Source organism: Nicotiana sylvestris, chromosome 8 (assembly GCF_000393655.2).
Source record: "Nicotiana sylvestris chromosome 8, ASM39365v2, whole genome shotgun sequence".
NCBI classification, from domain to species: Eukaryota; Viridiplantae; Streptophyta; class Magnoliopsida; order Solanales; family Solanaceae; genus Nicotiana; species Nicotiana sylvestris.
In genome coordinates this window covers 150,239,335-150,311,423 of record NC_091064.1, presented here as the reverse complement: position 1 = coordinate 150,311,423, position 72,089 = coordinate 150,239,335, and the positions used below count along the sequence as shown (strand labels likewise).

At 37.1% G+C, this 72,089-nt stretch overlaps 3 protein-coding genes across 4 annotated transcripts; 2 read left to right on the top strand and 1 right to left on the bottom strand.

The window, feature by feature from the left end:
• Positions 1-17,553: 17,553 nt before the first annotated feature.
• Positions 17,554-17,886, top strand: LOC138875839 (uncharacterized mitochondrial protein AtMg00860-like). Its single transcript, XM_070154712.1, has one exon. It carries the CDS (start codon positions 17,554-17,556, stop codon positions 17,884-17,886), a length of 333 nt encoding a protein of 110 aa, XP_070010813.1.
• Positions 17,887-34,683: 16,797 nt separating this feature from the next.
• LOC104245244 (group 2 truncated hemoglobin 3-2) lies at positions 34,684-40,199 on the top strand. 2 transcript variants are annotated; one of them, XM_070152956.1, is made up of 5 exons: positions 34,702-34,909; positions 36,143-36,273; positions 39,085-39,229; positions 39,319-39,451; positions 39,558-40,199. In XM_070152956.1, exons 1-4 carry the CDS (start codon positions 34,773-34,775, stop codon positions 39,413-39,415), a joined length of 510 nt encoding a protein of 169 aa, XP_070009057.1. In that variant the 5' UTR covers positions 34,702-34,772; the 3' UTR covers positions 39,416-39,451; positions 39,558-40,199. The 2 variants fall into 2 exon arrangements, with proteins under 2 accessions (XP_009799128.1, XP_070009057.1); XM_009800826.2 differs by lacking the exon at positions 39,558-40,199 and having other exon boundaries at positions 34,684-34,909; positions 39,319-39,525.
• Positions 40,200-46,653: 6,454 nt separating this feature from the next.
• LOC104245243 (protein ALTERED PHOSPHATE STARVATION RESPONSE 1) lies at positions 46,654-53,135 on the bottom strand. The gene is made up of 4 exons (XM_009800825.2): positions 51,978-53,135; positions 51,114-51,289; positions 50,138-50,361; positions 46,654-47,601 (listed from the first exon to the last, which is right to left on the bottom strand). The coding sequence occupies exons 1-4, from the start codon at positions 52,954-52,956 to the stop codon at positions 46,800-46,802; spliced, it is 2,181 nt and encodes a 726-aa protein (XP_009799127.1). The 5' UTR covers positions 52,957-53,135; the 3' UTR covers positions 46,654-46,799.
• Between the last annotated feature and the right edge of the window lie 18,954 nt (positions 53,136-72,089).

The window sequence follows — 72,089 nt, the reverse complement described above, 5'->3', positions numbered from 1 at the left end:
GAAATCCGTATGGGGAGGTTGACATGGCAGAGGCAATGCGTATGAGCCCGCCTAGGATGAAGACGGTGCCTTATAATGAGTTGCCTGAATATTCTGATCCATTTCCAAAGAGTTCATAAAAATACCAAGACCCCAAGTTTTCCAATGCTCATCATACGATTTAAAAGCTTGTTGTTGTCGCGCCCCCTTTTTTTCCCTCCGCATAGAGAGGTCCGGGTTTCGACATTCCATGGGGTGTGATAACTAATTTCCATTTGGGAATTGGGTATTCGAAGAGTCACCACCTAACGGATTAAGGTGCATTAGGGCACCTAGAGTAATTAACTCTTGGATTGGTTTGTATTAACAAATATTAGGGTAAGGGCTCGAAATAACCTCGAGGGGAAAGTGTTAGGCAACCCCCTGGTCCACAACTGTGGGTCCCGACCGAATTTATATTCACAAATTAGTCCATTATAAATAAACAGTTGAATCAAATAGGTTGCAAGTAAAGCACGTTGGATAAGATAAAGATTTTGAACAAGTTGCATAAAACCAAGATTTAGACAGATAAGGAATCTTGGAATAGGAGGAGTCCTAGGTTGATTAGCCTATAGGATAACCCCACACAATGTCCGGTAAATACTCCTCAATGAGGGGTTACACGTGACATTAGTACGTAGTCACCATATCCCATATCTACCCTTCCCGTCCCCTTAGTGGTCATTCAAAGCGAGTGTTGGTCAGCGATCTCTATTGTGTGCTGTTACCCGTCCCTTCTTAAAGGTCCTGAAGGGATTTAGGACCTCTAACTATAGGTGGTTCTAGACAGACCCCTAAGGTTTTAAAGATGAAAATACTAAGGCGACAGGCAAGAACAGTTAGGACTTTTAGCAAATAAGAACAAAAGGGAGCAATTAGAGGCTCAAAGTTTCCTCCTCAAACAAAGCACATAAATAGCACGACTCAAATACAGGAAATAAGCAGTTTGTTTTATAAACCCATAAGTGATGATCCTATCAGTGGCCTACTGATTTTAATGCTTGCTTAAACCGGAACAACATTAAGTCACAGAAATAGTTCTAGAATTGCAAGTTTTGAAAACGCCTTACAGATTTGCCTATACACGGAATACTAATGACTGCATTTTATATAGTGAAACAAGACAGGTTTTGAAAACGGATTTTTAATCCCTATAGGCATGCTATCTAATAACAGATTAAGGCAGTTTTAAAAGAACTCATTTCAGGAAATATAAACCACTAATTAAACCAATTCAGAAGTGAACTAAACGTTAACCTGATTAATTTATTTAAACCAAACCAGTTTAGATCTATAGGCAGAATTTGATGTTGTTCCCTACAGGCATGATTTCTAGTTATTTAATACTGATTTCAGAAACTTTGCAGGCATGATAGCAAATGAAACAACATGTAAACAGAAGTTATAATAGAAGCTGAATTTGAATTATATCCTATAGGCATGGTATCTGCTTGTGAAACTGATTTTAATACTTGTAAGCATGGTTGCTATTATGGAATCGATTGAGACCTATAGGCATGATTTATAACAAGATACAAAAAGTCATATAGGCATGGTTTCTATTATAAAGCAAACACAGCAAATTGTAAAGTCCTATAGGCATGGGTTCTACCCTTATTACCCCACAAACATGTAGCTACTCACCCTTTTCACTAATTACCCCAACATTTGTTTACAAATTATTACAGACCGTATGAATGAATTACATAAGTAAATAAGAAAATAAGAAGTTATTCTATAGGGATCCTACAAATAGACCCAGGTTTCCAAAGCCTACAACAACCTCAAATGCCTCAAATCCATAGACAATGTCATAGTTTAGGTGCATCAAAGTTCCGTAAGGATCTCATGGATTTCGAGCAGTGCTTACACCTAGACTTAGTAACAAAATTGAATAAGTGCAGTGTGGAAGGGCCAGCCTCAGTATGCCAGAGTTCAGAGGGTTCTCAAGAGGATCCCAAGGCAGTACACATACTGGAGGGGGCAGAACTTATTAACTTAGGAGTAGAGTGAAAGTGCTTGACACAATTTGGAAAATTTTATTGGGAAAACTGTATTAAAAGGAATTTTTGTTTGAAATAATTTAGTAAAACAACAGAGACAGTTTAAAAAGAGAGTGAAGTAGCAAACAACAGTCCAAACTCAACACTCTTAAGACAGGTTCATACACACCCAGGGGTCACAGAACCAAAGCAAGTTCAGTAGTCAGGTGTCAAGGGATTTGGGGATACATAGAACACTTGATTGTAAACACATGACAAGCAAAGGTCTTGGGAATTGGTACAGACATGCTCAGAAACAACTGACCAGCTATAGTCACAGAACCAGACATAAAGAACAAACTTACATACAAGGGTGATACGGATTTGGGGATACATGGAGCATATGATGGTAAGCACATAACAGGTAGAGGTAATAGGTGCAGACATGCTCAGAAACAATTGTTCAGACATAGAGGGGGTAACATGTCTATACTGATTCTAAGGAAGGGGAGTTCATAACATGCTAATCATGTAAGCATATTAACTGCAAGTTTCACAGCAAAATCATAGATAAAAGCAAACTAGAAACAAGATGAATTGAAGCAATAAAAAAACCATATTGTTGTTGGGAACTTGAATTGAAACTAGAATATACCAGTAGAGAAGACAGTAAACAAAAGTGTCACGACCCCGAATACCGGTCTTGATGGCGCCTATCACATTACTAGGCAAACCAACCCAAACATTAATCACAACCCCTTTTCTTTTATAAAAACCATTATTCTAGCACGAGTTTAAATACCAATTTTTATAAAAAGTGTTTAAAACAACTAAAATATGCGGAAGTCAATAAAACATAAGACAACACAACCCAAACATCTGGTATCACAAGTCTAGAGCCTCTAAATACACAACCGACTATCTAATACATCAATAGTCTGAAAATACAGAAAAAGAACAAGATAGAAAGGAGGAAAGCAGGGCTGCGGATGCCATGCAGCTACCTTGCAATCTCCGGCAAACTCTGGATACGTTGTGGACCCTCACTTTGCCGCTCGAGCACCTGGATATGCACACAAGGTGCAGGAAGTAACGTGAGTACGCCAACTCAGTAAGTAACTAAAGTAAATAAGGTCTGAAAGCAGTGACGAGCAGTTAAAATCATATAAAGGAATAAACAACAGTATAACAGATCAAACTCCACAGTTTAGAACCAGTTTCATCATAAAATCTTCAGTTTCAGTTTAAATACTTGAAATTATATACTTAGCAATTTTTAATAGAGGCTTATTTTAAAAGAAGAGTTAAATCAGTAAAAATATCATAACTGGACCCCTGGGGCAAGGTATCACCCAGAATATGGCCTCTCGGGCAGCCTCTCAGTCACTCGTGACTCAACTCTCGTCACTTAGTACTCACTCTCAGTAATCAGGCTCATTAATATCTCATAATAATAATAATCATAGTAACCGCTGTAGCGTGGAGCCTGATTCGTAATTTATAGTCGACTACGCTCACTGGGGGTGTACAGACTCCGAAGGGGCTCCAACAACCCAAGCGTCATATCACTACGCGCAGCCCGATCCAATATATATATATCGATGCGGCGTGCATCTCGCTCCATATAAGTATCATTGCGGTGTGCAACCCGATCCATAATTCATACATATATAAATATCCTCACCATTAGGTTCTCAACCTCTCTTAGTCATTAACCTCATAGCCTCTTGGCCACAACAGTAGAAATTAGGGAACTCAGTCCAAACAGTCCTCACATTTAAGAATTAGAGTGATAAAACTAGTTTTAAACAATAAACAGGTAAAACATGACTGAGGATATGCTTTCAAACAAGTAGAGTGAGGAAAAATAGTAAAAATGCCCCTAAGGATCTCAACAGGTCGGCACAAAGCCCCAAACATGGCATACAACCCATAATACAGTGTAATGACTAAAATACAGAATATCATAAGGTTTCAAATCAAATAAGTGGCATAATAGTCGCTACGGGATGGACCAAGTCATAATCCCTACCGGTGCACGCCCACACGCTCGTCACCTAGCATGTGCGTCACTGCATTTATAAAAACAATTCAAATACCGGGGTTTTGTACCCTCAGTTCCAGATTTACAATGGTTACTTACCTCAAACCGGTGGAAATACTAATCTGCGATGCCTTTTCCCCTCGAATTGGCCTCCACTCGCGTCGAATCTATCCAAAATCAGAATCACGACGTCAAAATATGCTAAGGGAACAAAGCCCAAGCGAAAATAATCAAATTATACCGAAAATCTCGAAATTGGCCAAACCCGACCCCCGGGCCCACGTCTCGAAACTCGATAAAAATCACATCAACAAAATCCTTATCCTTCCACGCGTTTATTCATACCAAAAGCATAAAAATCCAACCACAAACGACCCCTCAAATCCCAATTTCTAGGTCTCTAATTTCAAGCCCTAGTTCTTCAATTTTAGGCTTAATTTCCATGACTAATTAGGTAGATTTCACACTAGAATTGAGTTTTAAGTCTATGAATCTTACCTCCAAGTGATTCCCCTTGAATCTCTCTTCAAATCTCTTCAAAAAGCTTCAAAATCGTCCAACACTGGAGGAACTTAGCCTAAAATTCGCGGAAATGAGCTTTTAAAACATTCTGCCCAGCTATTAAATTTCCTTCACTGCGATTGCGGATAAAGCCACGCGATCGCAAAGCACAAAAATGCTGACTCCCCCATTTAACCTTACGCGATCGCACAAAATAACACGCGATCGCGAAGCCTTAGCACTCAGACCTATGCAATCGCAACTGGGCTCATGCGAACGCGAAGATACACCACACAGACCTACGCGATCGCAACCAACTCCACGCGATCGCGTAGGGAAACTCTACCTTAGCCCCCAAATAAACCTATGCGATCGCAACCCCTTATACGTGATCGCATAGAACAAAAGTTCTGCAATAGACTTGAAGCAAAATCTGCAGCTCCTCAATATGCAATTTCATCCGTTTAACCACCCGAAACTCACCCAAGACCTCCAGGACCTCAACCAAACATGCCAACATATCCCATAACATTATTCAAACTTGTTCCAACCTTCGGAACACTCCAAAAAACATCAAAACACCAAATTCGCATCGGATTCAAGCCTAAGAATTCCAAAATCTTCTAAATTATGCTTTTGATCAAAACCCCAACCAAACCACGTCCGAATGACCTGAAATTTTACACACACATCCCAAATGACACAGCGGAACTACTACAACTCTCGAAATTTAATTCCGATCACTATATCAAAATCTCACCTGCCAACTGGAAATCACCAAAAATCTAATTTCGCCAATTCAAGCCTAAATCTACTCCAGACCTCCAAAACTCATTTCGATCATGCCCCTAAGTCCCAAATTACCTCCCGAAGCTATCCAAACCATCAAAACTCACATCCGAACCCTCTAACTCATAAGTCAACATCCGATTGACTTTTCCAACTTAAACTTCCTCAAAAGAGACTAAGTGTCTCAAACCTTACCAAATCCTTTCTGAACCCAAACCAATCAACCCGATCACATATAGAACCATTAGAAAAAGCAATAAGAAGCAGAAATGGGGGAAACAGAGCGGTAACTCATGAGACGACTGGCCGGATCATCACAAAAAGTAAAGGAGCAGGAGACCATAATAGTTATCCTTGGCTTGCAGCCGGCTAACTTAGAATAGTAGCAAGTAGCACAAAAGAGAGCAGAAAGTTTAAGTGAGAGAGAGAGAGAGAGAGCTTTTGAACCAAGAGTGTTCGTGTCTTTGTGCTAATAAGAGAGTGTGTGTGTGTGTATAATTTGAAAGAAGGCAGCAAATAAGGTAAAAAACAAAGTTCATTAGTAATTATGGGGACTCAGAATCAATCAGTCATGAAATCAAGGTAAGTACTCCCTTTAATTGAGGAGTTAACTTCAAACGGTAATAAACATGTGTCAAATAAGGAAGGAAATCGTATAAGGCTGAGCATAACAAATAAGGAAATATTTTCTGCATAGTACAAGTATACAACATGTAATAGATGCTAGGTTCAGCATATTTCGATCAAGGAAAATACTTAGAAAATCAATTAATAGCATAATTGACCATAGAATAAGGTCAAAAAATATTTTACAAGGTTAAAAGTCAGTAGAGATATCATGCGATATCAGTGAAATATCAATCACAAACACTCAAGGATTCAAAAGTAGAAAATAGCACTAATTTAGCACCACTTTATAAGAATGAGCACATAGTAAGCAAAAACCAGAACTCTAAGAGGTCGAGTAGGACAAAAGTCATATATAAATTAGGGATTCATGTAGAGCAAAGTCTAAATTAGTAGAATAAGCATGATACGGGTAGGAGAAGTGAAGAATCAGAAACATTGGTGAACGAAATAGGGTAAAATCACAAAATAGGCAGGGATAACCATAATTAAGAACCTTAACAAGCAATCATAGGACAAAATCACAGAATCACAGAAACATATAGATTAACTGAACACGTTATCAAAACAAAACTCAGAAACACCAAGATTAGAACTAAGAAATTAGGGTTTTCAACATAGGCGAGTTGAAAAGGGAGTAAAATCATAGAATTAGTCAAAATATGCAAGAGATGGAAGTTTAAACATAAAAATCGGTTTAAACAAAGTTTTAGAAGAAGTTTTGAAAACCCTAATTTGAGAAGAAGGTGAAAACACTTTGAAATCGATGTCTCTTGTAGAGAGTTACAAGGATAGTGTAAAACATCAAAGAAACATACTCAAATCGTTTAAAAATTGTACAGATCTAGGAGATGTAAGCAAAAATTAGGGTTTCACAAGAAACCCAAGTAGAGATGAAAGAACCTGTAGAAAATCTCAAGGATCATAACAAGTACAACATGATTTCGCTTGAAATCATACTGAAGTATCCAAGAACATACCAAATGGCAAACCCTAGATGCAAGTCAGCGTGACTCAGGGCCCTTGAAGGCCTCAGAGAAGGCGAGCATGGCAATAGAGGAGCCATTAGAGGCTTAGAAGCTGAAGGGAGATCACCAGAGAAAATCGGAGAAGAGAGTCGGTGGTTGAGGGAGCTCGGGTTAGGTTGAGGGGTTGAGAGAGGAGAGGAGACGAGAGAATACAAAGACGGCGGATTTGAGAAATGAGATAGGGTTAGGCGGTCGTTTGGGATAAAAAAGGTAAGAACTCATGAGGGCCGTTGATCTTTTAGATCAACGACCAGGATTTGACGGGTCTTGGTTCGGGTAGGTGGGTTTAGGGTTTGGGTTGGGGTTGGGTTTAAATTAGAATACAATTGAAATGTAAATCTGGCTATATTTTAAATAGCTAATTTTCCCCTATATAATTTATAATAAACGATAAATAATTTCAGGTACTAAAATGGTTTAAAATATATATTTAATATTTTAAAAATATAGGAGATCAATTTCACGCATATAAATGTAATTATACATTAATGGGGCTAATATTGAAATTATATGCAATTTAGCTTTTAAAAATACAAAAATGCAATTATAAAAATGCATAAAAATATTTTAACCATATTTTGGCATAAATATAGAAATTAAATGACTAAATCAGCACAAAAATAATTTGGGGAATAATTATTGGGGATTTTATGAATAAAAGAGAAGGAAAATCAATTTAAATCCTTAAAATTACGGAAAGAATTATAAAAACTTTATGCATGCTTATATATATATATATATATATATGCTATTTTGAAGGTATTTATGCATATGAAAAATATAAGGAAAAATTGGGTATTAACAGTTGCATCAAATCAAGATATATACCATCAATGGGTTTACAAGTACTGAAAATATTTAGGCCACTATAATTAACTGCGCAACTTATTTGTTTCTCCACGTGTTTCACCATTAATGGTGGTGGTGAATCTGATCCAGATTCCATGGATGCAAGTTCTTGCAATATTTTTGCAACATCAGTTGGCGGCGTGACGGGATCAGTATTTAGTTTTGCTTCCAAGATTCTAGAACATACGTCCGGAGCAGAAACATCATGAAAAAAGTATATTTCGGTATTTGGTATGGCAATAACATCTTGAACTACCCAAGACATAAGAATGTCATAAATGACAACAACTCTCTTGACTTTATCTGTTGCACACAAATTCTTAAAAGAAATTTTACTTTGAGTGGGACTCAACCAACAAAACTTGTATGAGGCACCTCTAATTATTGGACATGTGGAAAATTGGGTCCCACATTGATGGTTCCCTCTTTTATATCTCGGGTAGTTACGTGTTTCCCATTTCACCGTCACTTTCTCAACTTTTTACCCATTTTTACTGAATGCATAATAAAAAACTAGTCATTTTCAGTTCTCTCTTCCTTTTTTTTCCAGAGTTCTCTCTCTTCCTCACTTCTTAATTATCTTCTCCTCAATTTGTGAAAAAAATATTCAAAAAGGGGATCGAGTAAAGGATTCAAGAATTCAAAAAGAAGACTAACTGAATTTTTTTCCCTGAATTTTGGGAGAGAAAAAATAATGTGTTCAATACTTTTGTGAAAGAATCACTTATTTTTTAAATTTTTATGCTTTCTGGTTCCTATGTAATACGATTATATGATGAATAGTTTGGTTGAAGTTGATTAATTTGGGCATCTCACTAGTGTGCAGTACAAACTCAACTTCACAGTTATCTTTTTATTTTGATATTACTGCTTGGGTACATCTTTGAATTTCTTTGGGTTTGAAGACCTTTTCTTTTGTGGTGATCTAATATTCTGTTTTGGATTCTTATGTGTACTTTATTTTTTGCTATAATGTAAAATTGTAGAGTGTTTTCTTAGTGATGCAAGGCTAAGTTTGTAGCGTAGTATTTTGTTGTTTGAGTTGAATGTGTTAATCAAAATATTTGATACTCGATTCTTTGAGACTGCTTTGGAAAAAAGAGGAGGAACGAAAGAGAGATGATACATTGAAGAAATTGAAGATGATGTAGTTTAGTAAGAGGAGAAAGAAGATAAAGGAAATTCGCGGGGAGAAAAGAGTGGCATAAGTACTATGGGACCCACTTTTTTACATGTCTAATAATTAGAGGTATTTTATACAAGTTTTGTTGGTTGAGTCTCACTCAAGATAAAATTTCTCGAAGGAATGATGTCGAGAATAGTGTGACCACTAAAATTATATAGGTGTGTTGGGTCATAGACTCAAATTGTAGGTGAGACCAGAACTTGTCTCACTCATATTTTCTTGTATTCCTAATATAATTCGGATGCTAGCAGTGATTATCGTTTCATTTTCACGTTGCCCTATTCAATTCAAATGAGGCCTAGTCGTGAATCAAGTTCGAGCTAGGTCGAATAAGAGTTAAATTCGAGTGAAGTCGAATTATTGTTGATGGCCTTTGGTTGTAGGGGTGTTATTTCGGGCAAAGGCCAAAATGTTAACCCGTTGTAATTCGAGTGAGGTCGAATTCTTCTTTGTTGGCGATGGCCCTTGGCCGTAGGGGTGTTATTTCGAGCTAAGGCCGAAATATTAACCCGTTGTAGTTCGAGCGAGGTCGAACTCTTCGTTTTTGGCAATGGCCCTTGGCCATAGGGGTGTTATTTCGAGCTAAGTCCGAAATTTTAACCCGTTGTAGTTCGAGCGAGGTCGAATTCTTCTTTTTTGGCGATGGCCTTTGGCCGTAGGGTGTTATTTCAAGCTAAGGCCGAAATGTTAACCCATTGTAGTTCGAGTGAGGTCGAACTTTTCTTTTTTGGTGATGGCCCTTGGCCATAAGGGTGTTATTTCGAGCTAAGGCCGAAATGTTAACCCGTTGTAGTTCGAGTGAGGTCGAATTCTTCTTTTTCTGCGATGACCCTTGGCCGTAGGGGTGTTATTTCGAGCTAAGGCCGAAATGTTAACCCGTTGCAGTTCAAGCGAGGCCGAACTCTTCTTTTTTGGCGATGGCCCTTGGCTGTAGGGGTGTTATTTCGAGGTAAGTCCTAAATGTTAACCCGTTGTAGTTCGAGCAAGATCGAATTCTTCTTTTTTGGCAATGGCCCTTGGCCGTATGGGTGTTATTTCGAGCTAAGGCCGAAATGTTAACCCGTTGTAGTTCGAGCTAGGATGAACTCTTCTTTTTTGGCGATGGCCCTTGGCCATAGGGGTGTTATTTCGAGCTAAGGCCGAAATGTTAACCCGTTGTGATTCGAGCGAGGTCGAACTCTTCTTTTCTGGCGATGGCCTTTGGACGTAGGGGTGTTATTTCGAGCTAAGGCCGAAATGTTAACCCGTTGTAGTTCGAGCAAGGTCGAATTCTTCTTTTTTGGCGATGGCCCTTGGCCGTAGGGGATATGTAACGAAGGATAAGCCAAGCAATAGAAACATTGGTAAAACACGAAATGCCCTCACTTTCCTGCTTAGCTCAAGTGATCTTGTCGCCATGATAGCATAAGCCACTGCAATAACCTGAGTTGAAATAACCTCAACACAACACACATAAGTAAATATGTAATATAACAAATGGTGAAGGGATAATAAACTCGAGCAGGCTGTTAACATCAACACGTTGACCACAACATGTAAAAATATGTGTCTTTATATGTGATATGTGGAATTTCAATATACTTTTCATACTCAAGTGTTGCTATAGACTCAAGTACAGTTAACGGCACAGGCTGGGTTCTTCACCTCACTTAGGTGTTGCTTAAATGTGTGCACTGAAGCCGTGCAACAAGGCACTACAATCTGCACCTTGTAGCTAATAACCACTGTTTTGAAGAGGGCATCACCAAATGTACAAAATAATATTAATTGTTAAACTAATAGTTAGTTACTGGAGAATATTGGGTGTTTCCTAGGGGAGTCCCAGTTTTGCTTAGCTTCTGCGTTTCTTGGGTGAGTCCCAGTTTGCTTAATTTTGCTTGCGCTGGGGAATACGATGCATTTCCTAGGTGAGTCCCAGTTTGCTTAATTTTGCTTTCATTGGAGAATACGACGCGTTTCCCGGGTGATTGCCCCTACTTTTATTTCACTTGGAGAAATAGTCAGTTAAAACAAAATAAAAGCATTCTTTACCTCAGTTTGATCACGTTCCCTTCTCCGGTTACGCTTTCAGTGGCCGCTTCCAATTTGGCATGGTTGTCCGCTTTAGTAAAGTTTTATGTCTACAATTGGTTTGTTGTTGTAGAGGCCATGAAGATATATTGATAGTTCCGGAAATTATTGTTCCTAAAAACCAAACCAAGAACATTGATCGAGGTGGGATCTTCATGTAGTGGCCGAGTTTGAAGTCGCTGAGGAAAGAGACAGTCTGTGACATACTCATGTACCCATAGACTTTGAAGCACATATTTTGTAACGACCCGACTGGTCGTTTTGATTTTTAGAGCCTTGTCCCCTTAAATAAAACATTTTGCGCTTGCTTTAACTAATTGACGACCTGTGGGGATGGTTGGTTCGGGATTTAGAAGAGTTTGGGTTGAAATATACTCATTTGATTCCTTAAGATTTTCTTAAAAGGCTAAGTTTGACTTTGGTCAACATTTTTAGCAAACGGACCCGGATTTGTGCTTTGATGGTCCTGGAGGGTCCGTGGGAAAATATGGGACCTAGGTATATGCCCGGAATTGAATTCCAAGGTCCCTAACCTGAGTAATGAAGTTTTATTAGAAATTGTTAAACTGAAATTCTAAAGATTTAAAGAAACTAATTAATGATTGATCACATTGGTATCGGGATCGTATGTTGGTTCCGGAGCCCAGTACATGTCCCAAATAACATTTAAGACTTGCCCGCAAAATTTGGTGTCAATCCGAGTAGTTTAAGGGCGTTTTGGCTCGTTAGAGGAAAATTAAGAACTTGAAGTTCATAAGTTTGATTCAATTGGTTTAGGGGGTGATTCTTAGATTTAGCGTTATTTCGGGCGTTTCGAAGGTTGAGTAGGTCTGTTTCATGATTTCAGACTTGTCGGTATGTTCGGGCGGGGTTCGGGAGCCCCGAGCATCAATCGGACGAGGCTCGAGTGAAGTTGGAAATGTTGAGAAGGGCTGAAGCATCTGCTTCTGTCATGACTGCACCTGTGGTTGGTCGACCGCAGGTGCGAGATCACAGAAGCGGTTCGCCTATCGCAGATGCGGCCAAGGTAGGCCAGGCCCAAAACCGCAGAAGCGGCTCCTAAGCCACAGAAGCGGTCACAGCCCGCTTGGCCGGTTCCGCAGATGCGTCCAATTTCTCGCAGAAGCGGGACCGCATATGCGGAAATCGCTGAAGCAGTGATCTTCATTTAATACGGGCTCTAAGTCATTTTTGCCACTTTTCACTCCTCCATTGGCAATTTTGGGAGCTTTTGAGAGAAGACTTCCACCTAGCATCTTGAAGTAAGTTTATCCCACCTACTCTTAGTTTAATACTTGTGTCTTAGGTAGATTAAACACTAGGATTAAGGTAAAATTAAGGGGTTAGAGCAAAACCTAGGGTTTTGACAAAAGTTAGATTTAACCACGAAATTTATTATGAAATGAATTCGAAATCATATATTATTGATCCTTAGGTTATAGAGAACAAATTCCTTCGAAAAATTTCGGAATCCGAGCACGTGGGCCCGGGGTCATATTTTAGGAAACTTGTGTTAAGGGTTGGAAAATTGCTTAAATCGCTAGAATACGATCTTGTGAGCTTGTATTGACTAGTTCCTACCTCATTTAACTAGTTTTGGATCGTTCGGCTGCAAATTGAGAGTTTGAGCTCGTTCTTGGTATTTGGAAGTATACTTTGGAGCAAGGTAAGTCTCCTTTCTAACATTGTAAGAGAGAATTGTCCCCATAGGTGTAATAATTGAATAAATTGCTACTATGTGCGGGGGCTACGTATGCACTAGGTGATGAGAGTCCGTGCGTAGCTACTATTATGCTAAGTCCGGGTAGTCTAGGACCCCAAAAGCAAGGTCTATGTGATATTCTTGTAACTTTATGTTTAATTCGGATTCGTATAAATCATGTTGATTAAGGTAAATGAGCCTAGTAAGAGGAACATTATCTTTCTTGGCCCTTTAAAGAGAAATTGATTATTTCTGTGAGTAACTACTTCCCAGATATACACTATTGTCTGCCTGTTGTTGTGTTTATTTATATTTGACCACGTCGCATGTTTGATTCATGAGCAGAGTAATAGATGCATATATGGTTCGTGCCGTTCGACCCTCGGCAGTGCACAATTTACTTTTATGTTGGATCGGGCCGTACAACCCTCGACAGTACTTGCACATGCTTTATTTAGTATTTTTCTGTGGACTGAACTTCGTATCTGCCTTGAAATGTAAATGATTAACAATGATATTATCTGGAAAAAGGAGCTGTTATCCCTTGTCATGAAATGCTAATTAATTGTACTATCCATGCTTAGTATAAATTCTTTCTCATATTATTTGACCCTAGTAAGTATCAAGTCGACCTCTCGTCTCTACTTCTTCGAGATTAGATGGGATACTTACTGGGTACATATTGTTTATGTACTCTTACTACACTTCTGTACTTAATTGTACAGGATCTGAGGCAGGTATCTCTGGATTTCAGTCTGATGCGCATCCCTGAGCAGATTTTGAGACTTCTACTGTGAGCTGCTTCCCTTCCCATGCTGCTCAGTAGTTTGATGGAGTCTCTCTTATTTATTTTTGTTGTCTATTCTATTTCGGACAGTAGGATAGATTGATTTTTTTGCATATTCTACAAGTTGCCCACAACTTGTGACACTAGGTCTTGGCACACACATTAGTAGACTATTATTTTGGGGTTGTATAATTATTTTTGAACATTGTTGATCATTTTTGGTTTTTACTTTAACTTAAGGAATTGCGACACTTATTTTTGGTGAAAGTAAAATGAGAACTTAATTATATTTCTGCGTTGGCTTGCATGACAATGGTGTTGGGCGCCATCACGATCTATTATGGAAATGGGTCATGACAACATGGTATCAGAGCACTAGGTTTATGTAGGTCTCACAAGTCATGGGCAAAGCTAATAGAGTCTTGCGGATCGGTACGGAGACGTCTCTATTTATCTTCGAGAGGCTATAGGGTGTTAGGAAAACTACTCTTTATTCATTTCCTATCGTGCAGTAGTTGGTATACTAAATTTCCCTCTTCTATTCTCTTACAGATGATGAGGACATGCACGACTAAGGTTCCAAACCCGGGAAGAGCTGCTCCCCCCATTGCTAGAGGCCGAGGCAGGGGCCGGAGGAGGGCACCGGCCCGAGGTAGGGGACGAGGGCATCCTAGGGCTGTTCTAATAGCACCACCAGCAGATCCTGCGAGAGATCCTATCATCGAGGAGCAGGGCGAGGTGCTCGCAGCTGAGCCTACCCTGGCGGACTTTATGACGGCATCAGGTTTCCAGGAGATCATGGGTCGTATGCTACGGTTCATGGATTCCATGACTCAGGCTAGTTTATTTCCAGCGGATCCAGCTATATCACAGGTGGGATGGGGAGCACAGACCCCTACTTCTCAGGCTCCTGGACATGCAGCTGCAGTGTATCAGACTCCGGGTGCACTACCCGCAGATGGGGCCCAGCCAGTGGTTGTAGTGGTGCCCCAGCCTAGACCAGCTATGGATGGCGGCCCGCAGAAGTTGTTGGATAGATGACCAGAAGTTGTCGGGTTCCGAGACGTGGGCCCCACGGGCAAATATTTAGTACAATTTCAGATTTTAATGGAAAATATAGAATTTCATATGGAATTAATTCCTATAATTTTTATTGACTGAATCGAATTGTTTATGACTAGATTTGTGAATTTCGGGCACGAATTCGCGAGGCAAAAACTAGTTGGAATTTTGAATTGGTTGCAAAGCGAGGTAAGTGTTTGGTCAAACCTTAGCTTGAGGGATTAGGAATTGTGTCTTATTTGTTACATGTTGATTGTGGAGTACGACGTATAGGCATGGTGACGAGTATCTATACGTTGGTGTCAAGCATGCCCGTGAGTCTTATACTTTGATTAACCTGACTCCGTTTCATAGTGTATATGCTCTATATGATAGTTTCTATTGAGGAATATGACTTGTGGAAGTATTATTGTTTTGATGTTGTTTCCCTTGCCAGGATATTATTGTTTTGATGTTGTTCCCTTGCCGGGATGTTATTATTTTGATGTTGTTTCCCTTGACGGGATATTATTATTTTGATGTTATTTCCCTTGCCGGGATGTTATTGTTTTGATGTTGTTTCCCTTGCCGGTCTTCGGGGATGAGCATCATAAGGATGCCTAGGACTTCACAGATATGTGCAGGGACAGACTGCACAACATGAGGATATTGGAGTTGCATGGGGTTGACTTCACTACTTTTCAGCTCGAGTGCAGGGCCCGTAGATGGTGGAAGTCCTATGTTCTTGGCAGGCCAGCAGGTTTCCCTCCCCTCACTTGGAGTCGGTTCACACAGTTATTCTTGGATAGATATATTTCACCCTCTGAGAGGGAAGAGCTGCGGCATCAGTTTCAGCATCTTGAGCAGGGTCAGATGTCCGTGACCGATTATGAGGCGAGGTTTTCTGAGTTGTCTCGCCATGCACTCATGATACTTCCCACAGATGTAGAGAGAGTGCGAAGATTTGTTGCTGGGTTACACCCCCAGTATTCGAGCTAGCATGGCTCGAGAGGTAGAGATGGGTACTGAGTATCAGCTAGTGGTGGAGATTGCTCGCAGGATTGAGGGATATCGCTAGAGGGGTAGAGAGCAGATTCAGCAGGATAGGAGGGCTCGGTTTTCGGGAGAGTTCAGAGGTGCCCCAACTCGGGGTAGAGGTCACTTCGAGAGGGGTCAGCCCAGCAGACCCCCGTATTCAGCACCACCACCACCTCCCCTAGGTGCTCCAGCGAGACTTTATTTCAGTGCGATGCCGGAGAGTTTTTACCGCCCACCAGCTATTCAGGGTTCCTCCGACGGGTATTCTGGTTATTAGGGTTCTTCTAGTGCTCACTTCAGTGCCATGTCAGAGAGTTCATATCGCCCACCAGCCATCCAGGGCTCTTCTAGTGGGTATTCGGGTCAGCATGCTCATACTTCGGGGAAACAGGCTATGGTTCCGAAAACGTGCTACGAGTGTGGAGATCTGGGTCATATGAAGAGGACCTACCTCAGATTTCGGGGCAAGGCAGTACAGCAGAGTCAGCAGCCCATGTTTCCAGCACTAGTTGCCTAGCCTCCCAGAGGTGGGGGACAGATGGGTAGAGGTCGTCCTAGAGGTGGAGGTCAGGCAGGGAGAGGTCAGTCAGCTACTGCTCAGTCAGGTGGAGGCCAGCCAGCCGACGCTCCAGCCAAATTCTACACCCTTCCGGCCAGGCCAAATGCATCGGCCTCAGATGCCGTCATCACAAGTATTATTTCTATCGGCAGTAGAGATGCTTCGGTATTATTTGATCCAGGGTCTACTTATTCATATGTATCATCTCTGTTTGCTTGTTTGCTAGTTACTTCTCTTGAGCCTTTGGGCACTCCTGTTCATGTGTCCACTCCTGTGGGCGATTCCGTGGTTGTGGATCGGATCTACCAGCCCTGTATGGTCACCTTCTATGGTTTCGAGACTAGAGAGGATCTCATGTTGCTTGATATGATCGACTTTGAGGTCATCCTGGGGATGGATTGGTTATCTCTATATCACGCTGTCCTAGATTGCCATGCCAAGACTATTTCATTAACGATGCCAGGGTTACCGAGGTTGGAGTGGAAGGGTTCCACAGTTGATGCATCTAGTTGGGTTATCTCTTTCCTGAAGGCTCGGCATATGGTCGAGAAGGGGTATTTCTCTTATCTAGCTTATGTTCGGGACACCACTGCAGAGTCTCCGACAATTGATTAAGTTCCAGTAGTTCGGGAGTTTGCCAATGTGTTTCCTTCTGATCTTCCCAGCATGCCACCGGATCGCGATATTGATTTTTGTATTGATTTGGCTCCAGGCATCCAGCCTATATCCATTCCACCGTACCATATGGCTCCTAAAGAGTTGAAGGAGTTGAAGTAGCAGCTTGAGGAGTTGTTAGCAAAGGGGTTTGTTATACCTAGTGTATCACCTTAAGGTGCACCAGTATTATTTGTGAAGAAGAAGGATGGGACTATGCGGATGTGCATTGATTACCGCCAGTTGAACAAAGTCACCATCAAGAACAAGTATCTGTTGCCTCGTATCGATGATTTGTTCGACCATTTGCAGGGTGCTAGGGTGTTCTCTAAGATCGACTTGAGGTTAGGGTATCATCATCTGAAGATTTAGGACTCGGATATTCCGAACACTGCATTTCGGACTAGATATGGCCATTATGAGTTTTTGGTAATGTCCTTTGGCTTGATTAATGCCCCAGCAGCATTTATGGACTTGATGAACAGGGTATTCAGGCCTTATATTGATTCATTTGTCATCATCTTCATTGACGACATCTTGATATACTCACGTAGCCTGGGGGAGCACGAGCAACATTTGAGAGTAGTGCTTCAGACCTTGCGAGAGTAGAAGCTATATGCTAAGTTCTCCAAGTGTGAGTTTTGGCTAGAGTCAGTGGCATTCTTGGGGCATATTATGTCAGGAGAGGGTATTAAGGTGGATCCTAAGAAGATTGAAGCAGTTCAGTATTGGCCACGTCCTACCTCAGTGACCGAGATCAGGAGTTTACTGGGGTTAGCAGGTTATTGCAGGCGATTCGTGCAGGGCGTTTTATCTATTGCATCACCTCTGATTAGATTGACCCAGAAGGGTGCTCCTTTCCGTTGGTTCGATGATTGTGAGGAGAGCTTTCAGAAGCTCAAGACAGCTTTGACCACGACACCGGTTCTTGTATTGCTTTCCGGCTCAGGGATGTATACGGTATATTACGACGCTTCACGCGTTGGCTTGGGAAGTGTATTGATGTAGGAGGGGCGAGTTATTGCTTATGCTTCGCGTCAACTGAAGGTTCATAAGAAAAATTATATGCTCTTAAGATATGGAGGAATTATACGTATGGGGTGTCATATGAGGCTTATACTGATCATCGCAGCCTACAACTGTGATGACCCAAAATGTCATCTTTAAATTAAATAACCGTCTCGGTATTTTTAAGACCTTGAAAGCGGTATCAATAATTTCTCGACTTGTGTGCGCAGTCCGTATAATTTTCTGGAAGGTTTTTATGTGAAAAATGGACTAAATTGGGAACTAGAGCTTTAAAACTCAACTGAGTTGACTTCGGTCAACATTTTGAGCAAACGAATCCGGATAAAAGTTTTGACCATTCCGGTAGTTCCGTATCGTGACTTGGGACTTTGTCATATGCCCGAAAGCGAATCTGGAGGTCCCTAGATCAAATTATCGCCATTTAACGTAATCTAGAAATCTAAAGCTAAAGATTTCTTAAGTTTGACCGGAGAGTTGACTTTTTGATATAGGGATCGGAATCCAGTTCTGAAATTTTTTATAGCTTCGTTATGTCATTTATGACTTGTGTGCAAAATTTGAAGTCAATCGGACTTGATTTGATAGGTTTTTTGCATCGAATATAGAAGTTGGACGTTCTTAGTTTCATTAGGCTTGAATTGGGATGTGATTCACGGTTTTAGCATTATTTGATGTGATTTGAGGTTTCGATTAAGTCCGCATCATGTTTTAGGACTTGTTGGTGTATTTTGTTGAAGTCCCGAGGGCCTCGGGTGGATTTCGGAAGGTCAACGGGTAGAAAACGCTGCTGAAATTCTCTTTGGGAACAATACCTCGAAACCAGAACGCGTGAACAGTGCCCCCGACATTTTCTGGGCAGATTCTTAATTTCTGAACATTGTCCCATTTTCCATTTTTGTCAAATTGGAGCTCGGGAAGAGGCGATTTTCGGGAGATTTTCAGAGAAAACAACGGGGTAAGTGTTCTTAACTTAATTTTGGTTAGATTACCCGAATCTATTACTAGTTTTGATACTAAATCTGTGAATTTAGTTGGAAGAGTTTGAAAACTCTCTCTGATAGATTTGAGGATTTGAGGGTCAAAATGTTATCGAAATTTAGTAATTTTGGTATGGTTAGACTCGTGGTTGGATGAGGTTTCATATTCCGTAATTTTTGTCAGGTTCCGAGACGTGGGTCCCACGGGCATATTTTTAGTGCAATTTCGGATTTTAATGGAAAATGTAGTATTTCATATGGAATTAATTCCTATAATTTTTATTGACTGAATCAAATTGTTTATGACTAGATTTGAGAATTTCGGGCACGAATTCGCGAGGCAAAGACTTGTTGGAATTTTGAATTGGTTGCAAAGCGAGGTAAGTATTTGGTCTAACCTTAGCTTGAGGGATTAGGAATTGTGTCTTATTTGTTACATGTTAATTGTGGAGTATGACGTATAGGCATGGTGACGAGTATCTATACGTTGGTGTCAAGCATGCCCGTGAGTCTTATACTTTGATTAACCTGACTCCGTTTCGTAGTGTATATGCTCTATATGATAGTTTCTATTGAGGAATATGACTTGTGGAAGTATTATTGTTTTGATGTTGTTTCCCTTGCCGGGATATTATTGTTTTGATGTTGTTCCCTTGCCGGGATGTTATTGTTTTGATGTTGTTTCCCTTGCCGGGATTTGATTGTTGTACTATTGTTCCCTTGCCGGGATTGAATTGTTGAACATTATAGAGCATTGACTCAAGTTGAGAATTGAATTGTTGAACATTATAGAGCATTGGCTCAAATTGTGATATTTTTTATTTTGCCTTGCCCAAATTGCTTTGTGATTGTTGCTTGGGTGAGGAAGAGCGATAAAGCACGAAGGGTGATGCCGTGCACATTTATATTATTCATATGGTGAGGAAAGATTGTTAAAGCACGAAGGGTGATGTCGTATCGCACGATGTACTATTCTGTGCCGATTATATTGATTTTATGGTGAGGAAGAGAGTAAAAGAACGAAGGGTGATGCCGTGCAGATTATATTGATTTTTATGGTGAGGACGAGAGTAAAAGCACGAAGGGTGATGCCGTGCACTTCTACTTTATTTTCCTGATTCTTGTTGATAATTGAATTATGGCTTTCCTTATATTCCTTTATTGATTTTTTGTTAATACATGATATTATTGACTTCCTTGCCTGGATTGCTTTGTGAATGTTTCTTGATTGAGGAAGAGTGTAAAGCACGAAGGGTGATGCCGTGTATGGTGAGGAAGAGTGTAAAGCACGAAGGGTGATGCCGTGTATGGTGAGGACGAGAGTAAAAGCACGAAGGGTGGTGCCGTGCACTTTCTATTTGTTGTGCTTTTTTTGTTATTAACATTTCAAGTGTATTAACTGTTTAGAGTCTTTTACTGTGTTGTGATGCCTTGTGTTGTAAGCCATATTGTTTTCAATATCTCGCCGCATTTATATAAAGCTTTCAATACTTAAATTTTCAACAATTGTACTTTAATTAAAAAGGGTATTTTCTTTATTCAAACGATTTCTAAAAATAACTTCATCTTTTCTTGTTTATTTTCTAGTTGGGTTGGAAGTTGTACTCTACTTTATATTAAGTAAATGAGGCTCTTTGAACATTTTTAATTGTATTGGGTTATGGATCCTATGAATTGAGTAACATGAGAATGTTGTTGCGAAATGTGAGATGGAGACATGTGGGCACAAGGTGCCGAGAAAAATATGATGATTTTTATTAATGACAGATTATGATATAGGCACGAGGTACCAGGGAAAATATTATGGTTTTGTTTAATAGTACGTGAGTTGTCCGTGCCGTTGTGATATAAATATGGGCACGAAATGTCGTGAAAAATATGAAAGTGGGTTGAGACCTATATTAATTATGATTATGAAATGAGGTGTCACAAGATGACCTTTACTCGAAAGAATTATATTCGAAAGATGCTTATTTGAAAGAGATTTATTTGAAGGAAATATATTCAAAAGATATTTATTGAAAAGCATATTATCTTAAAGATTATTACTTGAAGGATTTATAGGTGAAAGATTTATATTTGAAGGACTTGATTAGATGATTGCACTTGTATTTATTATATGTTGAGAAACATTTATAGTATTCTTGTTACCTGCTTTTTATATCATTGGTTGATCATAGTTGCCATCATCGGTACCTGCTTCGTATTATTTTTGTACGCTATATTGTACAGGTTTATTTGGTAGTCTGGTCCTAACCTCATCACTACTTCGCCGAGGTTAGGCTAGGCACTTACCAGCACATGGGGTCGGTTGTGCTGATACTACACTTCTGTACATTTTTGTGTACAGATCCAGGTATTTGATCGATAGTAGCTATTCGTTGCGGTGGAGACTCAAGGTAAACCTGCTGCAGCTTTCGTAGTCCTCAGAGTCACCTTCAATTGTACTTATTTCCATTTGTTCCCTTTGTTTCGGAATAGTGATGTAATTATGTTGTATGACTACTCCTAGAAAGGCTTATGACTTGTACTACCGGTTTTGGGAATTGTAAATTGTTTAGAGAAATTTCATTTGAAGTTAATAAATATCAATGTTATTTCAGTAAATTTTAGGCTTACCTAGTTTAGAGACTAGGTGCCATCACGACTCCTTCGGAGGGATTTTTAGGTCGTGACAAGTTGGTATCAGAGCTCTAGGTTCATAGGTGCTACAAGACATAAGCGAGTTTAGTAGAGTCTTGCGGATCGGTACAGAGACGTCTGTACTTATCTTCGAGAGGCTACAGAACTAGTAGGAAAAATTTCCACTTCATTCATTCCTTATCGTGCGACATTTATTCAGTTTGAAGCATATATCTTATGTTCTTTTGCATCCACTCATGTATGGAATTGCACACTACGCCAATGGTTTGTGATGCCGTAAAAGGTTATAAGAGAACCAGGGCTACTCAACCATTGTTAACACGTGTCGTTCAGAATTGAAGATACGGAAGCGCAAAGAGATCTTTCAGTTGTGCGCATGGGGGTGTATCAGAGTCTGACATTTGGTTGATAAGTAATATCTTAAGAAGGTTTAATTGGTTGCCTAATCATCACATGTGGATGTAGATCTAAAAATAGTTGGTCATATTAGAGATTATGTGTTTCGTATGAGATTTCTATTTAGCGAATGGTATTTACTAGCAAGCCGAGACACTGGAAGAGGCGAGTTTAACTGTCACGAGAATGACATGCGCCAAGTAAATAGCTTGAGGTGTCTTATGACCAGTGTCGTACGAGCGATAAAGGTTAGTATTGTGAAGCATCAGAATGTTTCATATGGCTTCGTGCTAAGTGAGGGGAGTATCCTATCAACGCTCAAATTGTGGGGTCATGTGTTATATTAGTTTTGTCTTGAGCTGTATATATGTGGTATTGAAAGGTTTGTCGAAACTTGTATATGATTAAGATCTGATAATTGAAAGGAATGATGATGGGACTTTTGGTATTCCCGCATCATTAATAATTCTACATTTCAGTATCAGCAGGGACATGGAAACAATTTCAGAATACTCATAGTGCTCTAGTTAATCAGGGCACTTACGTGGGGCAATCATCTTTTAATGTACCAGTGGCATGAAATTTCCTGCAATGGTTATTTAAGTTATCCGGTACAGACTTAGTATGAGCAGTCGAACTGCGGATGGGTTGTTATGAAAATGGTGATACTAGGAACATCTTGAGAAATTATCCTAAAATTGTGAGAGACATATTTCGTCAAAGCACTCAGGCTACATGACCCATTGCAGTTACTACTCCACTTACATGACCAACCATACGTAGAGGTCAGGATATTATAGGTGGAGGTGAGACTCCTAGAGGTGGAGACCCAGTCCGTTGATATAATTTCTATGGTATGGCTGAGATTGCTACACCAGACGGTATCATTATAAGTACGGTCTCGAATTATTATAAAGTCAAAATTTCCTTAACTTGATTCGGTTTTGAGTATCGAGGAAAGTTCTCCTATTGTGCTCCACTTATGAGTGAGTTTCGTAATTCTTAAATCTACATATGTGAATACTTCTGTTGGGAGATTATATGGAGATAGTTATGTCTATCATTATGTGTTGGTCACTAAAAATAGTTGTGAGGCTAAAAGTGACTCTTGTTAATCAATTCAATGAGTTTGATGTAATTTCTAAATAATTGATTTCCATTGTAAATTATATGCCCTACCGGCAAGAGGGATCATTGTATGTTGTGATTTTCTTTAACCGAATTTATTTGAAAGAAGGAAGAAAGGAAATGGAGAATTTTAGTTGGCACAATGTGCAAAATACTTGTGATTCAGAGTTGAGGATGAGATCCTCACATTTTTATATGATATGAAATATTTAAACCGGTCTACAAGCTGCGGTGTATGTTATATAAGGACGAGGTCCTGGTGGTGAAAATTTTATGTGTTTAAATTCTCCTTTTGTGAAATTAAAATTTGTGTTGTAGCACTTGTAGGGAGTCATGCCTATTAGGCTTATTTGAAAATTCTTGCATGAATATTTCTGTGCATAATTTGCCAAAATTGTATTGTGACTATTGAATTTTAGCCTACAAGGTGAGAGCAAAGTGGCGTTAAATTGTGACTCGTAACTTCGGGTAAGTAATTATAAGATCTCCATGCTTTGTTGTTAGTAATCTGGAGGTTTGAAACGAAATTTTGTTAACATGAGGTTAATTGGCGATGTTGTAATCTATTATGAACAACCATTAAGACCAGAGATGTGGTTATGGTCATACATATGATACATTTTATGTCAAAATATCATTGTGATAATGGTGTGCTTGTAATGCGAAGATTAGTGTTATTGATATATATACTTTGTGGTGCGTTGTTGGGTTGTGGACATGTTGTTAGGAGTTGTTTGGGTGTTACTCTGACAGGTGAATAGGCCCAATTACAGGGGAGACTCTGCCGAAATTTCTGAAAATTTGGGAGTTAGAAAAATTTGGGATATTGAGATGTGCAAAGAAAGAGATAAGTTACATTATGTGTTTGAAGACGGACTCTACTTCTTATTCAATGATGAATGACCCTAATTGGGGGAGAATGTAATACCCCGTATTTGATGGGTGCGTAGGCACGAGTTGCTATAGCCAGTCTGGACTAATATCGTGTGTTGACGTAAAAATCGGACCTTTCTAGAAATGATTAGAGTGTAAGCAATTTGGTTTTTGAAGTTTACGAATATGGATAAAGGAAATGATCTCAATTGAAATGGTGTTGTCGGACTTATGTCGAATGCGATAATGTGGGATCAACCACGAATAATTGTGTAAAAGTAAAATCATCAATTTGGTAACTTGAGAATAATTCTTAGTACGTTCGAGGACGAACATTTGTTTTAGAGGTGGAGAATGTGATGACCCAAAATGTCATCTTTAAATTAAATAACCATCTCAGTATTTTTAAGACCTTGAAAAGCGGTATCAATAATTTCTCGACTTGCGTGCGCAGTCCGTATAATTTTTCGGAAGGTTTTTATGTGAAAAATGGACTAAATTGGGACCTAGAGCTTTAAAACTCAACTAAGTTGACTTCGGTCAATATTTTGAGCAAACGAACCCGGATAAAAGTTTTGACCATTCTGGTAGTTCCGTATCGTGACTTGGGACTTGGTCATATACCCGAAAGCGAATCTGGAGGTCCCTAGATCAAATTATCGCTATTTAACGGAATCTAGAAATCTAAGGCTAAAGATTTCTTAAGTTTGGCCGGAGAGTTGACTTTTTGATATCGGGATCGGAATCCAGTTCTGAAAATTTTTATAGCTTCGTTATGTCATTTATGACTTGTGTGCAAAATTTGAAGTCAATCGGACTTGATTTGATAGGTTTTTTGCATCGAATATAGAAGTTGGACGTTCTTAGTTTCATTAGGCTTGAATTGGGATGTGATTCACGGTTTTAGCATTATTTGATGCGATTTGAGGTTTCGACTAAGTCCGCATCATGTTTTAGGACTTGTTGGTGTATTTTGTTGAAGTCCAGAGGGCCTCGGGTGGATTTCGGAAGGTCAACGGGTAGAAACAACTGCTGAAATTCTCTTTGGGAAGCTGCTGTTTTTTTTACAGCATCATGAACAGTACCCCGTGAACAGTACCCGTGAACAGTACCCCGAACGCGTGAACAGTGCCCCCGACATTTTTTTGGCAGATTCTTAATTTCTGAAAATGGGACTTTGTCCCATTTACCATTTTTGTCAAATTGGAGCTCGGGAAGAGGCGATTTTCGGGATATTTTCAGAGAAAACAACGGGGTAAGTGTTCTTAACTTAATTTTGGTTAGATCACCCGAATCTATTACTAGTTTTGATACTAAATCTGTGAATTTAGTTGGAAAAGTTTGAAAACTCTCTCTGATAGATTTGAGGATTTGAGGGTCAAAATGTTATCGAAATTTAGTAATTTTGGTATGGTTAGACTCGTGGTTGGATGAGGTTTCATATTCCGCAATTTTTGTCGGGTTCCGAGACGTGGGCCCCACGGGCAAATTTTTAGCGCAATTTCGGATTTTAATGGAAAATGTAGAATTTCATATGGAATTAATTCCTATAATTTTTATTGACTGAATCGAATTGTTTATGACTAGATTTGAGAATTTCGGGCACGAATTCGCGAGGCAAAGACTTGTTGGAATTTTGAATTGGTTACAAAGCGAGGTAAGTGTTTGGTCTAACCTTAGCTTGAGGGATTAGGAATTGTGTCTTATTTGTTACATGTTAATTATGGAGTACGACGTATAGGCATGGTGACGAGTATCTATACGTTGGTGTCAAGCATGCCCGTGAGTTTTATACTTTGATTAACCTGACTCCGTTTCGTAGTGTATATGCTCTATATGATAGTTTCTATTGAGGAATATGACTTTTGGAAGTATTATTGTTTTGATGTTGTTTCCCTTGTCGGGATATTATTGTTTTGATGTTGTTCCCTTGCCGGGATGTTATTGTTTTGATGTTGTTTCCCTTGCCGGGATATTATTGTTTTGATGTTGTTTCCCTTGCCGGGATGTTATTGTTTTGATATTGTTTCCCTTGCCGGGATTTGATTGTTGTACTATTATTCCCTTGCTTGGATTGAATTGTTGAACATTATAGAGCATTGGCTCAAGCTGAGAATTGAATTGTTGAACATTATAGAGCATTGGCTCAAATTGTGATATTTTTTATTTTGCCTTGCCCAAATTGCTTTGTGATTGTTGCTTGGGTGATGAAGAGCGATAAAGCACGAAGGGTGATGCCGTGCACATTTATATTATTCATATGGTGAGGAAAGAGTGTTAAAGCACGAAGGGTGATGCCGTGCAGATTATATTGATTTTTATGGTAAGGACGAGAGTAAAAGCAAGAAGGGTGATGCCGTGCACTTGTCCTTTATTTTCCTGATTCTTGTTGATAATTGAATTATGGCTTTCCTTATATTCCTTTATTGGTTTCTTGTTAATACCTGATATTATTGACTTCCTTGCCTGGATTGCTTTGTGAATGTTGCTTGGGTGAGGAAGAGTGTAAATCACGAAGGGTGATGCCGTGTATGGTGAGGAAGAGTGTAAAGCACGAAGGGTGATGTCGTGTATGGTGAGGACGAGAGTAAAAGCACGAAGGGTGGTGCCGTGCACTTTCTATTTGTTGTGGTTTTTTTGTTATTAACATTTCAAGTGTATTAATTGTTTAGAGTCCTTTACTGTGTTGTGATACCTTGTGTTGTAAGCCATATTGTTTTCAATATCTCGCCGCATTTATATAAAGTTTTCAATACTTAAATTTTCAATAATTGTACTTTAATTAAAAAGGGTATTTTCTTTATTCAAACGATTTCTAAAAATAACTTCATCTTTTCTTGTTTATTTTCTAGTTGGGTTGGAAGTTGTACTCTACTTTATATTAAGTAAATGAGGCTCTTTGAACATTTTTAATTGTATTGGGTTATGGACCCTATGAATTGAGTAATATGAGAATGTTGTTGCGAAATGTGAGACGGAGACATGTGGGCACAAGGTGCCGAGAAAAATATGATGATTTTTATTAATGACAGATTATGATATAGGCACAAGGTACCAGAGAAAATATTATGGTTTTGTTTAATAGTACGTGAGTTGTCCGTGCCGTTGTGATATAAATATGGGCACGAAATGTCGTGAAAAATATGAAAGTGGGTTAAGACCTATATTAATTATGATTATAAAATGAGGTGTCACAAAATGACCTTTACTCGAAAGAATTATATTCGAAAGATGCTTATTTGAAAGAGATTTATTTGAAGGAAATATATTCAAAAGATATTTATTGAAAAGCATATTATCTTAAAGATTATTACTTGAAGGATTTATAGGTGAAAGATTTATATTTGAAGGACTTGATTAGATGATTGCACTTGTATTTATTAATTGTTGAGAAACATTTTTGGTATTCTTGTTACCTGCTTTTTATATCATTGGTTGATCATTGTTGCCATTATCGGTACCTGCTTCGTATTATTTTTGTACGCTATATTGCACAGGTTTATTTGGTAGTCTGGTCCTAGCCTCGTCACTACTTTGCCGGGGTTAGGCTAGGCACTTACCAGCACATGGGGTCGGTTGTGCTGATACTACACTTCTGTACATTTTTGTGTACAGGTCCAGGTATTTGATCGATAGTAGCTATTCGTTGCGGTGGAGACTCAAGGTAAACCTGCTGCAGCATTCGTAGTCCTCAGAGTCACCTTCAATTGTACTTATTTCCATTTGTTCCCTTTGTTTCGGAATAGTGATGTAATTATGTTGTATGACTACTCCTAGAAAGGCTTATGACTTGTACTACCGGTTTTGGGAATTGTAAATTGTTTAGAGAAATTTCATTTGAAGTTAATAAATATCAATGTTATTTCAGTAAATTTTAGGCTTACCTAGTTTAGAGACTAGGTGCCATCACGACTCCTTCGGAGAGATTTTTGGGTCGTGACAACAACATTTGTTCAAGCAAAGGGATCTTAATTTGAGGCAGTGCAGGTGGCTTGAATTACTGAAGGATTATGACATCACCATTCTTTATCATCCGGGCAAGGCAAATATAGTCGCAGATGCCTTAAGTAGGAAGGTAGAGAGTATGGGTAGCTTGGAATTCATTCCAGCAGAGGAGAGGCCACTAGCTTTGGACATTCAGTCCTTGGCTAACAGACTTGTGAGGTTGGATATTTCAGAGCCTAGCCAAGTTCTTACGTGTGTTGTTGCTCAGTCTTCATTATTGGGGCAGATCAAGGCCCGGCAGTTCGATGATCCACATTTGGTGGTTCTTAGAGAGACGGTGCTTTAGGGAGGTGCCAAGGAGGTTTCTATTGGCGAGGATGGTGTTTTACGACTCCAGGGTCGTCTATGTGTTCCTAATGTTGATGGTCTGAGGGAGAGGATTCTAGAGGAGGCGCATAGTTTGCGGTATTCCATTCATCCGAGAGCTACGAAGATGTATCGTAACTTGAGGTAGCATTATTGGTGGCTGAGGAGGAAAAAAGACATAGTGGAGTATGTGGCTAGGTGTTTGCATTGCAAGCAGGTCAAGTATGAACACTAGAGGGCGGGTGGCCTACTTCAGTAGATGCCTATACCAGAGTGGAAGTGAGAGTGCATTACCATAGATTTCGTAGTTGGGTTGCCGTGGACTTTGCGAAAGTATGACGCAGTATGGGTCATTGTTGACAGTTTGACCAAGTCGGCCCACTTCATTCCAGTGGCGACTACTTATACAGCAGAGAGGTATGCTCAGATTTACATTCGGGAGATAGTCCGGTTGCACGGTGTGCCTATTTCCATCATATCATATAGTGGCCCTCAGTTCACTTCCCATTTCTGGAGAGTTGTTCAGAGTGAGTTGGGGACCCGTGTAGAGCTCAACACAACATTCCATCCTCCGATCGACGGGCAGTCGGAGCGGACAGTTCAGATCCTGAAGGACATGCTCAGAGAATGTGTGATTGACTTTGGAGGGCAGTGGGATCAGTTCTTGCCCTTGGCGAAGTTTGCATACAACAACAGTTATCAGTCCAGCATAGAGATGGCACCATACGAGGCTTTATATGGTCGACGTTGTCGTTCTCCCATCGGGTGGTTTGAGCTTGGTGAGGCTAAGTTATACGGTACAGATTTGGTGCAGAATACCTTGGGCAAGGTAAAGTTAATCCAAGAGAGGCTTCGCACAGCTCAGTCCAGACAGAAGAGTTACGCGAATCAGAAGGTGCGTGATGTATCATTCATGGTTGGCGAGAAGGTTCTCTTGAAAGTCTCGCCAATGAAGGGCATTATGAGATTCGGGAAGAAGGGCAAGTTGAGCCCAAGGTTTATTGTCCCCTTTGAGGTGTTGACACGAGTTGGGGAGGTTGCTTACGAGTTTGCTTTACCCCCAGCTTATCGGGAGTTCATCCGGTTTTTCATGTATCGATGCTTCGGAAGTATCATGCCGACTTGTCCCATGTGTTAGACTTCAGTACTATTCAACTGGATGAGAGTTTGGGTTATGAGGAGGAGCCAGTTGCCATTATTGATAGACAGGATCGCTAGTTGAGGTCCAAGAAGATTTTTGCGGTGAGGGTCCAGTGGAGGGGCCAACCAGTCGAGGAGGTGACCTGGGAGTCCGAGGAGGACATGCGGAGCAGATATCCACATTTATTCAGCAGTTCAGGTACTTTTCTATGTCCGTTCCAGGACGAACGTTTGTTAAAGATGTGGAAAATGTAACAACCCGACTGGTCATTTTGCTTTTTAGAACCCCGTCCCCCTAAATAAAACTTCTTGCGCTTGCTTTAACTAATTTACGACCTATGGGGATGGTTGGTTCGGGATTTAGAAAAGGTTGGGTTGAAATATACTCATTTGATTCCTTAGGATTTTCTATAAAAGGCTAAGTTTGACTTTGGTCAATATTTTGAGCAAACGGACCCAGATTCGTGTTTTGACGATCCCGGAGGGTCCGTGGGAAAATATGGGACCTAGGTGTATGCCCGGAATCGAATTCCAAGGTCCTTAGCCCGAGTAATAAATTTTTATTAGAAATTGTTAAACTGAAATTCTAAAGATTTAAAGAAACTAATTAATGATTGATCACGTTGGTATCAGGCTCGTATGTTGGTTCCGGAGCCCAGTACATGTCCAAAATAACATTTAAGACTTCCCCGCAAAATTTGGTGTCAATCCGAGTAGTTTATGGGAGTTTCGGCTCGTTAAAGGAAAATTAAGAACTTGAAGTTCATAAGTTTGATTCAATTGATTTAGAGGGGTGATTCTTAGATTTAGCGTTATTTCGAGCGTTCCGAAGGTTCGAGTAGGTCCGTTTCATGATTTTAGACTTGTCGGTATGTTCGGGCGGGGCCCGGGAGCCCCAAGCATCAATCGGATGAGGCTCGAGTGAAGTTGGAAATGTTGAGAAGGGCTGAAGCATCTGCTTCTATCATAACCGCACCTGCGGTTAGTCGACCGCAGGTGCGAGACCGCAGAAGCGATCCGCCTATCTCAGATGCGGCCAAGGTAGGCCAGGCCTAAAACCGCAAAAGCGACTCCTAAGCCGCAGAAGCGGTCGCAGCCCGCTTGGCCGGTTCCGCAGATGCGTCCAATTTCTCGTAGAAGCGGGACCGCAGATGCGTCCCCTGACCGCAGATGCGGAAATCGCAGAAGTAGTGAGCTTCATTTAATACGGGTTCTAAGTCATTTTTGCCACTTTTCACTCCTCCATTGGCGATTTTGGGAGCTTTTGAGAGAAGACTTCCACCTAGCATCTTGAGGTAAGTTTATCCCACCTATTCTTAGTTTAATACTTGTGTCTTAGGTAGATTAAACACTAGGATTTAGGTAAAATCAAGGGGTTAGAGCAAAACCTAGGTTTTTGACAAAAGTTAGATTTAACCACAAAATTTGTTATGAAATGAATTAGAAATCATATATTATTGATCCTTAGGTTATAGAGAACAACTTCCTTCGAAAAATTTCGGAATCCGGGCACATGGGCCCGGAGTCGAATTTTAGGAAACTTGTGTTAAGGGTTGGAAAATTGCTTAAATAGCTAGAATACGATCTTGTGAGCTTATATTGACTAGTTCCTACCTCATTTAACTAGTTTTGGATCGTTCGGCTCCAAATTGAGAGTTTGGGCTCGTTCTTGGCATTTGGAAGTATACTTTGGAGCGAGGTAAGTCTCCTTTCTAACCTTGTAAAAGGGAATTGTTCCCATAGATGTAATAATTGAATAAATTGCTACTATATGCGGGGGCTACGTACGCACTAGGTGACGAGAGTCCGTGCGTAGCTACTATTATGCTAAGTCCAAGTAGTCTAGGACCCAAAAGCATGTTCTATGTGATATTTTTGTAACTTTATATTGAATTCGGATTTGTATAAATCATGTTAATTAAGGTAAATGAGACTAGTAAGAGGAACATTATCTTTCTTGGCCTTTTAAAGAGAAAGTGATTATTTCTGTGAGTAACTGCTTCCCAGATATACACTATTGTCTGCCTATTGTTGTGTTTATTTATGTTTGACCATGTCGCATGTTTGATTCGCGAGCAGAGTAATAGATGCATCTATGGTTCGTGCCGTTCGACCCTCGGCAGTGCACAATTTACTTTTATGTTGGATCGGGCCGTACAACCCTCGGCAGTACTTGCGCATGCTTTATTTAGTATTTTTCTGTGGACCGAACTTCGTATCTGCCTTGAAATGTAAATGATTAACAATGATTATCTGGAAAAAGGAATTGTTATACCTTGTCATGAAATGCTAATTAATTGTATTATCCATGCTTAGTATAAATTCTTTCTCATATTATTTGACCCTAGTAAGTATCAAGTCGACCTCTCGTCTTTACTTCTTCGAGATTAGACGGGATACTTACTCGGTACATATTGTTTATGTACTCATACTATACTTCTGTACTTAATTGTACAGGATCTGAGGCAGGTATCTCTAGTTATCAGTCCGGTGCGCATCCCTGAGCAGATTTCGAGACTTCTACGGTGAGCTGCTTCCCTTCCCATGCCATTCAATAGCTTGATGGAGTCTCTCTTATTTATTTTAGCTGTTTATTCTATTTCGGACAGTAGGATAGATTGATTCTTTTGTATATTCTACTAGTTGCTCACAACTTGTAACACCAGATCTTGGCACACACATTAGCAGACTATTATTTTGGGGTTGTATAATTATTTTTGACACATTGTTGATCATTTATGGTTTTTACTTTAACTTAAGGAATTGCGGCACTTATTTTTGGTGAAAGTAAAATGAGAACTTAATTATATTTTCGCGTTGGCTTGCCTGACAATGGTGTTAGGTGCCATCACGATCTATTATGGAAATGGATCGTGACACATTTGCTATTGGTTTTCCTGGTAGTATAATTCCCATGACATATTCAGCGATTATGTTCAAGCCTGGGGTCTAGTTTGTTGTAGCTGTTATGATGCAGAAGCAAAACATTAAATCACCAAGAAGGTATGTCTTTGTATTCCCTCATAAGTCTTGTGTGAATATACTCCTTTCCCTTGTATGAAGCGTGGAATCTTTCATAGATTTTCCCACACATTACAAGTAAATAATAAAGACAATCCTTTACCACGATTGTTGTAGTTATTAACAAATAATTCTCATCCATATTCATAGTTCCATTTATTTATGGAATTTGCTGCTAAACAACTATAAATAAGTAGCAGTTGAGGTGTCAAAAGTTTGGACAAGTTTAAAATAGACTGACAAATCAACTTTTGGGAAGACGAAACATGTATTTCTATTGAGTTGAAGAAACTTTAACTTGGTATGGCAGCTCAGATGGTCTGTGAGATATGGGTAAAATTCTACCTTTTATATGTTTGAATCTAGAACATTTTAAGACTTACTAATGATCGGCAAAGGATAGATAGAAAGCAAATATTCCTTGACTGGAAGAAGCACCAATTGATGACGAAACTCAACAGTTTTCAGTCTGACATTTTATAAACCATGTGGGACTTATTTAACTTATTCCTTTATTCTTCGGAATGATCATCAATATATTATTATTTCATTTGGTCAATTATCTAAATCTTCTCCATATAGTATTCTCCTGGCACACATTCCATTAGTAAATGGTGAGTCATTATTCTCTTTTAAGAGAGATTTTTACCAAAAGACTCTTGCAAGTCTCCTTTTAAGACCGTAACCCCAGACTTTTTAACCAAAAGGACCATGTAATTCTTGATCTAGAGGAAACTAAAATTTTAATTAGAAAATCCCCACAGACGGCGCCAAATTATTTGAGGAAAAAAAAGTATGAGACCCTTTTTGTTAAACTAATTAAATAAGAAGATGGAGGGTAAATCCTAGTTAAAGATAATTAACTCTAAATCCGAGATGAATAATATGAATAGAAAAATATAGCCGAGTATAAGTGTTGGCAGTGATTATGGCCAGATTTAATAGCATAAAGAAAGATGCATTAAGTAACATTAAGTGACAATAAAATGTAAATAAAGGAAAAGATTCACCAAATCTTGAGTGAGACAGATCCTCTTAATGAATGATAGGGAGATACAAGAACCTTAGGACCCTTTTTGGATCTGATCAAGGTATGGGATCGCAGATCCTCTCATCTCTTTAGAGAGGTGTGTTTTCCTCCCTTTTTCCCTAGCTAGAGAGAGGGAGAGAGCCCATATTCATATTTATAAGGGGTATCCCTAGAAAACCATAAAAGTTTTTGAGAATTTCAAAGCATACTAGCTATTTCATCACTGTACGACCTCGGCCAGTTGATGACTATCCGACCTCGGCCTCAATTATGACTGTCCGATCTCGGTCAATTGATGACTGCCCGACCTCGGCCAATCCGACCTCGGTCAATTGATGATTGTCCGACCTCGGCCAATTGATGACTGTCCGACCTCGGTCAATTGATGACTGTCCGACCTCGGCCTGTCCGATCTCGATCTTAATTATGACTGTTCGACCTCGGCAAATTGCCTCCGCATGTCGAATTTCTCTGACATGATTTTGACCCATACAATGTCAAATACTCAAATAATTACAATAATTCTTCCAATTTGTATATTTTTTTCTTTTAAGTATTTTTTCTTAAATTACAATTTCTATCTATCTTGATCTTTTTTTTTCCCCAGTACTTCAGCTATATAGTAAAAAATGCTTTGCGTATCCAAAATGAATTATGGGATATTTACGCAAATAGCCGGCCGAATTCACTGTTTACGTTTTATGGTTAATATATATAGATTAAACACTAATTATATACAGACATGCATATATTAAATAAGGATCTTGCATATATTATACATCCTCCAATTATTTTTAGAGCTCGTTTGGACATAAGAAATTTTTATTTTTTTCGAAATCAGTGTTTGGTCATAAAATTTCTAATTTTCACTTGAAGATGCATTTTGGAATTTTTTGAAAATTTGAAAAACTCCAAAAAGCTGTTTTTTAAAATTTTCACTCATATCACTCACCAAACTTCAAAAATAACCCCAAATTATATTCATGTCCAAACACAACTCTAATTTTCAATTAGCATTTTTATTTTTTTTAAAATTTTACAATTCTTATGTCCAAACGCCCACTTAATTTAAGCGGGTGGATGAGAGGCTATTTAGGTGAATTCTTCATGAAAATATTCCCAAAAAGGAAAATAAAAGAAACCGGCAAAACTGGAATCAGATTCCACGTTGAATTCCTCCAACCCTCCCCCCACCCCCCCCCCCCTCCCGCCCCCCGCGGCCCGAAAGGATCACTTTCACACGAAAAGGCGTGGACGACACACGCCCCTCTATAAATTCCGCTCCACCTTGCAGTCAGCACCAGCACTCAACAGCAGCAGCAACCAAAGAGTGAACCAATAAAACAATGCAATCTCTACAGGAAAAGGCTTCCGAATGGAGTGGGGTTGACCCGAATGATGCATTCGCCATTGATGAAACCAATCTCTTTGAAAAGCTTGGCCTTCAGACTTTCATCAATTTATCTACCAATTTCTATAACAGGTTCATCCTTCTAATATCCGAATAAAACAAATTATGCTCAAAACAAATATTTTTTCTTGATGGGTTTTCAATTTCTCTAAATGGGTATTCAAGAAAATTCCTTAAAGTTTGAGACTTTGATTGAATTGAATTAGTTAATATTTTGGGTTGAGCTTTCTGTTCTGTGTGCCTCACTCTCTGCTTTTCTATTTTTTTCTTGGTGAAGAAAGTCAGCATGGGTATTTTCTTATTGTTAAAAGATTGGCTTTATCTTTTCCTATTCGATTTGCATGGTTCCCTAACTTCTCTTTTTTTTTTTTTTGGAGGGGGGCTGGGCTTGGGAGAAGGGTGGGGTGGGATTAGTGACGATTTGTGGATCTTTGATTATATTAATTCTTTCTTTTTTGTTGTAAAGATTGATAACAAATGTCTGTGTTTATGGTTGTTACAGACTTATAGTTATACTTCCAAAAGAGTTGAGCTGTATTTGTCCTTGTTACATTTGCACAGTGCCAAGAGGTGTTGAGAGGATCCTAAAATTGTTGTATCTTTGTTGTATAAGCATCTTTCAATGTCAAGGAAACGATTTGGTGATACAAGTTACTGTGCATAATAAACTGGATTCTGGAATGCTGGATTTTTTATTTAGTTTACTTGTTTGGGATGAAGTTCTAGATTATTCTAATTAAGAGTTGTCTACTTTTTCTTCTCAAAAATGGTTTGCCCTGAAGACGTCTGGTTTGTGTTCTAGAAAATGATATAGGTTTTATAATGATGACTGATGAGGATTGAGGAATGCCAGTGATTAGCATTTTAATTAGTTTTTATTTGAACTTCTTCTCTGTTATATTTGCATGGTTTCACAAAGAAATATCTTCGCGGACTCTCCAAATTGCTGGCACACCTGTGTCGGATTCTCCAAAAAAGCACTACTGTGGAGGATCCAACATCCATTCAACGATATTTTCGGAGAGGCCGAGTAAAATAGCCTATAGGCCATGGGTCGAGCAGTGGAATCAGCGACTGACTGGTTGCGTCATGGTAGATTGCCTACTTCACACCCCTTTAGGGTGCGGCCCTTCCTCGATCTTGCGTGAATGCGGGATGCTTTGTGCACCGGGCTACCTTTTCTTTTCTTTTTTTACTTGTTGAACGTGAAGGTGGTTAACTGCCTTTTCTGCTTTTCATCTTCTCTGATGGTTTTACCCTTCATGAGGGAAGACATCTGACTCTTGTTTTTGGGATTGGAATTAGGGTCTATGATGATGAGGAAGAGTGGTTTCGTTCAATTTTCTCTAATTCAAGTAAAGAAGATGCCATTAGGAATCAATATGAGTTCTTTGTACAAAGAATGGGAGGGCCTCCTTTGTACTCACAGAGAAAAGGTAAGCAATGTTTCCCAAAGTCCTTATTTTATACCCAGCTTTGCTATTCTTGTTCATACTCAATTTGCCAATGGTAGTTACTAATGCACTTTTAGGTGAACTCCGGTCTTGAGACGGTTAATCTACTTTCTATCATAACTTTCATATTGAACTTTTAAAATGTTATTAAGATTGGAAACACTAAAGTTAACCAGATAACTTCTTGATATCTTTTTGTTCAACATTTCTTTCTTTGATATTATATGTTTGATAATTCAATATTGCATTTATAAACATCAAGTCGGTGTCAAAATAATATGTACAAGTTGTGTAAGTGACTCCAACAGAGTCATCCACCATTGTCTATTAAATTTGCCAACTACGAACACAAAATAGTATCCTCTCCTTACACCAGACATGCAATTGAAATAAGGAGGATCTTTTAGTGCTTTGTATTCCTGAATGTCGGCGATCCTTCAGCAAATGGAAATTAGTTGTCATTTCAATTAGTTGAGCAATGGAGAAAGAAACTGCCAGCAAGGTAGCTTGAGAAATCCCATTTTGGCGAGTTTAGAGTGCCTTTGTCTTGTTTGTAAGTTTTTGGTGTAAGATTTAGGATTTATTAACGGATGATCACTTTTTGGCCTTGAAATTATTTTGATGGCTTTCTCACATCATCTTGGCGTGTTAATATTGCTTGTGATTTTTCAAAGCAAAATATAACTAGGGAGAAAACAGACAGTAGTGATTCTTTCCTTCAGCATTAGAGCAGTTAAAACTGAAGAGTACTGTATGATATCATGAAAAGTTCCCGTTTAATGATGACATCACTGGAGATTTCAGTCTATTGATAAGTTTTCACTTTTTGATTTACTGATGAAGTCGTTGACATAAAGGAAGTTTTCTTCGCTAGTCAATTCTCTTTCACAAAACTAGTAATTCCGATGCCATATCCAGCATTGGCAAGCTAGGCTGTGGCTTGGAGGATAATTATCTATTTCTTTTTGGTTTCAATTTTAGAGTAAAGAAAGAAGCTGGTGGAAACTATTCTTTAAATCGGTAGAAGCAGATGAAGAGCCCGTTTGGATTGGCTTAAAAAAAGTAACTTTACAGCAGAAATAGCTTTTAAGCCAAAAAGCAGTAAGTTGGGATTGCCCAGCTTATTGCTTTTGGCTTGTTTTAAGCAGTTTTTAACTTATTTTAAGCACTTTTTGACTTTGCCAAACACTGAAAAAAGCTAAAAAAAAACTAAAAGTTGATTTGACCAGCTTAAAAGCCAATCCAAACACCCTCGAAATCTTGTTTGTTGGAAACATGGGAAACTATTTAAGGAGGGTTTGGCCTAATAAAGCTCAGGTTGGCACTTCATCTCTCTTAGGCAGCACTTTGCTACAAACACCAAGATGCTAAAACGTGACCTTAGGACGAAAATAAACAGTAAATATAGTTTGCATAGCGATATATAAATTTTTTTCTAGTAGAAAGTTATAGATGAATGTGTTAGTGAGTAGGATAGGAAATAAAAACTTAGTATAAATACGGGTTAAAAATTAAAATTTGCATCCTTCCATATGAACCAACAATTTTTAATATGGCTTTTGAACTTTGATGGATGTGGTTTTCACTTCATGTTCGCTTGATTGCATTATTTTTTTTAAAGATTTCTTCCTCCACGTGACTCTTTTTGCTGTTTGCAATTAATTTTTGTATTCATCTACCCCTTTCTTCACTAAAAAGTGAACTTTAATTGTGCTTTGTTCTTAAAGCTCCAACAGAATGTTCTCCTACAGTTTCGCCTTCAACTACTGTAGAAATAATGAGGTCAGGTTCTTGAGTCATATAACACACAACTAGTTTCTCCCTCTTTTATACAGTATCGCGATTCTTGCTGCTAACCAATGACACCTCTCACCCATGTCCCAATTGTCTTTATTAGCTGGAAGATAGTAACTAGCTTTGATTGTCATCTCTACTAGTTTTCTTATTCTTGTTGTCTTAGACTCTTTCGAATAAAACATTGGCTATCACTCTTTCGAATAAAACATGTTTTCTACTCAGACATAGCTACTGCAAATCAACTGTTTACCCATTCAGTCATTACCACACTGCATTCTATCTCCAAGATAGTGGCTTTGGAGAGATTTGCTAGATTAGTACGATTAATCTTTATTGCCTAAAAGATCTCCTCTGCCACTGTGATAGGCTTATTCATTGGTTGAAAGTTTTGGTCAGCAGTTTGTGTCATTTGGGTTTGAATGGATTATTCCACTTTTCTGCATCTGCCAAAACCGGAAAACTCTTCTCCTGCTTAACAAATGTTTTTGACTTTCGTGAACACGAGAAAAGTGAACTACTTTAAAAATTGATAAAATATCAAAAATGGAAAAGCTTCTTGGGACTGAGGTGTGACTCCTATATTTTACTTCTTTTCGGGGTTTACATGGAGGAGACAGATTAAACCTGTAATCTATGTCACTATTGGACTTTGTTAAAATTAAGCATTCTCCTTGGGACAGTTTGGGTGTATATCAACAAATCAACCTCCAACTTCTTAGTGTTCATTCTAGTTCGGGTGGTAGATATTTCAGGTTGAACAGCTAATTAATTCTCCAGATTAAGTTTCTTCCTACCTTGAGACGATACGGGAATGTGATGTCAAACATGGATGGTTCTAAGACTTCCTTTGGATGATTGGAGACAAGTTAGTTGGAAGTAGAAATTCATTTTTCTCCCCTATAATATATTTTCAGTGGGTATTATTTCACTTATATGAGTTGTGCTTCATGTAGTTAGTGAAACTGTAAGGACCTTTCAAACTTGGACTTTGTGCAGGCCATCCAGCATTGATTGGTCGCCACCGCCCATTTCCAGTCACTCATAAGGCTGCAGAAAGATGGTTACACCATATGCAACAAGCACTAGATAGTGTTACAGACATTGATGAAGATTCCAAAATTAAAATGATGAACTTTTTCAGGTAAACGCAAATCCCATGGATCTCCCCTTACTATGTCTATTTTTGCTGATAGTAAGCATTTGTAAAAATTACGTTCATTTGCTTTTCAGGCACACAGCATTCTTTCTGGTAGCTGGAGATGAGTTGAAGAATCCAAACCAGGGTGTTGCATGCAAGCATGCTACCAACAAGCCAGCTGCAGCATAAACTTATACCAAAATTGATCAAAGAATTAACAATAATGTACACTGAATATTTTCCTTATGATCATTCAATCAATCAAATCTGAGAATCTATGATCTCAGTTATTGAGCCTACATGTTTATGCTTTGATTTGTTATTGCTCCAGGGAGAAAGGTTGTAGATACACCGACTCTACAATTCATTAATGTAGCAGGAAGAAAGACGTGGATACACGAAGCCATTCTCATGAGACTTGAAGGTATTAGGTCATATATCCTCCTGGAAATCTCGTGAGACAGAAGAAATCCCGACTCTACAAAACTGAAATCTTCGTTATTTATGAAGAGCACTTTGGTTAAACGAAAACAATTGAATTAAACCAAGAAAAAACACACAAGTCTTTATTTACGACAACAAAAGCTTAATCTGTGTCAAACTTCCAATTCACAATGATCAGGAAATCAAACATATTGTTTATTAATGGACCAAAGTATGACCCATAAATTCTTTCCTACGAGACATTCTAGAGGGATGAGCATATCTAGCTGAAAATGACCTACAAAGATTATCAGGCTCTACTTTTTCTGACCCTTGATCAAAATTCTGCACAACCAGAAGAAGAAGAAGAAGTAGTATTATTATTGAAGCTTTTTTTCTTGTGCATTTTGAGTCTCCTCCAAAAAGCTAGCCACCTTGGTGATGAAGAAGAAGAAGCACATGATGATTGTAATCTTTCCCAAGCCTAACACTTTTGCTCCAATTCCCTTTCCCAATTATCCTCATTTTTTCCTCAATAGCTTTGAGATTTGCATATAATTCAACAAATCTATGGCCTTTTATAGATATTGGCTACTTTTGAGACTCTCATGGGATGTTGATTCCCTTTGCCTTTTGATTAGACAAAAGCAAATTAAACTAGTGGTGTGGAAGCATTCTTTAAAGATAATTAACAGTTATACCTAAAATTCCAAAAGGATATTTAGTAACTTTTTTTTAGGTATACCATACCATGTCAATCTTTTTAGGATATGACTAACATATAGTAGTAGTATTTAATAACTTTTCAATTTCTAAAACGTTAAGTATTTTAAAATAAATCCAGTTTGTCAAAACGACGAATATTTAGGACCCAATAACAAATACTACCAAACAGAAAACCAAAAATATAGATAAGCTTTATTCATTTACTGTTTAATATATATATATATATATATATATATATTGCATCACACGAAACATGATGTAATTAAGATGGTCGAAGATTAGTCCACCTAGTTATTTTCAGAATAATTGCTTGGTAAGATGTCTTTTTGTGAAATTACACAATTTATCTAACTAGGAAAGTGATTGCAACATGCCATTGTATCTCAGACCAAAAGAATAATAAAGGAGGAGCGACCTACAATTTCTTATTTTTGCAGGCGCAAAAGTAGAATTGATGAATAGGGTTTCATGTGACTATTCCTTCCCTATTATGGTATCATTATTTTTCTGCACTGTTGGGTCATTCCTAAAAAAATTCAACTAATAAATAAACAGTAAATGAATAAAGCGTATCTATTTTTTTGGGTTTCTCGTTTGGCGTTTGTATCGGTATTGGAGTCCCAATAAATTCGAATTCGTGCCGCATAATACCTATTAAAGAGGAACACATTTCCTACTAAGATTTTATTTTTTTTTAAATTTTCGTAGCTCGAACCCTTAATTTTTTTTACTTTTTGTAATCGGACTTTGGTATGCTTGAGCGATGTAGATGTATTCGTTTCAATTGTAAAAATCTCTTCTTCTATTTGTTATCAGTGTTATAATAAGAGTACAAATTTTATATTAGTTTAGATTAAATGCTTCCAAAATTAGGGGTGAATTTACCATAGCTTTATATATAAAACATTTAAACATTTTTCAATTTACGGATACAATTTAAAGATAATACAATACATTAAAGTACGATATAATATCTAAGAAGTGCACGAGGAGCATCTTCCTGCACAAGTAGACATACTTTATGACATAAATAACAAAAGTTCACTGAAATTTTGAATTTACTAATATAGCAATTGAGGGTGTGTTTGGTACGAAGGAAAATATTTTTCGGAAAATGTTTTTCAATTTTTTCATGTTTGGTTGGCTTAAATATTTTGGAAAATATTTTCCTTATGAACTCATTTTCCTCCAATTGGAGGAAAATGTTTTCCTTATCAAGAGAAGGGAAAATGTTTTCCAAAACTCCTTCTCAACATTCCCTACCCTCACCAACTCACCCCACTCTCCTCTCCAAAAAAGGCTCTTTTTTTTTTTAAAATTTTATTTTTTTATCTTATTTTTTATTACAATTTCAAATTTCTGTTTTTTCGTTTTTATGCATTTTCTGCACCACCTACCCCCACCCCAACCACCCCCCGACACAAAAAAAATTTACTTTTTATTCGTAATTTCAAATTATGTTTTTTCATTTTCTTCCCCTCCCAAATTTCTGCCCTCGTCCCTCCCCATGAAAAAAATATTTTTTAAATATATTTTTCAGTTTTAGTTTTTTTTATTTATCGGTTTAAAGGTGTTCAAAATTTATAAGTTTCACAGTTATGAGTTTGGAGGTTTATGTTTTTGAAAGTTTACATGTTTAGAAATTATAAAGTTTACGGGTTAGAAATTCCGTGGTTTCGAAAGTTTATAAAAAATGTGGGTTCGGAAGGTTGTTGGTTTGAAAGTTTATGACTTCATGTTTATTATATCTAAATTATTTATAAATATTCTTGAGAAGTCATTTTCCTTAATTTGCGTACCAAACACCGAAAAATGAATAAGATTACTACTTGTTTTCCAAGAAAATATTTTCTTGGAAAATATTTTCACGGAAAACATTTTCCGTTATACCAAACACACTGTGAGTTTTAGATTTTTCACTTTCCACTTTAATCGTGCTATAGTTGTCATTTTATTTTGTACGACCACTTCTAAATTCTAATCCAAATTGACTAAGATAAAAAGATGATCTAATATCATAGTGTGTTTTTTTTGGGTGAATAAACGATGTTTAAAATTACAATATAGAAATTTGGCTCACGCAAATACTCACTTAATTTATGAGTACTCTTTTTAAAAGAAACAAGCATGTTAATTTGACTAGTTTTAACTTGAAGCAAGATTTTTAGAGGTTGCTACTAAACCAAGATTATGCATTGTGTCATAATTAGGAGCACCAAAACTAGTGGTCCAAAGGAACGTGGAAAGGTAATTAAAGACATTGAGCCGAAAGACTTCCTTCTTATTCAAATTTTTAACTCCACAAGACTATCATATTATTTCTCTCATCATTGCTAAACTTTTCCTTGAAACACTGGATATTCTTCTTCCACCCAAAATTATTGTAAAAACACTTATATCGGGTGTTTACACCAACACAATATATATATATATAGGCGGATCTAGTGCATGGACTATGGGTTCTCGGAAACCCAGTAACTCTTGTGTAGGCTCTGTATTTATATTAAGAAATTTACTAAATATTGGTAAATATCTGTGTGAACCCAGTTATTATTGCATATTAATCTAAAATTACGGTAGGAACCCATAAGCCTCAAATCCTAAATCCTCCTCTATATATATATAATACGTAATCACTCGATGTAGATAAGTATTTATTAACCTAAATGTGTTCACAATCAGAAAACCAGGAAAAATGTTAGATGAACAAAACAAAAAGAAAAAAAGAAAAGTTTCCAGTGTCTAAAAAATGAGGCTTATCTTCTATATTTATAGCCAACAAAATTTGGATCTCAACGGGTGCAAAGATGCATGTTTATGGAAAAAGTATCATTTGGTAGAAATTAAGTTGGTCGCGAATTACATATTCTGAAACGACCGTCGGGAAAAAGGAATTTGTCAACGACACAAGGCTTGTTCTCTTCTCAAACTCTTTAAGAGCTACAAGAAATATTTTTCTATATAAGCACAAGAATTTTCTTTTTATTTTTCGAGGGAAAAAGAAGGTGTTTGGCTAAGCTTATAAGCTGGTCAAACTAGCTTATAAACAATTTTCGGCTTATCTATGTTTGGTAAAGTTAAAAGTGCTTATAAGCCAAGTGCGTATAAGTCAAAAATAAGCCAAAAGTCATAAGTTGGTCACCCCCAGCTTATGAATTTTTAGCTTATAAACACTTTAAATTTGACCAAGATTTTTACTATTATATTCTTTTTTTGGAACAAAACTCTTACATTGATACTCACTGCGTCACGTGTTGTTTCAACCTCCCCCCCCCCCCCCCCTCTGCAATTCTCATTGACTATTCAAGATAAGCAAATTCTCTATTCCTTTGCATATTTGTATTTATGTGATTGTGTATTAATCTTTGAACTATATGTAATAAATGAGGACATATTAAATTTTTGGTGTATTGCTTTCTAAGTGTTGTGGTGATGAAGACAGTGTTTGTTTCTCTTCAAATATTTTATCCTATTTAGGTTTATTTTTTACTGAGAAACTTTTGTCAATCTATTAATTATTATAACTTGTGATTATATGCTTATCATAAAATAAATTATATTTATCATAAAAGTTATCTTATTCTAAGCACAATTGTATTTAAAATAAAATGACAAATAGAATATTTTGTACCTGAATCGATCTGGAATCTAAAATTTTAAAGAAATTACGCCCTTATAAGTGTAAACAGTTCTAAGGTTATTTAGATCATTTTAACATAAAAAGAGTTTATCAACATTTTTTTATCAAATACTGCAGCAACTTATTATCAATTTCAGCACTTGTATCCAAACACGTAACTGCTTATTATTAAATCAGTTCATCATTTAAAAGTACTTTTCAGCACTTAAAAGTATTTTTCAGAACCTAATGCTTATCAGCTAATCCAAACGGGCTCAAACTCCCTTAGTAAAAAATGAGCATTTCCAAGATTTTCATTTTCCCTCCAATTTTTTTCCTTTGATTTCCTATTCACACCTTAACTCAAACCTAACAATATTTACCCCCAAAATTACCTCCTTCCTTTAATTTTAAAAAAAAATATTCTTATCACCTTGGAAACACAATATACAAAGGAGATAGGTGTTGACTATCGGATGGTCTCGTTTGGTTGCTAGTTACACATCGTCCTATATAGCTATATATCGTGAAATAAGAAAACAAACGTAGAAGAAATACGTACATTATGAGAATCCAAATGAACGGAGGGATCAAACACTCGTACTAAAAAATTAGTAATAATCTTTAAAGAACAAGAAATTGTATCACAAAAAAAAAGAAAAGAAAAAGATGTAAATTATGCAGGGCAGTTATATCTTGTCATACCCGAATTGTTATCGCGTCGAATAGATGTTGATGAGTTAGATGTGTTGCTTTGGGGCTCTTTAGTTTCCAAGGTTGATCCTCAGTAGTCTTATACTATTGACGGTTACCCTAGAAATATTTCTAATTATTCACACAACATTGAGGCCGTCAAATGATGCAAGTCTTGGATAAAAATCTATAACACACTAGGATGTTCTTGTTGACGATCCTTTACTTTGGCAGAATCTGGAATTACTCAAATAATTATAATATCTCACACGGGATATATAAATTCTTAAACCTTCAACTCTTACTAAGACTGGCCAATACCGAGTAATGAAATTACGATTATTATTATTATTATTATTATTATTATTATTTCCTTTTTATGGTGAGTTGAATTGGTGGAACTCTCTACAACTTAGGAATTAGTTCTGTACTTGTCATCAGATAGGTAAACATGTCAACTGGGACGAGCAAGCTCCAGATTAATTGACAATATTGATCAAAGAACTCATGATAATGATATATGTGTAACAACAACAACAACAACCCAATAAAATTTCATTAGTGGGGTCTGGGGATGATAGTGACTCTCGGCTCAAGAAAATAAAAAGACAATATGTGTAACAATGAATATTAAATCATATATCCTTCTGGATATTTTAGAACCTGGTTCTGGATCTCATATACTTTTGTCCTCAAATGTGCCCCGAGTGACTATTTCTACACAACATTCTAATTAAAAATTTGAACACATTACACTAATGGCTTGCGCCCATTTGAATTGCTTAATTAATGTAATGAATGCAGGAAAGTGGTGTAATTCTTATGTTTGGGCTGTTCTTGAGCTGAAGCATTAGAAAGAAGGTGAAATGGATTGGACAGAATGAAAGAATTTAGTGGAAAACTCAAACTTTTCAAGTTGTAGTATTGCTTTTTAGAGAATTAAATATGTACTTAATCGTCATGAACAGCATTCTGATCAATTGCTCTCAACTTGAAAACTTTGAACTACGATACCATGAAGTTACAATGGGGTTGATGGAGCTAGTTACCCAAATGTTGGTTATTCAACAACATAGTAGAAGAAAATCTTGACTTCACAAACATGAAATCTCATGATAAAGAGCTAGCAATTTAATTGAACAAAGACAACTTCATTCTAATTTTACTGTCACACTATTTTCTTGTTAAACTATTCCAATAAGAATGTCATCTTTTTCTATTTGGAAACAATTTAATCTTAAACTTTTACTTTTAATGGTATGCTTTTATAGTCACAAAAATCACATGGCATATTTAAGACTAAGTTGCAATAGTCTTTTTTTCTTTCTCAAATTTTCGTGTTCAATCAAATTACTGTATCTAAGAAGCACACTAATCACTTGCACAACTTACACTTGGACTATGGCATATATTAATAGGTGTTAAAACCTTGGTTTTCATTTTGTATATGTAGGAAATCCAAATAATATCTCTCCACCACCCACCCCCAAAAGGAAGGGGAAAAAAAAAAATCCTGTAATATCTATTTGAGTTGGGTAACCCAATGATCCAAGGATATTCTGCTTCCACTGTATAACGTACATTTTATTTCAAAACCATTTAGAAGTGGAATTTACTTTAGTATGCAAAAGATTCCTAAATTTGACTACGACCTTCGGCAAATGGTTTCTACAAGGGAAGCCACATTGACATTTCAAAATGCACTTATGCTAATAATGTATAAGGTGGAGGGTAGTATTAGAAGAATTAACTTAAATAGCCGCTCACTCGATCAGCGAATACATATATATGTATAATCCATGTATAATATGTGTATAACCATATATAATCGGCATATAATCTATGTATACCGACTAGGAAAAATAAATTGTAAATCTGACCGGCTATTTGTGGAAAGATCCCGCAATATTATGCACAAAAGAATTGTAACAGCAGTGCCATAAAACATTTGCTGCTGCACTTGAGGTGATGAATTACCGCTTTTCATACAATATGGCAAAACATCTGCAATACAGAGAAGATATTATCCAGGCTTAAATTACATTTGGCTACAAAAAGATCACAAGAACACATTACAAGGTGGAAAAAGAAAAGAGTAAAGCCTAGAGACCCTTATGAACTCCCATTTGAGTGCTGTGATTGTATGATCACTCTCAATCGACCATAAGCCTCTAGACAAGCGTAAGAATACTCGGACATGGCTCGGAAGAGCTCAGGCAACCTGATCTTGAGACTCCCTAATGACTTCTCCCTAACTTGAATACAGTGTTTCTGGTGCGCTTCTGTCTCCTCGTCCAACCTCTTTTTCAATGCTTCCACAAGAAACTGCTTTTCTGCAACAGGATCTTTAGGATTAGACTCTGTAGCTCTATCAGGATCTGCCACATCCGGTGGAGTTCTACGTTGCATATACTTTTGGTACCAATCTTCAAATGCTTGCCTTTTGCGTATGTATTCTTTTCTAGTTTCCTCACACTTCTCCTTCAGCTTCATCTCTTCCTCCTGATGAATAATGATGGTCCTTATCACAGCTTCAAAAGAAGCAATGGCACTTTTGGCAAGCTCATCGGGAAGCTTCTCAAGAAGCTCCTGCCAAGAATGGAGAAGGGCTTGAATTGGGGGATTTTGTGCTCGAGGAGGCGACGAGATTTTTTCTTTTAGGCTGCTCTCAATGGGTATGAGATTTAGCTTCAACCAGTTGTGAAGTGTTTGGATGTATAGTTTTTGATTTTTTACAAGGTTGTCAAAATGATCATGCCATTCCTTGACAACATTACCAAGCTGGATTGTGCGTTCATGATGGTGTTTGCTTGTTTCTAATGGGAATCCAGAGATTTCAATGGCTTTGAGATCAGTAGCCATCTCCAGCTGGTTTTTGTGATGACTATACATGAATTCCGACATGTTAACCATCCTGCAAAGCAGAAGCAAAAGCTAATTTTCATAGAATGTAGTATCAAACAGAGATTGCTACCTCGATTACATTGCAATTCCACGCAGTGTTATTAAAAGCGTTCGCTTCTCGCTTTAAGCGCTGAAGCGAGGCAAGGCGCAGGGCTATCGCTTTTGTAGCAGAAAAGCGACTCACATTTAAAAAGCGCTACCTTCTCCCACTTAAGCGAGAAGCGCCTCGATGGAAAAGCGATAAAAAAGCATGCTTAAGCGAGCCGAAGGCATCTGCTAGGGTTTTTTAGAGTTATTTTTGGCAAATAAGCCATCTGTTAACAAATAAACATACGCTCTTCAACGACTACTTCTCCAGCGAACTCCAGCGAAGACGAAGTCTCCAGTTCTCGGTAAGTTTCTGCAACGACTTCTTCTTTTTCTTTTTCTTCCTCTTCTTCTTCGTCTCTTCTTCTTCTCTTCTTCTTCTTCTTTCAATTTTTCACTTTTTAAACGCTGATTTTGTGCCCTAAACGACTTCTTCTTCTTCTTTTGTTCTACTTTGTGCTCTGTTTTATGCTTTATGCTCTGTTTTCTGCTTTATCATCTGCTTTATGCTCTGTTTTCTGGTTCATGTGAATTAACTGTTATGTTTTTTTTTTGGTTGTTGATTGTAGTAAATTTAATTTGTTTAATATGTTATTTTTAATGAGTTCTTAGCCATTTATCTATGCCTATTTTATTTTTTTATTTATGTGTTAAATTGCGCTTCACATGAAGAAAAAAAAAGCGCTTCGCTTCGCGCTTCTCGCTTCGGTGAAGCGAGGCCTCGTCGCTTTTTTGCGCTTAACGCTTTCCAAAACACTGATTCCATAAGGGGGAAAGAAAAGCAAGCAGAAAATCATTTAAAGAGCACTTGCGCTCATTATTAGTACAGGACATTGTACTATTGTAGGGGATGTAATAAATCAAGAATTAACAAAAAACAGTCACTTAGAGTTAAGGCAATACTAGAATGCTTGCAGGCACAGAACTCCATTTCCCAACCAAATTTTGAATTAAAAATCCTGAAACATACAGATGATAGGAAATCCATTTGTTTCTTAAAATCAGTAAACAGCATCAGGAATGCCTCGGAAAGGATATGTATGCTAATGACGCTACTCATCTCTGAGGATAAAATGGAGAAGACCTCTTGCTAAAATATCATAAAGTAATATAGCTTAAGAACAGTACGGGGATTCATTTCCAAAGTTTACCTCAACTATGAAAATATACATAAGCATGCATTTAATAAAGGTTTTAAGCCAAAAAAGTAAGAATCAAAAGCTTTAAAAAAAACCTTATTTACTAGGCTGAATGCTAGGGAAAAGTCTGCACAAAGTGAAACCATATGAATCAATATTACTAACATGAGGCAGGTCAAGGACTTATACTAATATTGGTTTGGTTCTCCAGTAATCCACAAATAGAACAATTGTTCCACAAACAGAAACTTTCTGAGATTTGTAAATGAATTGGTGGCCCAATTAGAACAGCAAAAAAGAAGAGATTGCCAAATGGTTGGGGTGTGAAACAGGTATAGGGTAGATATCTAGACAAACTTCTTACCTGTGGTAGGAACTTCAAGATTACTTATAATTTTGTTTCTACTCAATTAGCAAAGTTATCTATCATTTGTGTTTATATCTTACAGTGCGTATATAAAATCATGCTCCTTCATTCTAAAATCAATTACAAGTCCACCTGTGGCCCACCTGGGAAAAAACCTCGCTTCCTGAGGCATAAGATGAATGTCCAGACTTTCTGGACTACCTCAAAATATTCCCCATGATTTTCCACCGCATTCAATTAATACCTCAAAAGGGTCACCGGTTAACTACAGAAACCCCAGCCCACCCTTCTTGAGTTGATATAGAAACAGTGAGGATTCATATAGCCGGGTAATCTTTTTTTTTTTGGATATGTTATATAGCCCGGGTAATTTCTTCGATCTTCAAAAAGATAATATTGTAAGTTTCACTTCGAGTGCCCAACTAGCTTGTGATTGAAGCATAGTAGTAGCACTTGTTGCATACTATCTAGTATTAAGAATTTCTTCTTAGGAGTTTAGTTTGTAAGACCATTGTTCCTCCGAGGAAGACTTCCGGAGCAAATTTTCTGATAAAAATAGGAAGAAGAGTATCTAAATGTCGAAAAACTAATACTTTTAAACCATCACTCAAGTCTAAGGTTTCACTTAAAAGTAAGCCTTTATGGTTGGGGACTGGCCAGGAGTTTCACTTAAAAGATTAACTTAGATACTTTACACCTCTACCATTACACAAATTTTGTTAAACAATCACAGTTCCCAAGAACTTACAACTCAGAACACTGACTTCTAAATCGTGTGGAATAGACACAGCTTCTAAATATAATAATCTGTTATAAAAGAAAATCTAGGTGCAATAGCAGTTGCAGATAACAAATAACAATGTCCCTAGTCAAGCAGGAAGAATGGCCACCTGAAACACGTAAATTTAACAAATATAGTTTTCATCATGGAGGTAAGCCACACAAAAACTTACCCTTGAACAAGAGCAGCCAGCTTGGGATACAACTGCTTGTCACGGATGTCATTTACTTCAGAAACTGTGGAATCCAAGGACTGCATGTCAACTATATATCGCGTATGCAAATGGCTAACAGCAGCCTTTGTCTTCTCCAGTGATTCCAAGCTAGCATTTCGTTTCTTCAGCTTGTTTAGCAAGGCAACTTTCCTCTGATATTCATGTTTTATAAGCTCACCAGCCTATTGAAATGAAACAAAATAACATTTTCGTACACCATCAGCCTATTGGATAATAGGAAAAATACGGCCAAATAATAAAGGTCAATACAAGACAGAGAGCCACCACAGAAGGCCATATAGAAACTTCATTACATAAGGAAAGGATCAGCTACAAAGAGAAACAGAGTAGCCGTTGAGATGCACGATATGCAACTAGCCATGTCCTGAGTAGCTTTGACAATGACACAAGTATAATGGTGTTCGACACAGACACTGAGACAAACTAGGATTTGGAAAATTGGGGGGCAGAGTACATATGAAGAAGGTATAAATGGCATGTGTGCGGCAATTTCACCCTTGTTGCTCTTGCTGCAAGTGAAACAGCCTGGGTGGATTTCATCCTTTAAGTGACTAGGAGCTGAGACACTCCAAGCGTAAAGCGATAGTGAATCCCGAAACTGCACCAGTCACCTCCTCTTTTAGCATTTCTAAACCAGATGGAGATAGCAGGGTTTGAGTTTTCTACCAGATGTACTCCGACCGGGATCTCAGTCACACGTTTCATTTGGTACCCAGACTCTGTATTAATTCTCTTTTGAATTTCTATTCTGGTATCCCCTTAATGGAAATGCATGTACAGGCAGGACCTGATATAAATAGAAGATTTGGTCCATGCTTCCTGGCCCTCCTCTCATAAATTAATCATAAATCAAATATAAAATCCAAGATTTTACCCAAGAGAAAGCAAAGGGACAAGAAGAAGCAATAAGCACCTTCATTTCATCATAAAGTTTCTTCTCCCATGCCAGCAATTTGTCCAAAACAGTGGCATGCGTCTCATATTCATCAATGTCATACTCATCCTTAGTAGCATCACCATTAGGGACACCCTTAAATGATTTATTCCATGTAATGACTCGCATCACCCTAGCTGCGTGGTCAATATGTCCTGCAAAAAAAGAACATTCATTATTAACATCCAAGAAGATCTACAACCTTGTTGCTTCAGTTTTTTGCTGTTAAAGTACTGGAATCATATAACTTAACTGTATGAAAACAGTCCCCTTGTTATTTCCCATAAGACAAAGTAGAGCAATTATGAAAAACAAGCTAGTCAAACAAAGGAACAGAAAGACTAATTGGGCCCAGCATCATAGTTATTAATGTGACTCCTTTTTTTTTGTGGGGGTGAGTGTAACAAAATGTGATAAAACTATGTTCAAGTCTCCAGCAAGCTAAATACAGGCCCAAGCAGGCAGCAATTGCAGAGGCAGAGGTGTAAAACCGTTGTTCATATATTAACAAAAAAGGGGCAATCCGGTGCACTAAGCTCCCGCTATGCGCGGGATCCGGGGAAGGGCCGGACAACAAGGGTCTATTATACGCAGTCTTACCCTACATTTTTGCAAGAGGTTGTTTCATGGCATCAACTTTAGCAGTTACGCAAAACCGTCATTCATATATGAACGAATTTACCATATTCCCCATTTCCTTACTGAATAGCAAAAAACATAACTTTGCAAGAATTTATGGAAAGGAAACCTTTGCAGTGCTAAAAAGGTTTGAGCTTTAGTAGTCAAAATCTGAAAGACATGAAGAATAAGGGAATTCTATCCATTATAAACATCAAAAGTTACCTCGATTATCAGCAAAGTTAGAGTGGTAATGCAATCGAGTAGCCTCAAGCATCTTAGAAACCTCTTGCGCATTCTCAGAAGCTTTCAGGAAATGATCATCAATCTCCCCTAAAACTTTAAAGAAATCAGCATTATTATTATTGTTACCATATCCAACAACATTCCCACCAACTCCCACTACTCCTCTTATCTCAGGAGGTGCAGTGTTTGAATGCTTAAACACTCTCTCTGTACTATCCTCCGCCCTCACTGGGGTCTCCTCTTCAACCTCACTCAGAATCTCTACTTTCCCCTTCTTCTCCGGCGTCTTAAACTGATCATCTTCGTACTGATTCATACCCACATTATCAAATCTTTTGTCTTGAATTTCGTTATTCTGTTCGTTAAATGCTTCCTCCTCCTCCTCTTCTTCTTCTTCCTCGACTTCCTCTAAATGCCCATGAATGTTATCCACATTAAAGAAATAATCCCACGCCTCCCCTGGTGGGGCCGGGGGAGGCGGGGGTGGGGTTGGCTCCTCCTTCACTATTGGTGTCTCACGCGCTGCCACATTTCTCTTTACTCTTAGTTTCAAATCAACTTCCTCTTCTTCTTCCTCTTCCTCCTCAATTTCCTCATCAATAGCAATACCTTTCATTTTTCCACGTCTAGGTTTCGAAAGCTCGGGCATAGTCATGGCGCGTTGAAGCGGTGAGAAAGCTGGTGGAGGAGGAGGGGGTGGAGGGAGAGGGCTGGCTTCCATAGTCGGCGGTGGAGGCGGAGGCGGCGGATCGTTAACGGCCGGCGGCGGCGCAGGTGGGGTTTCGCCTTGAGCATAGTCGCTTAAAGCAGCACCGGTGTTTTTTAAAGCCATAGAATAAGCTGAATGTGCAGCTGCAAAGAAGTTGCGGTAGTTTACAGCTTCTTTCATGAGGTTTCTTCGTTCTTTGCATCTTGATACTGACTCTTCGTTATCTAATCTTGATTGAGCACACCCCATTTTTCCACTGTTTTAGCTCTTCTAGTGGTGGATTAGAGGAAATGGGGTTGAGATTTAGAAAGAGATGGAGATGAAAAGAGAGAGAAAAAGATAGAGAGAAAAGTGAAAAGGACAAAAATGTGAGCAGAGGAGAGAAGAGGTGGGGAAACACTGAGAAGAGAGTGTACTGTAAATGGTACAGGGAAGAGAGAGGGGGAGGGAGGTGGTAAGTACGCGCCGCTGGATGGGGGTATTTCTAATTTTGAAAAATACACCTAGGACTAACGGTCACATTTCTCGAGGAACTTAACGGCGTCGTTATGAGCTAATTAGAAAATTAAGCCAGTAAGCTAATTTCCTTTCTATTCTTGCGTTACTAGTACTAGTACTAGTATAGCCCGGCACGATAGCGCGCAAAATATGTGATCTAATTTGTTTGACCATATTATATTATATTATATTGTTTGAATTAAATTTAAATTTTTTTTATCTAGTGAAATATGTCCAATAAGAAAATCACATAAAATTAGAAAAAATATTATATGGTCATCGAATAACTTTTAAGCTCCTCACTTTTCGTTATTACATAATCTACTATATTTAATATTATTTTATTTGCTATTATGATATTTTATTAGCTTATTACTTGACTTAATATTTTTGTTAATTCTCTCTTTTAATTTAATATAGATATAAATACATATTTTCTCACTCCTAAAATATTTTCTTGAAACTTTTTTCCATTGTACATCTTCATTTGAATTCGTCCAAAATATAAATTAATTTTAACTTTCAAAATATCAAAATGTTGTAATCTCATAAAAATATTAAAGATTATGTATTTTAGCTTTCAATTTTAAATAGACTCTTAACATTATAAATTGTCTGTACAAATCTATAATATAGATATAGATTAGATTTTGTCATAAAATCTAGTTAAATTTTGTCTTTAAAGTGCGAAGTAGCATTGTCTCTATATGACACTTGACTTGACCTCATTATTAACTATCATTCTTTTAATATAATATATAAAGTTATATTATGTGTTGGCAACTTTCCAATTTAAAATAGGATAGGTTTTAGAATAAACAATTTTCAACATATAAAAGTTATTGTTTTGTAAAAAAAAGTTATTATATTTAAATTCAAATTCAAAAAGAATAACTAATTATTAACAACAGATAATGCATAATTTAATTTTTTTAAATTTAATTCAAAATGCCTAACCTAACAAATTTGTCCTACATTGCCAAGTAGCCTATTGTGAGATTGTCATTTGGCTTAATATAGTGGCGTTGTCTCTCCTTTTATATATAGATTATTATACTTGTATCGAGGATAGAAATACATGCATCAAATTTATTCCTAAAATCGAATATTCAGCATAAAGTTATTTATTATAATATGAGCTATTTTAACTAATTATAGTTTAGCATTCATTATATTCTAGTCTAATTCTATTGTGAATTTTAAAGAGCATTATTCTATTTGAAGTTTTGTTAATTCTCGTATAACACTATGCACAAAATATGTAAAAAAAAAAAATATATGTGTTATTTAACGATTATGGTTAAATAATAATGTAAAATAGTAATAAAAGTTTCTTGCTTATACTTGTACTCCATAACTAGCAATATTGTCTTCAAATAAGGTTGTCCTTTAAAGTTGGGGAATGTTTTAGCTTTTTGAAAATTTTACTTTTTGTTTTTCACTTGAAAATTTTACTTTACATAATCCAAAAAAGAGGTATAATAACGCCGTACCGTAAAGTTTTTCTACCGTGAAGTCCGACGGTAGCTATTATTTACCTTTTGGTTGAATATTCTATTGATTAAAAATACATCTTATGATCGGAAATTAAAAAGGTTTTAACTTATGAAACAAAACAATTTGTTGTAATAGAAAAGTGAATATTACAATTTTAAAATAACTTAATAAAGATAAGAAAAATGACACTGTATAGCCGCTGTAAAAATAATAGCTGAAAAAATATATAAATTTTATATATTTTTTGTATATATATACATTTTTTGTATCCTATTTTTGTTAAATAGGATACATTGGCATATCATATTAAATTCAATTTATTTCAAGGGGTTATAAGTCCCTTTGAGATTTCTTGAATTCTTTTGTGAAGCAGTCACGTACTCACATTCTTTATGAAAATTCATCTGAGATCGTGATATTCAATTTATTTTAAGAACGTCTTTTTAGTTTAGTTTTCAACTAAATCCTAAGTCTGATGGACAATGAATATATTGACATAACATTTTTTTGCTAGAAAAAGTATAATTACTTCTGCAAAACAAAAGTTCATTATATTACAGTAATTAAAAGTATTGTTTTAGCATAATAAGAACCAATATTAAACATATATTCCACAATTTACAAAATAGTTAAACAAAATATGCAATTCAAAATATATTAAAGTAGGTAAATAGGTAAGTATGGATTAGCAGGTTAAATGACTTTTCACAGCGTTCTTTATTCAGGAAACAAATATTCTGAATTAGTTGGTGTGATGGTAAAGAAAATATTAATGTTAACGTTGTTAGAATGCGAAAAGCTAAATTTTGGCTACAAATTAACTAGTATGAGTTTTTCATTTTATCGGTGGTGTTTGGGACTTGCGGCACCAATTTTTTTTTTTTGGTGTCACGTAGACATAAATATCGAGTAACTCTCCAATATATATAGAGATGAATTTAGAATTTTAATTTAATAAGTTTAATTTTAATGGTTTATCATTAAACTCATTGCATTTTAAAAATTATCGGTTCAAAACATCAACCGCATTTAGCAGTGAAGTTAATGTGTACACAGACCTAACTCCTACCTTGTGAAGATAGAAATGATGTTTCCGGTAGCCCTTGGTTCAAAACATAATAGTATTGAAATATTAGTGATTTTTCCTATATATCTAAATTACGTATAAAAGTTATTGGGTTCAATGGAATCACTAGCTTGGTAGTTACATTTGCCACTGCAGAAATATTTAGAAGGTGGGAAGAAATTATTTGATAGTATTTTTTGTCTGTATTGAAATTTGAACCGTAATCTTCAAAATTTGCATCCACTCCATTGATAGTTGATGTAGCATAAGTTAGAAAGTGCAATTACATATGATACCATTTTTTAGAAAGTCAAAATCGTTAACCTACTTGTAGTAGATTCTAACTAACTTTTTTGAATGATAGGTAGGTAAAAAAATGAAATTCCAATCACTTACGTACCAATGAGCTCAACAGTATTTTCAAGAGTCCATAACAAAAGATATGCCCCTCATGACTTATAGTAAATGAAAACGCTCACTATGTCCGAACTAAGAAAGAAAAACCTCCAACTTTATAGTGGGGGCCTAACAAATCCATCTACTCTGATTGACATGACAAACATCTTTAATTCTTCTTTTCATTTTCTTTCCATAGCCACTGTTTACATCAAATAATGGAAAGTTATGCTGTTGTGAGGTCGAACTCCCCACCAAAAAAATAATAGTAGAAAGCTTTGCACATGACAATTGGATGATCTAAGTTGGTTAAGGTAATAATATAAGCACTTTTAGTGTGAGAAAAGTTCATTATCTTTTCTCTTCAAGTTTCTTTGTATTTTATATGGGCGTACTAAGTCAATATTATATTGCGTTCTTTTTCCGTGAACCTTTCTGGGGTACTCATTTTAAACAAAATTTAAAGTTTTTTTGTAGTGTTATCGGTGAATTTCAACCTATATTATATAGTAGATTAGTTGCATTATGTTAGCACAAAAATTTATCTATGATTATTTTATATGTAATTTGATTGTGTAAATTAACGATTTACACAGGAAGATGACAACCAGACCAGGTAATTAGAACACCACTCACCATTCCTTAGATTAGCTAGGGGTTGTACAGAATTTGTATAACAGTATGGAAATGATCGATTGGTGACGAGCACGTCATTATTATTATGTATTGAATATCCAGACAGTAGTGACCTCATTGATTATTTGACAAACTAAAGAAAACAAAGGAGGGACGGACATATATAGAAAGAAGTGGACAAGTTGTTAATTGCCTTTACAGCTTGAAACAACATCCAAAGGCACTTGAAAAACACTGTTTCAGTTACACATGCAAATCCAAGGTACCCAGATGCTACAAATTGGTAAACTTCACACTAAACCAAACTAGAGTCCATTACTAACTCAACTATCCCAAATTATCTCCTAAAATCGTTTGTAACACCAAAGTCACTGGACTATATCTATTGCACTCAGAAGGTCACTCAACTAGATTTTCCAAATTTTAGATTGCCAAATACCTATTTTACCCTCTAAATTATAAACATTTATCTTCTTTTTATTTTATTTTTAAACTTTTTAATATTATAATTTTCCCTTTTTAATTTATATTATTTACCTATAGAATAAACAAATATTATTTATAAATTAAAATTATGGACATTTAAGCATTCTGAATTGTGTAAATAAATTTTTGAATTCTTGTTGTTAATACAAAAATTATTATTACAAATAAATTATTCTAATTAATTCTTTTACTATGCTCATTATTTTGTTATTCCAACATTATAGATGCTTAAATACTTTTTATTTTTTAAATTTATAAATAATATTTATTTATTCCATAGGTAAGTCCATAATATAAATTAAACAGGAAAAATCATAATATTAAAAAGTTTTTTAAAAAAAATAAAAGAAGATAAATATTTGTAATTTAGAGGGTAAAATAGGTATTTGGCAATACAAAATTTGAAAATTCTAGTTGAATGACCTTCTGAGTGCAATAGGCATAGTCCAGTGATTTTGTTGGTACAAACGAAAGAAAAGTGACTTTAGGAGATAATTTGAGATAGTTAAGTGACCATTTGAGTAATTGACTCAACCAAACTACTATAGTTAAAGCATATATTAGGACAAGAATGTATATTAATATTTATGATTTACGGATAAGAGTGTATATAAAAATATATTGTAAAGAATAGCAAAAGAAGAGTATTATTCGGAGACCTCTGCTAGCCCAAGATCGTTAACTAAGATTGAATGATTCAACTAAAGAAGAGGAAGCTTGAAAAGAGAAGATAGATTTTTGAAAGGAGAACTTTGTCATTGAAGAAGACTTTCTTGATTTTTGGCTTGCTTACAAATGAACAAGATACCCCTATTTATACTAGCCTATGGATGATTTTAGATATGATTCTAGATAATGTACAAAGAAGATTCTAGCAACCTTATCTTCTAACAACACTCTAGAATATATAGATATGTCTTATCTTCCCACAATATTCTAGAACATCTAGATATGTCCACTAGATAAATATCAAGGATACTAAACTAGAACATTCTAGAGAATTCTATATTATTCCAAAAAATTAACTTTATTTTTTTCACACTCCCCCTTAAAGTGATTTTTTGGAAACTACTCCAAGCTTGTCATGGAAGAACTCGAACGAAGCTTTAGCAAGTGACTTGGTGAAGATATCAGCGATATTCTCCTGACTTCTCACTTCCAAAGTATTGATAGTTCCATCAAGAACCTTTTTCCGAACAAAGTGATATTCCACCTCAATGTGTTTAGTTCTTGCATGGAATACTGGATTATTTGCAAGCTTGATGGCACTTTGATTATCTCCATAGATTACAGTTGGCTTTGATATAGGTAGATACAAGTCTTCAGCAAGTCTTTGTAGCCATACACATTCTTGAGTAGTGAGAGCAGTTGCTCTATACTCTGCCTCTGTGGTTGACAAGGAAACTGAGTCTTGCTTTTTGCTACACCAAGAAACACTTGTTCCACCACAGAGGAAAATATAGCCCAATGTTGATCTTCGGTCATCCAAATCACCACCAAAATTAGCATCTGTATAACCAGCTAACACCAAATTATTATTCTTCTAGAAGAACTAGCCCATGTCTAATGTTGAGTTGATATACTTTAGAATCCTCTTTGCAGCTTCTAAGTGAGGCTTTCTTGACCTTTGCATAAATCTGCTGACCTATCCCACCGAAAACGCAATGTCCGACCTTGTTCAGGACCAAGTGTCCTCAACTTTCGAAGTTGAAAGTTTAAGTTCAGGACCATGTGTGAACTTGAAACTTGAAGTTCAGGACCAAGTATCCTTAACATTTCAAATTGAAACTCAAACTTCAGGACCAAGTGTCCTTAACTTTTGAAGTTGGAACTATAAGTTAAGGATTGCATGTCCTTAACTTTTATACTTGTTAGTCTAAGTTAAGGACAACGTGTCCTGAACTTTTGAACTTGTAAGTCTAAGTTCATGTCACGACCCTAAACCCAGACTTAGTCGTGATGGCGCCTCTCGTGAAGACAAGGCCAGATGACACAACACCCAATTCATTTTAAGCAATTAAAATACACAACTTAAGTCATTAACATGATTAAATCCCAAATAAACAGTGAGACAGTACAATTTTCGGGAAAAAAACCATTACAGTCGGATATCGGGGTGTCACCAGTCATGAGTATCTAACACAAGTCTAGGAATATGGGAATAGGGACTACACCATCTATTACAAAATCCAGTACAAGAGAAAGAAATAATGATAAGAGGGAGGAACACTGGGATGCGAACGCCGGGCAGCTACCTAGTGGACTCCGAAAAATTGCCGGAAGCTATCAACCCTCGCTAGTAGGACCTGAAGCTCCAGGATCTGCACACAGGATGCAGGGAGTAAGGTGCAGGGAGTAAAGTGAGTACTCCAACTCAGTGATTAATAATAATAAATGAAGATTGAGCGATAAGAAATCATGTAAAAACACAACAACATGATATAAAGAGGCAGAGGAAAACCAGTAAAGTGCAATAAAAAAGTGAAATCTCATAAAACACCTTAGCTCAGTATAAGCTTACTTAAAATACCTTTTTAACAGTTAAACAAGTAAATGACAGGCAGCTAGAAAAGAAAAACACATAAAAACCGCCCCTCGGGCACAATACCTATAGAATCAGCCTCTCGGGCAACAACATGAAACAACTCCAGCCCCTCGGGCTATATCTCATATCACAATGGGTACCCGTACTCACTAGGGGTGTACAGACTCCAGGAGGTCCCCCTTACGGCCCAAGTGCAATATCAAGTCATCTCGTGACATAATCAATAGGCTCTCGACCTCATATCAAGAAACCTTGTGGCGTACAATCTCAGGCCCTCGGCCTCATAATCATAAATCAGCGTATCACTGTTGCGGCGTGTGTTGATACCCAATTTTTTCCTAGGTATTTTTATACCCAAAATACTTCCAAAATAGCATGTATGTGCATATATAAGCACACCAAGAGTTTTATTTTTTTTTTAATAATTTTTAAACCGATTTATTACCCATTTTAATACCACAAAATCCAATAGTTATTCTCAAAATTATCATTTTTTGGTGAATAACTTATTTCATTCCCGTATTTACACCAAAATATAATTAAGGTGATTTTTTCATATTTTTTACAAATTTATTTGGCATTTTTAAGCTAATTGCATGTAATTGCAATTATAGCCTATTTTACAATTAACAACATTTTATAATTATAAGATCACTTTTAGTATTTTTACATTAATATTTATATGTTATTAATTATTTCAGTGCCTTTAATTTATTTTTAAATCATCTTTTTACTATTTTATAAAATAATAAAAGGGGAGATTGGCTATTTAACAAACATCCCTTATTATTTCAATTCTAGCCAAATTGGCCACACCCACTATCAGATTCAAATGTCCCAATATCCTGATTAAATTAACCCAGCCCAATCCCTAATATAACTCGGTCCAATCTGAGCCATTGATCAAATAAAATCAACGGCCCAGATTTACTTCCCTTAATTAAATTCAATTACTCCCCCCCCCCCAAAACCCCTCATTTCCACAGACGGTCTCTCTCTCTCTATATCGTCTCTCCCTCTCCCTTATCTCTAGAACCTTCTGGTTCTCTCTTCTCCGATGATCTCCACCGTCTTCCCGGCCATCTCCGGCCACCTCCCTTCAACCCCAAGGCTCCGATGGACCTCTCATCGTCCTGTTCAACACCTCGAAGACCTTCGAGGCTTATGGACCATGGCGATTTGAGACCTAGGGTTCCTGGTTCTTCTATATGTGAGTTCTCCGATGTGATTTCAGGCGAAATCACACCCTATATGTCACGATCTATGAGGTTACGACAGGTTTTTCCCACTTTTATTAGGTTTCTTTTTTTTTTGAAACCCTAACTCTCTCCTGAATCTATCAAAAAACGGTGTCATTTCATGCTATTCTCATGTTTTCCTCTGTGCTCTGTTTATTCTCGAGTTTATTCTGAAAGATCCTTTGCTTTGAACCATTTTTTTACTTTCTTCGAAATTAGGATTTCTGGGATTTCTTTTTATGCATGCTTCGATTGATTTTCTTTATGATTAAAACCTTTTCTTTGTTTATTCGGACCGATTTCTATGCTCTTACTGTTTTTTTAGTTTGACTCTGCTAAAAACCCTAATTTCTAGAAAATGTTTCTTCATTCGATTATGTGTGTTAGCATGTTTCTTTGCTTCGATTACATGTGTTAGCCTAATTTCCTTTGTCTTGTCTCTATGTGTTAGCATGTTTCCTCGTTTGATTGTGTGTATTAGCCTGATTTTCCTTGCTTTGGTTCTGCCTGCTGGCCTATTTGCTTGATTCTTGTTGATGTTTCATAGTCACCATGCTTCGAATATGTCTTGCTGAATCTTAACTTGTTTTCACTATCTCTGAGTGGTTATGTTTGTTCATCCCTTGTTCCTTCCTAGTTAACTTTGCTCGCTACTTTTGTTCATTTACCTCTATTTATATGTTAAAAATGCAGAATCATGACTTCACATGATTGATTCTGATTTTCCTTGATTGATTGGTAATTCAAAAACTTTCTTAAAAAAAAACCTAACATTCTACCCGCCCGTTTGAATTAATTGGTTTTGTTACCTCATTTGTTATAGTACTCTTTTCTTTTAAGCCTTTTCTTAATTGGAATTTTCCTGAATTTGGTCTTACTCGACTACTATATGCAATACTGAACCTTGACTCTTTCCTTATTTAATCCTACGCTAATTTTTCCTATTTGCCTTATATGGTGCTGAATCTTTTCGTTTGATTTTGATTCCCTTAATTAATGGGAGTACTTCCTTGATTCTTTGATTAATTGATTCTGAGTTCTTCAATTTACATATTTCCGTGATTTTTACCTTATTTTACCACCTACTTTTGACTATAAATACCCTAAGTCTTTACAAAAAAACACACAACAACTAGTCTTTATATCTATGCCTATTACCTGTAGAGTTTGACATGTTCATATGCTACTGTTCGCTTTACTTTCCTGCAAATGCTTGATCCCTACTCCCTTACCCTCTATGTGTTTATAAATGGGGATTCAGGGCATGGCAACATGAATTGTTGTCCATGAACTAAATTTTGACCCCAAGTAAAGAGTGTGTCAGTATGTTTCATTGCTGATCATGCCCTTTGCCCCCTCTTCCTTTGTTTATTGTTTCTGTTATGAATTCCCTATCATTACCCCCTATGTATGCTGAGTTAAAGTTTATGGTCTGGCAGCCTTTAAATGGCTATCCAGGCCTGAACCTGGCTTTCAATAAGTCATAACTCCTCAATTTGAAAATGACAAATTGGTCAGGGGTGTGCCAGCACTTCAAATTGCTTGGCATGACCACCAACTTATCATTTCCCCTCCCCTGCACTTGCACTTACTCTTAAACTTTAAGTTCTGCCCCTCTCATATGAGCCTTGCCTTGGGACCTTGAGTTCCCTCTAAACTTGGACATTTGAGGGCTGGCTTTTTCACACTGCACTTTACTACAATTCTGGAATGATGTTTGGGGTGTAAGCACTGCCTGGAGCTCTTGAAGCTCCTTGGAACTTTGACACATCCCAAATAAGAGAAGGCTTTGGAAACCTGGATCCTTGGAAGTTGGTTTACTACATATGTCAGACTGGGAGTCTGAATTAGGCCCTCTTTGGTTGGAATTCTGATTTCGGATGTATTTTTTTTTATTATTAATTCTGGTCTGTAATAATTTTGTAATAACATTTGGGGCCGGCTAGTAAAAAGGGGTGGGGAACTATGCATGCAAGGGGTAGATATCATACCTATAGGGGTTATCATTTCTGAAATTCTGTATCCCATCTAGAGATCATGCTTGTAGGAATTACTGTCTCTAAAAGTTCTGCATCTTATACAAATCACTGAAACTCTGCATTTTCATATAGATGCCATAAGAACTCTGCATTTTCATACTATGCCTATAGGATTTTCTGCACTTTCATATAGATACCATGTCTATAGGATTTTCTGCAATTTTGCATGTGCATCCGTCATTAGGCAAACTTGTTATAGGATTTAAACAACTAACCAATTGCATATAGATGACCTGCCTATAGCATTTCTGTATAATAATAACAGTGTTTAAAAAACAGTGTTTAAAATCAGTGACACTTAGAAAGCATGCCTATAGGAGCTGTTAACTAACTTGAATCGCCAATTCGTCTAAAATCAGTAGCAATAACGCGTAAGCACCTGCAGAACTTATGTTTTTGTAACTAACAAATCTTTTCTGCAATCCGTTTACTCTCTTTGTTTTTCCTGAAATTGATAGATATCATGCCTATAGGTTCTGTTTAACGCCTAGGCAAGCCTTACGGTAAAATTTTATAACTGCATCAGTTTTTGATAATTACAACCAGCAGGCAGGCCTAATTCGGACTTCTTATCTCAAAATATGTGATAAATCAGTCTGCCTTAACGTTTAAGTTTAATACAGACCAAACCAGTATGTGCAAGACATGCTAAACTCTATGGCTTATCTGATTTAAGGAGGTTTACTTGAGCCTTATTTGCTTATTTGCCTTCCCATTTATTGCATTATGTGTTTTGATTGACGCCTTAGTATTTTGTCCTTTGAAACTCCCCAAAAAGCCCCAGCTCCCTCCCCTTTAGGATTAGTAGTCTCAATGCCTCCGAGACTGATAGGATTGTGGGACGGGTACTAGCATGCAATAAGTAACGATACCATTCCACGCTTTAATACCTTAACGGGATGGGAAGGGTATATATGGATATGATGACTGGTGCGCTACTATCACGTGCGACCCCTCTTCTGAGGAGTGATCGCTGGGTATTGCATTGAAGTGATCCATATTAATTATAAACTTAGGACCCCCCTCCCTTTATTTGCTTTCATCTTTTCTTGTAAAATTATTCAAATCTCTTTTTTTATTTCTGCCCTCTCTATATACTTTCAAAAGTTCTCAACCTAATTGCAATGTTATATGCGAGTCCTTATTTGAGCTTTGATTGTTTACTTTTAAAGTCACAATTTCAACATGGCCGGGAACCACACTAGTGGATCTTGAGGGGTGCCTAACACCTTCCCCTCGAGATAATTTCTAGCCCTTACCCGAACTCTGGTTTTCCAACTCAAACTCTTCTAAAAAAGTGTCCTAATGCACTATAATCATTAGGTGGCGACTCTTCAACTTCTAAACCCAATTCTCGAAAGGGAATAGAGTTGTCCTCCCAATATCGTATACCCGATTTCTGACCCCACGGTTAGAGAAAAAAGTGGGCGTCGACAGCGTGCAGCCCGACCCAAAAGTATCCTCACAACACAGGCCCTCGGCCTTACTCAGTCAGAATCTCATAAGCCACTCGGGCAACAGTAAAACATGATGCTCAGCCCAAAATATCATTTATTGTATTAAAATAGAGTAAACATTGCTGAGTTATGAAATCGGTATAATATAGCATGATTGAGTACAGATATTAAAATCAAAACAGTGAGGAAATAGCAGCAAAAATCTCCTAAGGGTCCGAATAGTTGGCATGAGGCCCAAATATGGCATGAGGCCCAAAACATAATGATAGCAAACAATTTTCAATCAAATACGCGGTAAAATAGTCATTCGGGATGGACTAAGTCACAATCCCCAATGGTGCATGACCTCAAGCTCATCATCTAGCTTGTGCGTTACCTCAATATAGCACAACGATGTGTAATCCGGGGTTTCATACCCTCACGACAACATTTACAATAATTACTCGCCTCAATTCGGCCCAAACTCTAGTCCTCAATGCCTTTTCCCTCTCGAATCGACCTCTGGATACTCCAAATCTAACCAAAATCTGTACATGACCATTAAAATATGTTAAGGGAACAAAACTCACTCGAAAATATCCAATTTACATCAAAAATCCTGAAATTGCTCAAACCCAGCCCTCGGGACCACGTCTCGGATTCCGATAAAAATCACAAAACTAGAATCCTTACATTATCACGAGTTCATACATACCAAGAATATCCAAATCGGACATCAAATGCCCATTCAAATCCCCAAAAGTATCCTCAAACTTCTCTTCCATTTTCCCCCCAATTTCCACTCTAATTTCTCAAATTAAATGATGAAATTCAAGACTAAATCATGGAATTAAACTAAATATGAGTGAAGAATACTTACCCCAATTGCTCTACTGAAAATCCCCTCAATTTTCACCTTCTCCCGAGCTCTCCAATGGCTTTTATGATATTGGACTTAAACCCTTGATTTTTAAATATAAACTGTCTGCCCAGATTTTTCTTCTATGCGAACGCGGCGGTCCTCTCGCGTTCGCGTAGGCTAATCTTGCCTGCCTCTAAAAATGCTCCTCGCGAACGCATCCACAGCTTCGCGAACGCAAAGCTTTACCAACTCACTCCTTCACGAACGCGTTTCCTGACACACGAACGCATAGACCAAAGGGACCTGGGGTCCCCAGCTGCCACTACCCTTCGCGAACGCGACCCATTGAGCGCGAACGCATAGAACACTTTACTCAACTTCCGCGTTCGTGTCCTCCTCCTCGCGAACGCATAGAGAAAATTCCTCAGCTTCCCCATTTACTCTTCGCGAATGCGGGACCCGACCGCGAACGCAATGAGCAAGAAGTTTTTGCAATAACACCAGAAAATCTGCCAAGTCCAAAGTCCAAATTTGATCCGTTAACCACCCGAAACTTACCCGAGGCCTTCGGGACCTCAACCAAACATGCCAACATATCTCATAACCTTATTCAAACTTGTTCCAACCTTCAGAATTCTCAAAATAACATCAAAACACCAAAATCACATCGGATTCAAGCCTAAGAATTCCAAGGACTTCCAAATTCCGCTTTCGATCAAAAAGTCTACCAAACCTCGTCCGAGTGACCTGAAATTTTGCACACAAGTCACAAATGACATAACGGACCTACTCCAACTTCCGAAATTCCAATCCAAGCCCTATATCAAAATCTCACCTATCAACCGGAAAACGTCAAAATTCCAATTTCGCCAATTCAAGCCTAACTATATTCCAGACCTTCAAAACACATTCCGACCATGCTCCTAAGTCCAAAATCACCTAACAGAGCTAACCAAATCATAAAAATTCCAATCCGAGGTCATCTACTAACAAGTCAAATCTTGGTCAAACCTTTCAAATTTTAAGCTTCAAATTGAGAACTGTTCTTCCAAATTCATTCCGATTACCCTGAAAACCAAAATCAACGATTTACATAAGTCATAATACATCACACAGGACTAGACATGCCCGAGAACTGGCAAGAAAAGTCAAAAGCTCAAAATGACTGGTCGGGTCGTTACAGTTCAGAACCATGTGTCCTTAACTTTTGAACTTGAAACTCAAACTTCAGGACCAAGTGTTCTCAACTTTTCAACTTGAAACTCAAACTTCAGGACCAAGTATCCTTAACTTTTCAACTTGAAAGTATAAGTTCAGGACTAACTTCTAACTTTGATATTTTCAAAATTTTCAGGGGACAAACTGATATATATTCTGATGATAATGGTGTGAGGAAGAATCCATACAAATTATATCATCAAAAAATCAGTAGCAAAATGTTCTTCCTTGAGCTTTCAGATAGTAGCTTTGTACTTGATGATAAGGTTTGATAATTCGCAAGGCATTTATTTTCTTTATTCTTAATTTATTATTTTTTAATTATTTTATGACTGATGGATTTGTTTTATTTTTTGCCTTTTTATGAAGCATATTGACATTGCCCTATATTATTTGAGAAAGAAGGAATGCTACCACTTTCGCGACCATCCTTTTCGTTGCACAACTACAGATATACTTTTTGATAACTATATGGTGCTTGTGTATAAGGATTTCAATGAAGATGTTGCAGATGAGTTTTGGTGTGGTGATAATCAATTGTTTCTGACACCATATGTGTGGGGTGACAGTCGTAGATGTGGAATTGCTTGGACTGAGGTAGACAAAATCTTTTTTCATGTCGGCTTCCTTCAGAAGATAATGATGTTGTGACATATTTTCTTTTGGGGGTATTGGACTTGAATGAGAAAAAGATTGATGTGTATGATTCTATATATAGTGAACCATATGAGGCAGGAATGAATCACATTGAAATGTAAGCACGCATGATCCCTCACTTGCTAAGGTTCTCATAGTTTGAGAAACATCACAAGTCTTTTGGAAATGCATTCAACAAATTTGATATTCAGTGGCAACGATCACTACACCAAACTGGATTGTACATGTTGTTATTTGTTATATAATTTATATGTACTTTAGATTTATTGTTTAATAAACTCCATATCTTATATTTTTCTTAGGACTGTTTGTGGTGCATTCCTAATCAAGTATGTGGAGTTGTTGATGATGGGAAAGGATGTGGAGAAATTCCAACCTGAAGACATAAAAGACTTTAGAAAAGAACTTGCAGCAAATTTTTGGGCACATAGAGAGTGGAAAAGAAATTTTGGTTATGATACACCACCAGAAAATGTTGGCGATGACTATGATAGTGAAAATGAAACTTGCTGTCCGAAGGAGCTGTAGTTTAGTTGTAAAGAAAGTTAGTTGTGGTTGATTTTTTGTATAAAATTGTTGTAAAAAATCCATATGAATTCTGAAATATCATGTAAATTCCTGAAAAGGCACTTTTATTTTGTTTGCATAGCATAATTTTTTGTCACAGCTATGCAAAATTACAATTTCAGAAGTAATATGAAGGCATCATGTTATTAATTTCTTTGTTTCTGTCAAGTATTGATTTGTCTATTGAGCTTGTAAGTATTAGTTCAGGACCAAGTATAATTGAACTTTAAATTCAAAGTTAAGGACCAAGTGTCCTTAACTTTTGAACTTGTAAGTCAAAGTTCAGGAGCATGTGTCCTTAACTTTTGAACTTGAAACTGAAACTTCAGGACCAAGTGTCCTTAACTTTTGAACTTGAAACTCAAACTTCAAGACCAAGTATCCTTAACTTTTGAACTTGAAAGTCTAAGTTCAGGACCATGTGTTCTCAACTTTTGAAATTGAATCCTTAACTTTTGAACTTGGAACTCAAACTTCAGAACCAAGTATCCTTATTTTTTGTACTTGGAACTGTAAGTTAAGGACCAAGTATCCTTAACTTTTCAACATGTAAGTCAAAGTTAAGGATTGCATGTCCTTAACTTTTGAACTTGAAACTCAAAGTTAAGGACTGTCTGTCTTTAACTTTTGAACTTGTAAGTCAAAGTTAAGGACAGACAATCCTTAACTTTTGAACTTTGAACTCAAAGTTAAGGACTGCATGTCCTTAACTTTTGAACCTGTAAGTCAAACTTAAGGACTGTCTGTAGTTAACTTTTGAACTTTGAACTCAAAAGAAACAAAAAAAACATAAGTAGAAAGAAATTTTGAAAATTCAGACATCTGCTCAAATAAGAATAATCTAAATGAATCCAATTTATAGCAAAAACTTAAAAGAGTTGATAAACATAAGTGGATATATCTACTATTCTCTATGCTTTCTTGAAAATGGATGGACTGCCGGAGAATATGTACAAGTTGTTCTATTATAACCAATTTTTCTGCAACGACCACATTTAAATGTTATTTTGATGACTCGGTAGCCGGAATATGCCTTTTCTTCTGCCTTCTACCTGGTGGCACTTTGAAATCTGAAGGTTTAACAATTTGTGACTTAACACTCTCTGGTACAATCCAAGAATCAGTATGTCCTACAGGATGTATTTGTCTTTCATATGTTTTCAGCCAATATTCCTTTAAGTACAAGTGCGAGCAAAAGTTGGACTTCTTGATGTTTATCTTCTCGATAGCTGCAATTGCATGTATGCATGGTAATTCATCAAATTGAAACTGAAAACAATCACATGTTCTTTTGTTTAAGTCTACCAAGAAAGTTATTTCTTCTTCTTCAACTCTAGAACACCATGAATCAACAAGGAAGACCTTCAATGTTGAAAAATTATAAGTTAGTACATTATGTTAAATTATATTAAAATAATAACCTAAACATAGAATATAATACTTACATTCAAAGTAAATATTAAATCTATCTTTTTCTTCAATTCCTCCTCTACCCAACAAGAAACATCATAAAACGTTCCTTCTGCTTCATTTCTTCTTTCATAAAACCAACGTTGTAGCTTCACTTGAATAAAATCCATCATTCTTAATATAGATAGCTCCTTGCTTCTAATAGGACAGAATTCATTGACTCAACCATGTTTGTTGTGAGCATGTCATATCTTCGTCGTGGATTACAAGAACGTGCCCACCTTTCCGGTGGTTCTTCCATCAAGTAGTCATAAGTCTTCTTATCTACTTTTGCTATATCTGACATGTAAAGATCAAATTCTTTGCGCCTGTATACTCTTCAGCAGTTTGAAAAAGTTTTATGACCTCACTTTTCACTTTCCTTCGCTTTAGATTCTGCTCCAAATGATAGATACAAATCCCATGGTGGCTTTCAGGATATACCTTTGCGATGGCATATGCAATAGATTGATGCATGTCTAATAAAAAAATTAAATTCTCACGACTCCCAATTGCATTGTGAAGCTCACTAAAGTACCACTCATATAAATTGTTATTTTAAGATTCTGCTATTCCAAAGGCTAGTGGGAAATTTTGGTTATTTGCATCCTTTGAAACTAAAATCATTAAAACACCACAAAATTTTGACGTCAAAAAAGTTGCATCAATAGCAATCACTGGTCTACAATGATTCCAACCAGATATTGATGATCTATATGCATAAAACATATAAACAAACCTGAAAATACAGTATAAAACAAGGTTACAGAAGTTAAGGATAGGCAGTCCTTAACTTAAACTAATAAGGTCAAAAGTTAAGGATAGGTAGTGTCACACCTCCTTTTTCCGCCCCCGCGGGGGTACAAGGAGTTTTTCCAATTAAAGGACAATCGAAACGGGATTTATTTATTTATTTCAGAGTCGCCACTTGGGAGATTTAGGGTGTCCCAAGTCACCAATTTTAATCCCGAATCGAGGAAAAGAATGACTCCATATTACAGTCTGCGTACCAGAAATCCGGATAAGGAATTCTGTTAACCCGGGAGAAGGTGTTAGGCATTCCCGAGTTCCGTGGTTCTAGCACGGTCGCTCAACTATTATATTCGGCTTGATTATCTGATTTTATACAAATATGAACTTATGTGCAAATTTTAACTTTTTACCGCTTTCATAATTATTATTATTATTTTTTACAAGGAATTGCAACGTTGTGAAAATGTATCTCGAACCGCGTTACAATCAATGTACCCGTGGTCGTCGACACACTTTGACTCCGTTGAGATTTGGATTTGGGTCACATCAATGTGCACCCGAGTTTAAGAAAATTAAATTATTAAAGGCGCGCCTAAAGCGACTAGCGTATCATCTACTTTGGGTAGGGCCGTGGAATTTTGCTAAACGGTCCATCCCGAAGTCTAAGCAATTTTAAAGCAAATATTTACTGAGGGCCCCGCAATTTGTATTTTTATTTGGCGAGGCTCATCTCATTCTTATTTTTTAAGGATAAACCTACAGTGACTACATTTCTTCTATTAAGTTTGTCTCTAAAAATAAAAGAAAATTTCTCAATTAATTACATGCTGAAAAACATAACTTATTAGTTATTAGTTTACGGCTAATGTGAATGAAAAATTGCGATCGAGTTTGTACAAAGAAAAATTGATTTCATTCTATATTCTATTATTCAATAATACTGGAACATGAGATTGACACACCATAATATCAAAACAAATTAACTAGTATTTGATTAATTTAAACTAACATTATTAGATGAAGAAGTTATACATATGCAACCCCATTACTCATTAATTAGTCAACTACATTTTTATACAAAGAAAGAAAAAATTCTATTCAAACACGAATCTAAACAGGAGGAATTCAACAGTAACAAATCCTGATTAATATTTCATTTCTCTTCAAGCCGAGAGTATACAAATGTGTACCTGGAAATGGCAGTACAAGAACAAAAGAAGGAGGAGTCGGCAGCAGTAATAACACAGCAACAGCAGATTCAGCAACAAAATCCCACAGCAAATAACATCAACAAAACCCAGCAATAACCAGTGTAACAATGGTCAGAACCAAACTGAAAAACCCCGGAAAGCCTGACTGAAAAATTTAGTAGCACTAAACTCAATCCACATAAAGCAGTAACAAAGTTCTGATTTCAGTAGTAAAGAAAAGGACCTCACTTTCAATTTTTAGCTCTCAAAGACTGACTTTTAATTCTGAAAAATTATCTTATTTCTCACTTTGAAGTTCTGAAAATTTTTCTTCTCTCAAAATTCCAGTCCCCTTCTCTGTATCAACTCCCCTTATTTATAGGCTAGAACTAAACATTATTTATTCAAAGCTTTCACTTTCAGCCTGTATATTCCCTCCCATGTGCATCTATACACTTTTATCATTAATCCCATGCTTATTTTCTAATTTTCCACCCTTAAAGATACCAGACAGGGTGTATTCTGCACTACTAATTCCCTTTTTATTAAATAATTCATTAATTTAATTATACACTAAATATTCAACTGGCAGACTACTAACACTAAACATTTTAAATCTTTTAACACCCAAAAATACCCCTGAAAATCCCCTATTATTATTGTCTTGCCCTCGCTCTTAACAATCTGTATTTAAACCTCTCTGATTTATAACTTCACTAAATCACTACACAGCTACGACCAATCCTTAAATCAAATTCACACAAATGATTCAAGTATCAAAACAAACCAAAGAAGTGATTCGGGTTGTACTCGTCCAAACAAAACATTCATAAACTAACTATTCGACGA

Bases quoted from the DNA above. Each gene is read 5' to 3' on its own strand.
- LOC104245243 (XM_009800825.2), bottom strand. From the start codon at position 52,956: ATGGGGTGTGCTCAATCAAGATTAGATAACGAAGAGTCAGTATCAAGA. The intron at 51,290-51,977 runs GTAACTTTTGAT...CTTTTTTTGCAG, and splicing joins TAACTTTGCTGATAATCGAG to GACATATTGACCACGCAGCT. The intron at 50,362-51,113 runs GTGCTTATTGCT...TCATTTCAATAG, and splicing joins AACTTTATGATGAAATGAAG to GCTGGTGAGCTTATAAAACA.
- LOC104245244 (XM_070152956.1), top strand. From the start codon at position 34,773: ATGCAATCTCTACAGGAAAAGGCTTCCGAATGGAGTGGGGTTGACCCG. The intron at 34,910-36,142 runs GTTCATCCTTCT...GATTGGAATTAG, and splicing joins TCTACCAATTTCTATAACAG to GGTCTATGATGATGAGGAAG. The intron at 39,230-39,318 runs GTAAACGCAAAT...TTTGCTTTTCAG, and splicing joins AAAATGATGAACTTTTTCAG to GCACACAGCATTCTTTCTGG.
- LOC138875839 (XM_070154712.1), top strand. From the start codon at position 17,554: ATGTCAGGAGAGGGTATTAAGGTGGATCCTAAGAAGATTGAAGCAGTT.